General features: G+C 46.4%; 1 protein-coding gene across 6 annotated transcripts; it reads right to left on the minus strand.

Annotated features, from left to right (window-relative positions):
- Positions 1-260: 260 nt before the first annotated feature.
- On the minus strand, positions 261-42,767 carry ACBD4 (acyl-CoA binding domain containing 4). Of its 6 annotated transcripts, none has more exons than XR_010787581.1 (12): positions 42,653-42,767; positions 23,201-23,459; positions 21,593-21,713; positions 20,073-20,157; positions 18,229-18,349; positions 13,413-13,577; positions 11,308-11,405; positions 11,094-11,217; positions 8,493-8,689; positions 7,215-7,265; positions 3,642-4,392; positions 261-3,580 (listed from the first exon to the last, which is right to left on the minus strand). XR_010787581.1 is itself a non-coding variant. In XM_066587704.1 (11 exons), the coding sequence occupies exons 2-11, from the start codon at positions 23,280-23,282 to the stop codon at positions 4,285-4,287; spliced, it is 1,152 nt and encodes a 383-aa protein (XP_066443801.1). In that variant the 5' UTR covers positions 23,283-23,459; positions 42,653-42,767; the 3' UTR covers positions 261-4,284. The 6 variants fall into 6 exon arrangements, 3 of the variants coding, with proteins under 3 accessions (XP_066443801.1, XP_066443804.1, XP_066443802.1); XR_010787580.1 differs by having other exon boundaries at positions 261-3,611; XR_010787579.1 differs by having other exon boundaries at positions 261-3,217; positions 3,398-4,392.
- Positions 42,768-72,089: the final 29,322 nt, after the last annotated feature.

Genomic DNA, 72,089 nt, shown 5'->3' on the forward strand with positions numbered 1-72,089 from the left:
AGCTTCTCCATGCAGAACACAGCATGCGGTCTGTGTTATCTACTCTCCGACTAAACGCTGGATTTTATGCTCGCCTAAAAATCATCGTTCAGCCTAAGAGTGAAAGATGGAAGCATTTACACACAACGATTATCGCTCAAAAGCCATCGTTTAAGCGAATTTTGAGCGATAATCGGTGCGTGTAAATGGGGCTTTACCCACCAGCTATATAATGTATACTGCTGTGTAGACCCGGTGATGATTGCATACCCAAGAAAAGATTTCAGATGCAAAATATCTTTTATTTCTTCAAGCAGGTGGAATATTGATTCACAAAATATAATATAATCGGAAACTAGGTCAGTTTAATGAACGGCTGGAGGGAAGGGATTAAATCTTCTTGAGAATCTGCATATTAAGGTGTATAAAATATTATTAATCTTGAGTGCGGAACTAGACAGTTCTAGGTAGCGCTAGTTGCAGCATGATCCGCTCGCCTCCTCCTATCCTGCCGGGACATGTTTTAAATGTACAATATATTGTATAGATTTGTGAAACAATTGGCCGTGTTGCTGTACTGATAGGTGGGGGTCTCAAACAGGGGTGTAGCTATAGGGGGTGCAAAGGTAGCAGTTTGGAGTCTTCGGCCCTTCTAGGCAGACACCTATAAATGGCTTATGGTAGGCAGAGGGCCGTATAGCAGATTTTGTATGGGGGCCCAAGAGCTTCTAGTTACGCCTCTGGTCTCAAATACGGTAACAATCCCCCCCACTCCTATCAGAAATGTATGATATATACCAGGGGCGTAACTATAGAGGGTGCAGGGGATGCGGTTGCACCCGGGCCCAGGAGCCTTAGGGGGCCCATAAAGTCTCTCTTCTCCATATAAGGAGCCCAGTACTATGAATAAAGCCCTGTTACAGGTTTTGCATTGGGGCCCAGAAACTTCAAGTCATGCCTTTGCGCAGCATAGTTTAGGTATGGGTACGGGTACAGATAGAAGGGGGGCCCCAGATCACCTTTTGCATCAGGGCCCCTGAGCCTTTAGTTACGCCCCTGATATATACTATCGATACACCATAAATGTCTCAGATGGGAACACTCCTATTGCAGCCCTTACAAGTGATACAATCTGACACTGCAGCCCTCTGAGCAGAAAAGGTTTTGCGCTGCAGCCCTATAAACTACGAGATATTCGGGGATGAAAATACACAGCATATAAGATCACCAAAACCATTTTCCGAGGTGTGTATGCCAAGCCTAGCGAGATCACTGCAAACAACTGGTTTGTCTTGAAGCCATTCGACATGTAGAGACTGTGTCCTGCACTTGTGTGATTGTATCATGACAGCGGAAGGCCAAGTTCTCCATCAATGCCATATTACAATGTACTGGTTGTAATCCCCACTTCTGGTTGAAGGACGGATCTACAAAGCCTGGCAGGCACAATGTAACCTTGGCAGGTCCATGAAGAAGGCAACTGATATGTTGTGGTATAATCACTGTATTAGAAAAGCAGCGTGCAATGTGCATTGAGAGGCGGAGTGTATTTATAATGATGAGATAGATTTTGCTAGTGTAACTCTAGATATAGCCCTGAAGGGGTTGTCCAGGATTGGAAAAACAGGAGTTTTTTTTTTTCTTCCAAAAAACAGCGCCACACCTGTCCACAGGTTGTGTGTGGTATTGCAGTTCAGCCTGCATCACTTTATGGAGCTGAGCTGCAAGTCCAGAAACAACCCATGGACAGATGTGGCACTGTTTCTGGAAGAAAGCAGCTATGTTTTTCTAATCCTAGACATCCCTTTAATTCCATGCATCCATCGAAACCATCGTGTGATACAGTCTCCTGGGAAATATGCAATACCCTCAATTCTCTCGCCTTACTTGGTTCGGAGGCCAGCTCTTCCGCTTTTGAGTGGCTGTGCAGCCCACCCTCCTGCCCTTACACGCTGCAGCGTTCTACTGTTCTGCTCTTGCCCTCTACCTCAGCCTTTGCTCCTACCCTTGTGTGCATAAGTGGTGTCCTCTCTCCCCCTTGCTACCTCCATTACTGGCATTGTGCATCTCAGTGGCCTCCCATCGTGCAGTTGCCAACCTCTCTTGCCTTTGCACACCTCAACTTTTGCCCTTGTATACCGAAGCAGCCACCCCTACTGCCCACCTCTGTGGCCTCCTGCCCTTGCGCACCTTCCCTTCTTACCGTCCTGCTCTTGACCACTACCACAGCCATTGCTCCTGCCTTTGTGTGCCTAAGTGGCCATCTTAGGCACTTTCTTACTGTCATCCACCTCCACTTCTGGCCTTGCCAGCTCTTCTGCTTTTGAGTGGCTGTGCAGCCCACCCTCCTGCCCTTACACGCTGCAGCATTCTACTGTTCTGCTCTTGCCCTCTACCTCAGCCTTTGCTCCTACCCTTGTGTGCATAAGTGGTGTCCTCTCTCCCCCTTGCTACCTCCATTACTGGCATTGTGCATCTCAGTGGCCTCCCATCGTGCAGTTGCCAACCTCTCTTGCCTTTGCACACCTCAACTTTTGCCCTTGTATACCGAAGCAGCCACCCCTACTGCTCACCTCTGTGGCCTCCTGCCCTTGCGCACCTTCCCTTCTTACCGTCCTGCTCTTGACCACTACCACAGCCATTGCTCCTGCCTTTGTGTGCCTAAGTGGCCATCTTAGGCCACTTTCTTACTGTCATCCACCTCCACTTCTGGCCTTGCACATCTAAGCAGCCTCCCCGTCTGCGCTTACCCACCTCTCCAGCACTTGCACACCTCCACTCCTACCCTTGTGTGCTAAAGACCCATTTACACATGACGATTATTGCTCAAAATTAATTCAAATTTCCGAAAATGAGCGATAATCGTTACTTTTAAACGCTGCCATCGTGCACTTTTCATCTGAACAACGATTTTAATGTGAACTTAAAATCCATTGTTGAGCACAGAAAGATAAAGTATCTCTCAACAGACCACATACTGTGTTCTCTGCGGGAGATGGGAGATTACAATGTACTCTGCAGGCAGCCCCGAGGAGAACAATACAGCTGTTTGCATGGCAGAACCTGTGATTAGTCATGTGCTGGGCTCTGCAAACAGCGCCTGAAGGCCCATTTACATGTAAATGAAGATGATAAAGTGTTAATGGACATTAGATCGCTAAAACTTTCAATCTTTCGATTGTTTGAAAGATTATCTTTGCATGTAAATGGGCCTTAGGTGGCCTCACCCACTGCTCACCTCCATGGCCTCTCCTCCTGCCCTTGTGCGCCTTTCCTCCTGCTCTTTCGTGCCTTTTCTCCTGCCCTCGTGTGCCTAAGCAGCCTCTCCCTACTGCTCACCTATGTTTTATCTTCCTGCTCTTGTGCACCTTCCCTTGTCTGCCCTTGTGCACCTAGGTGGCCTCCCCTACTGCTCCACCTCCATGGCCTCTCCTCCTGCCCTTGTGTGCCTAAGCAGCATCCCCTACTGCTCATCTCTGTGCCTTCTCATCCTGCCCTTGCAAACCTTACTTCCTGCCCCTGTGCCCCTCTGTAGCCACCTTTTCTGCCCTGGCGCCTCTCTGTGGCCACCTTTTCTGCCCTGGTGCCCCTCTGTGGCCACCTTTTCTGCCCTGGCGCCCCTCTGTGGCCACCTTTTCTGCCCTGGCACCCCTCTGGGCCACCTTTTCTGCCCTGGCACCCCTCTGGGCCACCTTTTCTGCCCTGGCACCCCTCTGGGCCACCTTTTCTGCCCTGGCACCCCTCTGGGCCACCTTTTCTGCCCTGGCGCCCCTCTGGGCCACCTTTCTGCCCTGGCGCCCCTCTGTGGCCACCTTTTCTGCCCTTGCGCCCCTCTGCCACCTCCCTTCCCGCTTTGATTATCGTCCTGCTGTCGAGTTCCAGGTCTCAGCGCCATGACCTGCTCTCCAGTTCTGTGCCTCTCTTCTCCTTGTCTAACATCATGCTGCCTTTCACCGTATGCTAACAATTTGACTGTTTGTTTTGCGCTTTAGTTGCTTGCTTTCTCTAAGTTAAAAAAAACCCCCTATTTATCAACTATTCCGCCCTGCAGTGCCTACAGGGGGTAGAAGTAGCAGACAGTCTAGAGAAGATTGTATAAGGAGGCAAAGAAAACAATGTGATATAATTCCTAAATCAACAAGACAGAATTAGAGTAAAATCATTAACCCATTGGAGAGACAGCGCTCCGGGCTAATTGACCATTTTTGCAGCTGTCTCCTTTAGAAAACAGCTGGCCGGAGAAATTCTGATTCATTGCGTCCATCCAGATCTGGTTGTGTAGAAGAGGCGGCCAAAACGAACATGTCATCTCTTCCTCCATAAAAACCTGCGCAGCAGCCAGTGTGCGACGAACGGCCAGAGAACTATGAACAGAAAGGTCTGAGACCGAGCCAGCAGAGGACGTCGGCGGTGCTGTGAGATGAGACAAAGCAGATACATTGTAATACTATAAAAACAGATCAGCGTAAAATATTGTTTTCCGTGTAACAGACAGCCCGCGCTCCTGCAGCCAGCTTATGCGGATGATTTATTAGTTCTGCTCAAAATTTGATAATCTCCCCCGAAGGAGACCCATTTAATCCTATACACAATCATTATTCACTCGTTCCAGAAGAGGTGGGCAAGAGCAAGACCCTAAGGGCGCCATTACACGGGCGCTGTTAATGCTCGGGTGATAGCGCTCACGTTTTAGTAGCGCTAACAGCAGCTGCTACTGGTTGTATAATAGTACCCTACCTAAGGCTGGCTCCACAGGGGACAGGAAAAAAAATTGCCCGATTTTCACACAATTTTCGTTTAGTTTTTTTCATCTCCCATGTATTCCTATGGAGGCTTCTTTTTAATCGCATTGCAACACTACAATTTTAACATTGAATTATGCGATAAAAAAATTGCGCAAATTTGTTCCCACAATTTTATCACAGACAGCAGCAATGTGAGATTATTCTAAAAAAAAAAAAGCATAGGTGACGCTCACAAATCGCAGGGAGTAAAGATGTGATTTTGCTGCGATTGCCTCTAGTGAGGCATTTAAAGTGATTACAGTAGTTTTTCCGACCGAGGGATTTCGGGGCTGCGGCATCATTTTACTGCAAGCCGTTCCCCCGCTGTGTGCTGTCAAAGCCACCGCTGAATGCACCCAGCGCACTACTTAGCGCACACGTAGAATGAGAGGACTAATGTTCTCTATAGTCACAAGGTGCGTGCATCGGTGGTTTTGACTGCACAAGCAGGAGAACGTTGGGGAAGGTAAGTACAAGGGCTTAAACACATGAACGTGTTATAGCCCCATTATGCTGCCGTATTAATCATTGCCGCATAACGGGACAAAATGAAGCCATTGATTTCGATTGTATCGTTTTTACTATCGGAATTCTGGAACCTATCTTCCTGCTTATATTTTAAACTCCTCGGCTATGGCGCGGAGTTTGAACGGCTGTCGAAAAAGATTTTAAAAAAATGTTCATGTTCAACTGTAGTGGCCAGAAGTCTATGTTGCTGGCCCCTCCGTAAGGCCTCCTTCCCACGAACGGATTTCCGCCGCGTAATTCGCTGCATTGCCTGCAGCTATTAGGTTCTATTGAACCTAATAGCTCAGTGCTCACGGTGCGGAATTCCACACCGTGAAATCTTCCGTCCTCACCCGCGGCATGCTCTATTTGCCGCGGGTGTACGCGCAGACGGCTTCCATTGCAGTCAATGGAAGCCGTCCGTTCACGCTATCTTCCGCTGTAGCAGTGGATGTATTGGTCATCCCTCTCCTAAGGGTGTCCTGAAGAGGTCCAGCACTGCCCTGGCTGAGGCTACGTGTGTCCCTCCGGCAGGGAGCCTGGTAAGTGCCACCATGACAAGTGACCACTCTACCCTCCCAGCTCCTCAACGTATGCCCTGTGTACAGAGTCACCCTACGGGACGCTGCACAACTAAGCTCCGTAGCGGCGAGCGTAGTTGTGCATACGAATGTCTGAAACCACTTTGAGGGCTTAAACAGACGAACGTGAATTCCAATTCACTTCTGTGGGAGTTACAGACGCAGTGCAGAACAGTCACTTTCGTTGTTTCATACTCCCTGCCACCAGTGGCCATGGAGGTAAGCTGGGATGGGATCAGTGCATCCCTGTTTTGGCGATTGCTGCCGATCCCAGATGTGGGCCCACATCTATCAGACAATAATTGCACATCCTGTGGATTTGCCATAAATGTTCAATGCGCATACTTTATTAGTTTCTATCTGTCTGTCAGTTTTCTACATTCTCTAATGTTCAATACCTTTTTTTTATAAGCCCCACATATAGAGGACACCGTCTCTGGAGAGAAATCTACGCTATTATGTATATTTGTGTGTACTGTTACTTAAGGCCCATTTACACGCAAAGGTAATCTTTCAAACGACTGAAAGATTTTTGATCTATCTGCATAAAATGTTAATGGCCATTAACACTTTATCATCTTCATTTGCATGTAAAAGGGCCTCCAGGAGCTGTTTGCAGAGCCCAGCGTGTGATTAATCACATGCCCAGCTGTGCACACAGTTGCATTGTTCTCTTCATGGTTCCCGACAGATTACAATGTTATCTGCTGGCTTCCGTGGAGATGAAGTATCTTTCAATAGACCACATGCTGTTATCTCTTACTTCCTGAATAATGGATTTTAAGTTCACCTTAAAATCAACGAAAAAAGTGCCCGATGCCTGTGTTTACATGTCATGATTATCGCTCATTTTTGGTCGTTTGAACGAATTTTGAGTGATAATTATTACGTGTAAATGGGCCTTTAGGCTCTGTTCTTATCTGTGTTGCAGACACCATTGTAAATTACATGATATTTGAAGAGAAAAAAAGCACTGCATAAACCCAGGAGACCCGAAAATAAGCCAGTGGGTCTGTTGGGTGCAGGTTGTATCTATTGTATGAAGGTCTCAGCTGGGCATTATGGCCTTTTTTTTATCAATGGAAGCCACAACTCAAGCGTGAAACAAACCATAGGGTCCTTATATACAGGTTGATTCGAGCCTGATGGTGAGTATCAATCACGTAGGCGGATGGCGAGTGGCCTTTACACATTTGTCGTCTGATCGTTGCTTCCTTCACAAAGGGCAATGATTGATCAAATGAATGAATTTTCGTTCCCAATCATCAGCCTGTGTGAAAAGCCCTTTAGTTATCTAACTTAATGACTACAGTGTTTAGTTGTTGACATTGGCCCCCGATTCATCTGCTGATTACTGACGTACCGGCACTGTATGGGATCTCTGGATTTGCCCCTCTGTGTTCTGCCGCTGGTCCTGGGAGAGAAGAAAGGATCTTTGTTTAGTATGAATAGGAAATGACAACCAGAAACCTAAAGCTTATCTGAACTGATCTACTCTTTACTCAAATCAGTCACAGAGAGACAAAAAGGCGGCCTTTAGCACAACGGTTGCTGTTAAACTTTTACAAGGGCCGAGAAATCGTTCAGATTCCCGTCTTTATCGAAGATCTGAACAATTTTCATTCAGTCTAAATGAATGCACGACTGAATGAGGAACGATAAATTAGTTCGGCGTTCAGTTTCTACATCCCTAATAGATCGAGCGATGTAAACAGGCAGTGGTTCATCTAAGGACGACTGCCTGTTTACTGTGAATGGGAGGTGGGTGGGCTGGAACGATCGCCGGTATGCTTCGCCTCCATTCACTAGCAGTGATCATTCCCGTATAAAAGCACAGAATCCATCAGCACTGGGACAACCTGTTGGGCATCTGCACCCCAAAGTTTTTTTTCAAAAACGCCTTGCATCACTTCAGGAAGTAGAGATCCTCAGCCAAGCCGGAGGATCGACAAGCATTTCCCATTGTTTTCAGTTGGAAACCTCGCATTGCTTTACATGCACCTCGCACGTCGTGCAATGCTTTTCCAGGCCCCATTAAAAACAATGGGTAAGCCACTCCAAGGGAAAGCCACAAAAATAGGAAATGCCGCAATATTTTCCCGCACCGTGATGCAATGCGGGTAAAAAAAACCCTGCTGCGAGACCAAAACTAACCACAAACCATAGCAGCGAGTGTTTTTTCGTAGACCAGCAGGAGCTGTTCAGTTGAGGAGGACTTGCACATTTTTGGGAACTAGTGAGTGTCAAAGGGAACTGGTCATGACTTCTGAGCCCCATAAATTAAGTTATGGGGCTCAGAGGTTGGGTACGGGGTGTCCAGGAAACCATGTTTTATACTCAACGGGCACACAGTCACTGCACGGTGCCCCCCCGCCTACCCATCAGCATGACCTTTTTCAGTCCGCTCTGCGCTCATGCACTTCCATTCATCTCTATGGAAGCACAGAAGCAATAATCATTGGGATGGCTGTTGGGCGCCTATGTGCCTGACAGTCATCCCATGTAAAGTGGGTCCTTCTTCAAGACACAACTGTAACATTGTTTGCTCATTCGCTAAACGATAATCGCTCCGTGTAAAAACACCCTAACTGTGATTGGTGCTATCTGTATAACATAAGTGATCAGATCGGAGGATCAGAACCTGTAAAGCTCTCTCCAGGCTTTCGAGCCGCTGACATAGACCCTGGATTGAGGCTTGCAGAGCCTCCACCGTGGCTTTGATTTGAGGGCTCAAGTGGTGCGGGGCACTTCGGCATCTGGTCTGTAATCCACTGGATGTGTCTCCACCGTCTTCTTTGCTGGGACTTCTCCGCGAGACGTCATTATTTGACTGAGGACCTAAATGGAAGGAAAAACACTTTCTGAAAAGCCGTGTAATCCCGCATAAATTATACTGAAAATCTGATTTACATTTCTAAACCCCTCAACGGAGGCGAAGCGCTTAGTCTGCAAGGCAGGATCATCATACCCCCTGCAACTATCCATCTCTTCCTACAACCATTATCATAAATGGTAATAAATCTAGGAAGCGCCAACATCACATAATGCTGGAAAGAAGCATTGGAGATATTATAGGCCTGATGACCTTTATCGTGTGCTGCCAAACATTCAGCATGTCTGCAGTTGGTTAAAGCTCTCTGCATTCTTCAAAGACAAGGCAATAAAGGAAAAATATATATATATTTCCGCAGAAGTTCCTGATCCTTCATCTTGACGTCACAAACTCTTAGGGTGGGTTCACACGGGGCGGAACTTCCGTGCAGACTATTTCCACGGAATTCTAAATTCTACAAGCATTCCTAAGCCTGAGACTAAGCAACCAAGTGGACGAGATTTTCAAAGATCTCGTCCGCACGCTGTGGACAGTCCGCTGTGGACAAGCCGCGTGGAAACGGACATGTAGCGCAGAATTCAAATCCGCGACATGTCAGTTGTATCGCCATCTCCGCTGTGGGCACTCTTTTCTCTATGGGTAAGAGATTTCCACAGCAGAATACAGGTGGACAAGCCGCTTTAAACCAGCGCCAAATAGCACAGGGTTTTGAAACAGCCTTTCCGCTGTGAAAATCTTGCAGAATTTCTGTATGGTCCCGCTGCAAGATTTCTATGGGATTTCCATCCCGTTGGAACCTTCAGGGCGGCCATACAGGTTTTATGTGTGTTAGCCGAACCCACCAATGATCTAATGTGTATGGTAATGTTCTGACTCTCTTCCGAAGGCTGTACTTGGGGGTCAGGAAAAGGGTTGCACATTTTGGAATTCAACATACCCGATCCTATTGTTTTCAAGGGAGATAAGTCACCAACAGAGGTGTCTGGTAGCGGCTCAAGGCGACTTATCTTCCTTGAAAACAATAGGATCGGGTATGTTGAATTCCAAAATGTGCAACCCTTTTCCTGACCCCCAAGTACAGCCTTCGGAACTACTAAAGTCTAATTTATAGTCCGAATTTGCTGATAGCGGTGGAGACGGACGACTATTTAATGTATATTAGGTAGCTAAACAACCCCCCCTCGATACCATCAAAAAGAAGAATTGGAGATGTTGAATTTCAATGCCCAATCCTTTTGCCTGGAAGGTAAGCCAAGACCAAAGTTGACTGGCTGCGGTTTACAAGCCGAATATTCATGTGTATGTGAGCCAGTAAAACTGCTGTTGGGCAAACGATTGTTCATTGATAGCTAATTGAGAACACATGCATGCTGAGCAAAGTGACCATGTGTATTTTGGCTCGGAGAGGGGGGGGGGGGGGGGATAGCCGTCACAGCTATCCTATGTGTATGACCAACTATCAATACTATTGATAGTTGGCAACCTAAAGGGTTTATCCCAGCAAAGTCATTTATACTGTGGATAGGTGATAGATGATTGATCACTGGCAATATGACCCCAAGGAACCCCAGCGATCTCAAGAATGCTGCACCCAAGTTCGTGACCACTGCTCCATTCACATCTATGGGGCTGAAAAGATAGCTGAGCACTGGGCTCTGTAGACAGTGAATGGAGCAATGGTCATGCATGTGCCACACATCTCCATTCACCTGGTGGACTCAGGGTGCATCATTCTCGTGATCCATTGGTTGAACCCCCAGCGATCAATTTATCACCTCTCCTATGTGGATGGGTGATGAATAATTTTGGTGGGGTACCCCCTTTAAAAAGGCTGTCACACCAAAATGAGTTAGCCCCTCCCTACAAGATAGTGGATAACTTACTGATCGGTGGGTTTATGAACACTGGGACTCCCATCAATCCTAATAATGGCCAAACACATGAATCAACGGAACGGCGGTCGCACATGCATACTGCTGCTCCATTCATTTCAATGGGACTGCTGTAAAGTAAAGAGCATTTGGATGGCTGTTCTCAGGATCAGTGGGGGTCCCAGCAGGGGCGTAACTATAGAGGATGCGGTTGCACCCGGGCCCAGGAGCCTTAGGGGGCCCATAAGGCCTCTCTTCTCCATATAGGGAGCCCAGTACTATGAATAAAGCATTATAGTTGGGGGCCCTGTTCCAGGTTTTGCATTGGGGCCCAGGAGCTTCAAGTTACACCTCTGGACCGTCCCAGCAGTCAGTTTTGGTGGGACACCCCTTTAACCTTTGTGTGATGCCAAGAAGACAGCATTGAGATAGAGTTATTCCATTCCAAAGCTGAATTTTCTAATTTTTGTCTAAGGTCACACTCTGAAGGTAAACATATACTTAAAGTCTTCTGTAACACAATTACTCTGCTCTATACCCGAGTCGTTGTCCTTTCGTCTGTCTGCACTTTTCCTCCTTGATCTAGTCTTGGTCTTTTTATGCGGAACATCAGATGCTTGAAATAAGTGTGGATAAATTCTAGAATCATTATCTTCACTTTCCTAAAAGGGAAGACATTACAGGGGTAGATTACATAGACTTCTTCATAGGTTTCAAACTATTGAAACAGTTCTATTACACTAGTGTCCCACCTTATCAGACCCCAAGTGTTCCACACTGTCAGCATACGCATTATCAGACCCCCAGCTCTGCAGCGTCTGCTTGGATTGCTCTTGATGTGTTGTCTCACCTAAATTTGAATACGTAATAGTAAAATATATAAATAGATTCACCCAGAAGTTAGACTATATCCTACAAGAGAGCTCAGAAGAGATTACGGGAGCCAAAAACATAGTAATAGGTTAGGATGCATTTACACTGTATTTGCAATGCACTTTTGGCATATGCGTAAGGACAACTCCCAACGCATAAGTGCATGGCCGGCCTTAGCTATATTTGACCCATGCAGTTGCACAGAATATCGGTCACTAGTTTGTAGGGGTGTCACCAGGCACATGTAATTGTCCCCCTTAGGTCCATGGGGCCAGATAATCTTCTTCCTCTGTTGGGCAGCATCTTGTGGATCTACAGGTCTTGCTCCTCGCCCTCTACTGTTATAAGCTTGGTTCTGGTACAATATTTATGTATGGGGATTGGTTCTGGTGCTGTATTTATGTTATGTGCTTGGCTCTGGTACAGCATTTATTCACTGAGCTGTTCTACCGTAGTATGGGTATGCTGCTATCTGCACAAGCAAAATAAGACAGACTGCCCATCAGTGCTATATATATATATATATATATATATATATATATATATATACACACATATATATACACTTTGTTGACAAAAGTATTGGGCCCCCACCAATCCTGTGCTGTGAGGCGAAGGGCATATGCAGATAAGATGTTTCAGCGTTGGTATAAAGGAGAGTATCACACAGGCATATCCTAGTACAGAAACCATCAGAATGCCAGCAGGTGTAGAGTTGACAAACTTCTAACGCTGTCTGGTGGGAAGATGTCACCTCAGCAACCAATCGATACGGGGCACGCAGCGCATTTAGCCCTTCCAAAGTCCACTGTTGGCAATGTGATTCGGAAATGGAAACCATCTGGTGTGTGCGGTGCTGCCACATTTGGGGAGACTTCGTGAACTCACAGAACATGGACAACAAAGCCTTTACGAGCTGTGAAGGCATCATGCACATCGTCTGCCGAAACACTTGCTTGGGAGATCTCACAGGGCATTGGCACCAGACCCATCCCTAGGGAATTGCATGTGAAGGGTGACCATGGACGAGCGGCTATACACAAGCCCAACATCACAGCAGTGATTGCACAGAGGCGCCTGTGATGGCACTTGGAGCATCGATCTTGGACTATAAATGAGTGCTAGCAAGTATTGTGGACAGCTGAATCCTGGTACACCATCTTCCATTTGGATGGCCACACTTGGGTGTAGTGGTTGCCTAAAGAGCGGTTTATACATGACTGCATCATCCCAAAGGTGAAGTTTGGAGGAGGTTCTGTTATGGTGTAGGGGTATTTCTGCTGAGAAGGACTAGGGCCATTGTTTATAGTGAAGTCCACCCTCAATGTCAATGGGTACAGAAAGATTCGGGACAATGTGGCATTACCTACTCTGAGGCAATACTTTGGTACAGCTCCGTGTCTCTACCAACATGTCATATGGCACGCGGTGTTCAGGCTTGGTTTGAGGAGCAGAACGTCTGCAAACTTCATTGGCCAACCCAAAGTCCTGATCTCAATCCCATCGAGCATCTCTGGGATGAACTAGAACACTGTATCCATGCATACCCAACAACGCCGATCTACACCCACATTATTATCAGAAGCTCTCTTCGAGAAACGGAGGCAAATTTTTTCACACATCTATCAAACTTTGGTGGAAAGCATGCTTAGGAGGGATACTGCAGTCATTGAGGCCAAAGGCAGTCCAACACCAGATTAAATAATATGAATAAAATTGAATTTTATCACCCTCTATGAGCGTACCAATACTTTTGTCAACATAGAGTAATTTTATTCTTATGAGGGGGGGGTAAGCCACATACCCTCAGATTAGCCCTGTTTAAGTAAAACATATCTATAAACACCCCTTCACCAGACGGAGGCCAAAAAAATGTCCTTTTGACCTCCGTCAGACTAGTATAACATCTCCAAGCAACTAGTGCAGCTTGGACATTTCCAATATTCCAATTTGGTCAGTACATCGGAGTGGATTACACACTGACCTAGAGGATCTCTTCTTTGTTCTAGTCCTGAGGGTGCACCAGGCTCCATCATCTCTGTTACGGTTGCAGGTAGTCGGGTGTCTCTAGTACGTTGGTCCCCTATTTCTTCACTCTTCCCCAGTATCATCAGTTGATTCATATATTCAGAAATCTCATTTCCTGTAACTTTAGGAGGTTTATAGACAAAGAGGGAGGCAGAGAAAACATCAAACAGGTCCACCAATGACAAGACCTAGGACCAGAGGCATCACTTGGATAAATGTCTCTAACTAATTTCTAATGACTTCATATGCCAGTGTACAGTCATAATGGTGGCACCACCCCTCATGCTAAACGCCCCTGTTTACTCGCCCCTCTTCAAAAGCAGTAAGAGCAGTAAGGCGACATGTTGCACAACAAAAAATTGCATAAACGTCATGCAACAGAAAAAGTTGTGCAAAAGAAAAAGGCGCATGACTTGTCTGCAGTTTTCTGTAGCACATGACTCTTTCAGAGCTCCAATTTGCTTGTTAAAAAACAGCCAAATTGCTGGAAAGTCACAGTTGCATTCCACTGACATTGATATCTATGGAGGAAAAAAAATAAATCCCATGTGACCTGCAACCAAAATCCAACCTCCTTTGATTTTCTGCAACTGTTGTGTTGCAGTCTTGTTAGGTCACGATGTGATCAGCAATCATTAGATGCGACATCGATGGGCAGCTTAAAAGTTGAAAAAAATTGCAAACTTTAGTCTGCGATTTATTTTTTTTTACACCAAAAAAACCTCATGCAACACACTTCCTCTTTGAGTTTCAATTCCTCACCGACATGAACTCGAGAATTACTCATTTCATCTTCGCTGATACATTGAAACAAAGTATCAGAAGAGGAGAGAGATTTGTCATGCTGATGGGTTTGGATCATAGGGGATTGGGATTATTCACCCTGGAAAAAAGGCGGTTAAGGGGCGACCAAATAACTATGTATAAATACATGAGGGGACAATACAAGGATCTGTTTATACCCAGGGCTGCGATGGTAACAAGAGGACATCTGCTACGTATAGAAAAAAGCAGGTTTCATCACCAACACAGAAAAGGGTTCTTTACTGTAAGAGCAGTGAGACTGTGGAACTCTCTGCCTGAGGAAGTGGTGATGGCAAAATCCATAGAGGAGTTTAAAAGGGGACTTGATGTTTTTCTAGAGGGGAAGGATATTACATTATATAAATTTTAGGTGACCAGCGGGCTGTTAATCCCAGTATACAGAAAGGTAGGAACTATTAGGGGTTGATCCAGGGATTAGTCTGATTGCCATTAGGGAGTCGGGAAGGAATTTTTCTTCCTCTTGGTTTTTTTGCCTTCCTCTGGATCAACAACACAGAAGGATAACAGGCTGGACTAGATGGACATTGTCTTCATTCGGCCTTACATACTATGTTACTATGGTTAGACTGGATACAACTGTACCCACTTCTCAGCTGAGCACTAGAACTTGGTCTCTGCAGGTTTTTGACTTTGGGATACAAAAAGCAATTTACTGATTGCAAACAGAGATCTTGAAAACTGCGATCTGCTGAAGCAAAAGTATACAGTATAGGGATATTGAAAAAACTTTATTTGCATAAAACTGGAAAATTTCTTTAAGCAAAATGTGTGAATTTGCTTTATTTATGCCTTGGTTCATATTCAAAAGTCAATCTGCAGGGCTGGATGGCTTACAGCTGGCTCTGCAGCCCTTCTTGTCCTCTGGAAGATAGCAATTCTCTGGTGATAAGATAAACATTCACCATGATACAGTATATTACACAGAGCTTTAAACTTTACCCTTTGTAACTTACTACTTATCCAAGGCCGTTAATAATCTGCTTATGTGCAGACTCATAAATGGTCTGTATATCAGGCCACATAAATGGGGCCTTTGGCATATAAAACCCATGCACTCACCATTATAATGTGTTTATCCACATTATACTGCTATATAGCACCAAGATAATATTGCCATGTACAGCCCACATAATACCACCATATAGTGTGAAGATATTATTACCTTATACAGTCCACATATTACCTCCTAATAGTACCAAGATAATATTACCACATACAGCCCACATAATACCACTGTATAGTGCAAAGATATTATTACCCCATACAGTCCCCACAAATACACCCTAATAGTACCAATATAATATTACCACATACTGCCCAATAATACCACTGTATAGGGCCAAGATAATATTACCACATACAGCCCACATAATACCACTATGTAGTGTAAAGATATTATTACCACATACAGCCCACATAATACCACTATATAGTGTAAAGATATTATTACCACATACAGCCCACATAATACCACTATATAGTGTAAAGATATTATTACCACATACTGCCCAATAATACCACTGTATAGTGCCAAAATATTATTATCACATACAGCCCGCATAATACCACTATATAGTGTAAAGATATTATTACCACATACAGCCCACATAATACCACTGTATAGTGCCAAGATAATATTACCACATACTGCCCAATAATACCACTGTATAGTGTAAAGATATTATTACCACATACAGCCCACATAATACCACTATATAGTGTAAAGATATTATTACCACATACAGCCCACATAATACCACTATGTAGTGTAAAGATATTATTACCACATACAGCCCACATAATACCACTATGTAGTGTAAAGATATTATTACCACATACAGCCCACATAATACCACTATATAGTGTAAAGATATTATTACCACATACAGCCCACATTATACCACTATATAGTGTAAAGATATTATTACCACATACAGCCCACATAATACCACCATATAGTGTAAAGATATTACCACATACAGCCCACAAAATACCACTGTATAGTGCCAAGATAATATTACCACATACTGCCCAATAATACCACTATATAGTGTAAAGATATTATTACCACATACAGCCCACATAATACCACTATATAGTGTAAAGATATTATTACCACATACAGCCCACATAATACCACTGTATAGTGCCAAGATAATATTACCACATACTGCCCAATAATACCACTGTATAGTGCCAAAATATTATTATCACATACAGCCCACATAATACCACCATATAGTACCAAGCTAATCTTATCGCATAGAGCCCATATTATATCACCACATAATGCTAAGATATTATCACACACAGTCCACATAATACCACTGTATAGTGCCAAAGATAACATTGTCATATACAGCCCACATAATACCGCCATATAGTGCGAAGATAATATTTACATATGCAGTCCACATAATACCACCATATAGTGTTAATACAATATTATCACATATAATCCATACAATACCTCCATTATAGTGCCAAGATAATATTACCAAAAATGGTCCATATCATACCACCAGGTGGTGCCAAGGTAATATTGCCAAATACAGCCCACATAATACCACCATATAGTGCCAGTATAATATTACCACATACAGATCACATAACACTACCATATAATGCCAAGATAATATTAGCACATACAGCCCACAGTAAACCTACCAACATATAGAGGCCAAGTAACACAGCAAAAAAGACAAAGGGCTATGAGTTAAGCCCCATTTACACGCAAAGATTCTCGCTCAAAATTCACTCAAAAGCCATTGTTTGACCGATAATCGTTGTGTGTAAATGCTCCCATCTTTCGCTCTCTGCTGAATCATAATTTTTAGGTGAGCATAAAATCCATCTTTTAGCCAGAGAGCTGATAGAAGGGACCACATGCGGTGTTCTCCACAGCGAGCTCTGATTACATTGTATTCAGCTTGCAGCCCCACAGCAGAACAAAGGAACTGTATGCAGAGTGCAGACTGCCTGCTGTTCTCTGCATACCCGTCTGAAGACTAATTTACATGCAAATAAAGGTAATAAGCTGCTAATAGGCAATAGTGCCTATTAGCAGCTTATGCAAAATGATCACTCAAACTGTCATTCTCCCTATCTTTTGAATGAATTTTGAGCGATCATCTTTGTGTGCAATTAAGCCTTAAGGGCGCTGGATGGTGTCAGCAAGCGTCAGACGGTTTAGAGCATTTTTTCTGTGTGCTATGGTCATTTTTGGTCTACGTGACCTTAATTTATCTCTTTTAGAAGCACGTCAAATTAATAAATGTGTTTTTATAGATGTTCCCCATTGGAAGAGCTGGAGCTGCTTTGTCTTTTTTGCATCTTAGCTCTGACTGGTTCAATGCGTCCATGCTTCCGTCCTCTGGCGAAATTAGTTGCTGAACTGGCGTTTTCCTTTTTTTTCTCTTTTGTACTGCCAAATCATACTCCCTTAAAGTGCCCTCATTTATTTGCCATATAATACGACTAGAGATGAGCGAGCATACTCGCTAAGGACAATTACTCGATTGAGCATTGCCCTTAGCGAGTACCTGCCCGCTCGGAAGAAAAGGTTCGGCTGCCAGCAGCGGGGGAGAGCGGGGAGGAACAGAGGGGAGATCTTTCTCTCCCTCTCTCCCCCCCGCTCCTCCCTACTAACTGTCGCAACTCACCTGTCACCCGCGCCGGCAGCCGAACCTTTTCTTCCGAGCGGTCAGGTAATCGCTAAGGACAATGCTCGATCATCTCTAAATACCACCATATACTGTTAAATAGCACTGGTTGATATTTACTTTGCTCCTGGAGTTCCCATTCTTGGGTGAGTCTAGTAAATGTTGTCCCTGGACAATTGCTCAGTTTGCCACACCCAAAACTGGCCCTTCATTAAGGATGCTCTATTTAAAGAGTAGATAGAGAGTAAACGTATGAGGTCTTATTGCAGAGGAGGTTCCACCTACCACCGATGGTCTGGAAGAAGGAGTCTGGGGGACGCGGCATGTCAGGGATGACTTCATACAGGGGACGGAAAGGCTCAAACATGTCTGGTGATTTGTCGTCCAGAGGGATTGTGTCTATGATCTGATACAAAATACAAGGTTTTTGGCTTTCATCACAACAGAATACGTTTTAAAATCAAACATCAAAACTTATTTTAAGGGAAGCCCACTTAGGGCAATTTTAGTTAGCAGGGTCTCTGGAAATTGTGCTGATCGCAGTTTTTTTTTTGCTGGGACCCCCAGTGATCAGCTGTAATCTGTGGAGCAAACTGACTACAAGTATTTGATTTCCCCACAGTGCCCCCACAGGGGAAATAAGGCATTACACAGTTCTCCTTGAAATCAATGAGTCATCCATGTAATGCCTAGGCATATTGTGACAGATTTACGAAACTGTGTTGTTCATAGCAACCAATCACAGTGCAGCTTTCATTTCTCATTGTGTTGGTACAAAATGAAAGCTGTGCTGTGATTGGTTGCTATTGTCAACAAAGACAGTTCTACTTGTACTTTTGTTTCATAAATCTGGTCCATTGTGTTTTTCAGAGCAAAAAACACTCTTTATGGGCATTCTCCACTCTGGCTAATAGATGAGGGTTCTGCATGTGGGATTCTTATGTATTAAAGTGGTTATCCCATCCAAATAATTTATCACCTCTCCATAGGATAGGTAATAAATGCTTGATTGCTGGGAGTCTGACTGCTGGGACCCCCAGGGATCCTGAGAATGGCGTACCACAAATTTGCCAGTTAAATGTAGTGGAGGTACACATGTGTGACCACCAACTCTATTCACAGTCTATGGGAATAGCTGAGCACAGTGAGCGGTGGTCATACATGTGCACCACTACTCTATCCCCCAAGAGGAGTTGGGATGCAACATTTTTGTGACCCCTGGGGGTTACAGATATCAGACCCCAGCAATCACCAGGTTCTCCTTACCCTGCTTATTTGCTGCTGTTTGTTTCATGTCTCTGAGTTGTGATTTTTCAGGTGTTCTTCCTCATTTTTCTACTGTATGCAATTCACTATCAGGGAGAAGGTGTGTAGCAAGCCCAGCATTCTGACAGTAGTTCCCTGTCCTGACTTCCATGCCCTTGCCTCTCATGTTGAATTACACTGTCTCTGTTCCAATCAGCAGGGAGGTAATATCTGAATGCCTACCCCTCTGCTTCCCAGGGCGATCAGGAATTTAGTGACATTCTGGTCAAATGGTAAGTAAACCCACTATAATGTGTGTGTAATGTTCACACACACGCACGCACGCACACACTCTGTAACTCAGAATTCTCTAATAGACTATTAGAAAATTGGTTTTATAAAGCAGACAACCCCTCTAAGATCCTGTATGTCAGGTATACATGTATAGGCAGGTCAAATGCCTAACGCTCTCCAGTAAGTGATGTATTTGGCAAGGCAGCTAATATATAATGGAAATGTGCTGTGGAAATATATTTCCCAACCCAGCTAATAACCAGGCTGCAGAGTTGTAGCTAAGCTTTCCTTCACCCGGAGCAAAGATTCAGCTGACTGCCCGAATTCTGCATCTGCATACCCTGGCAAAGACAGGGTGACACCTGGGCACTGGCATGCTGGGGCGGTTCATGGAGGCAGATACATTACATTTACATGTTTGGCTGTTCCATTTAGTAGACTCTGATGACATCGAGGACTAGGTGCCAACACAGTCTATGGGGAATAGGTTTAACTATCACTTCCCTATGGTGTGAAGCACTCCAATACGATTTCGTCCTGACTATTAGACTTTGCATTTCATGCTGTTGAGGCATCACATTGTTATGTACCTTTTGTGCAGCTCTTTTCATTTCTTTGATATAAGCAGACATGGCATCTTTTTGACTCATAGCATCAAGCTTGCTCCAGGCATCCCTGCAAAAACACACCAAGATAATGGGAATTGCATCATGGTAGCAAAAATAGACAATTACTTGGTGGTCCACGGTGGGACGTGCTGCTTCATCCCCATCCAGAAATGTGATAATGAATCAAAAAAGTCCTGGGACCCTCCTATGATATATTGTAGACAAGGGGGTCATACCATCTCCAAAAGCAAACAGGATACAGAAGCTTGTGCTTGGCTCTGTTCACATCTGTGTCCAAGGTTTCATTCGGGGGCCTGCAGCGCAGATCTGTCCAAAAGTCCTGGACGGAATAGTACTGTATGCTGCACTACTTTGTCCAGAAAAATGTCAGATAGCATAACGAAAGCTAGATGGACCCCATTATAGTTCAGAGAGTCCACTTTGTTCCAGAATAGGATGGATCACGTTGGACAAGGATTCTGTTTTCCTTCTCCCATAATGGAGCAGGAGAATGGAAATTTGCATGAAGCCATTAAAGAGATTGTCCAGAACTTTTACTATTGATGACCTACCTTTAGGATAGTCAATCAGTGGGGGTCTGCCACTTGGGATCCCCAACGATCAGCTGATCACAAGGCCTGCTGTCAGTATGGACAGTGCTGGAAGCAGATGGAGCTGTCAACATTGCATTGAATTCAATGGGAGCTGTGCTTGCACTCTCCTGGGCGTAACTATAGAGGATGCTGTTGCACCTGGGCCCTGGACCCTTAGGAGGCCGGCCCATAAGGCCTATCTTCTCCATATAGGGAGCCTAGTAGTATAAATAAAGCATTATAGTTGGGGGCGCCCTGTTACAGATTTTGCATTGGGGCCTCCGAATCATCAAGTTATGCCTCTGGGTATGGGTATAGAGGGTGGGTGCAGGGTTGAGGGGCCCAGCTGAACTTTTGCACCCAGGCCCCTGAGCCTTTAGATACACCCCTGCTTGCAGTACCAAACCACGCTGCTGCAATATAGGCAGCACTATCTGCTTCCAGCATTGTCTGCACTGACAGTAGGCCTGGGGATCAGCTGATCATTAGGGATCCTGAGCAGTGGACCCCCATGGATCAACTATTGTTGTCCTACCTTATGGTAAAAGTCCTGGACAACCACTTTAATGCTGGTGTGATCTCAGATTTAGTTAATGATGAGTAATATACAATGTTTCACTTCTGCATCATTATGCATACAGTTCCCAAAACTGAGGTCAGTACAAACATGTATTGTTGGTCCTTAAAAAGGTTTTCTTGTCAAGACAACCCTTTTAGAATAGCCGACTAGATGATCAGCTAATGGCATCCATTCAAAAGTAATACATGGACAGGCCGGGAGTTGCTGATATTATTGGCCTCCCCCCCCCCCCCCCCGGCTCATAGAGGGAGGTCCTGAGTGGGAGATCCACTTTCTATGATGTTCATATTATCTAATAGCGCCTATGAAGTAAAGTATAGTCTTCATACCACTTGTATCTGCCAATAGGATCCCAGAAACCAGGGCGGGAAATATTGCAGGGTCCTACGGTGGCCTGTTTGTAGTAGCCATAGAATTTGAGCTTTTCGTTGTTGGATGGTTGATAAGCACCTATAGACACCAAAATGAAAGGTCTAGTCATTCAGTTACTGACGATCACAGAGATTTAATGCATTTTCTTTATGGAGACCTGTAGAATGGGATAATTTTGTCATGTTCATGATACTTTACATTTTCCTCTGTTGAGTTTATGTAATGTGTAGGTGACACAGGCTGAGCGTGTGTGATGTATAGGACTGAAGAAAGCATGCGCGGTCTCAGGTGGGGCAACATTAAGTCAGAGAAAGGGTAACATAGATTGTAGAGGGGAGAAAAAGTAGGCCCCTGTTGCTATATACTATGAGCTACAGATGTTGGTGGAGCCAAGTCAGGCTTCCCGGGTTACGAGTGCACCTAAAAGGGACTATCTGCCATCTGAAACCTACACACAAAACTGTTATTCCGTGGGATAGACCACCGATTGTTGCATTCGATTGTTCTTTTGAAAGATATCAATTCTAAAATTCTTGAGCATCATCAAGTCATATCCTACATCTACTTCTTGGTGCGATAAGAAAGCTTTTAAGGCAAACCTGACTACCCCACTGGTCCAACCAGAGGTGGACAAATGGCTACCCATTGCCTAGTTACCTACCAATTCAGCAAAGCAACCTGTGTCTCACATCTATGTTTCACACCCAAGACTTCCTTAAAAGTTCTCCAGTTTGGAGAATTCCTACTTTTTAGAAGGGTCCCTTAACATTAAGCTGATCAGAAAGCTTTCCCGTCTAGGACCCCCCAGCGATCAGCTGTAACCTTTGGGAACACCTAGCAGTAAATGTTGAATTTTCCTGCAGCACGACCGCAGGAGAGATGAAGCATTACACCTTTACCATTCATATCAATGGATTGTCTGTGTAATACAGGACAGGTCCTCCACAGCGAGAGACCGCTCCCCACTCCGGCCAAGAGTTGAGGATCCAAAGCAGAAGACCCTGGCACTCCGAATTCACTAATAGAGTATACAAAAATTGTTTTTCTAAACCAAACAACCGCTTTAAGAACACCGACCTGAAGTTGTAATGGCCCTGTCTGTACAGATATTACTTGCTGGGCTTCTATCAACATGACCTGTCTATGAGCTATAATTGTCAAAGCAGCTTGGATAAGCGGAAACCAGAACACTGTGTCAAGCCCTGTCAGAATGATGGACAGCGCCCAAGGACAGAGCTGGCAGAAGTGCCAATTACCAAGATATCTCGAAGCTCCAGAGGCAAAAGCTACACCTGATACCAACACCCCATGTGTGGATAGATATCATGCATCCTATCCATATATACTGCCTTTAATGATATAGCACAGTCTAGTATAATTACATCGTTGCTATGATCTATCATTGCACTCCATATCTTGTGGGGTCTGCAGGTATAGAGCCCAGTAGCACTTCTAATTGCTGTGCCCACCACTGCAATATTAGCTAAAGAACGGAGGAACTTATGGCATAGAAGAACATTGCAGGAACTCATTAGATCACTCAGTGTTATATAGGGATTACATACCATGTTTGGGTAAGTTCTGAATAACGGACACAGCTGCTTTAAATTGTCTCTCATAACCAGCTTCATCTTGATCCGTCCCCATGGGTCTAGAATGCAGCTCTGCACAGTCCCCGGCTGCAGCGTGGAAAGCCTTTAGGCTTTGCCTTGTTTTCCAGGACTAAAGCACTGCCAGTTACTGTCGTGGCACTGATCTACTGTACGATGCCCTGATAACACATGAACTCTGATCTGCTTCTGCTGACATCGAGAAGACCGGAATCTGCAAGATACAAAATCATAAGGAATAGTCATTACTGCAGGGAAAATGTGATGGTCACAAATATAACTACTAAAGAGAACTTCTCAGCAGTCATTTCTAAGCTATATGAGTTGGGTGACAACCAATACAGCTGCCGCCGGAGCTACCACAAGAGTTGTCACCAAAGCTTTCCATAAGCCTTGAATGGAAAAGTTGCAGACAAGTGGAGAATTGATCTCTGCATGCTTAGTTAAGTTGCCGGAGTTATCAGGTTGGGGGGGGGGGGGGGGTGCAATTGTGGCTGGCATAGTCATTGCAGGGCAATACAATGACCTGACTCGTCAGAATAGGTCATCAATAAGTGATCGTCAGGGGTTCTCTGTTTCAGATTGCCACTGATCAGCTGTTCGCCCGGCCCACTATCTGTGCAGACAGAGCCGGAAGCAAACAGCTCTGTCAATATTGCAGCAGTCTGGGTTGGTATTGCATTGAATTCAATGGGAGCTGCACCTGCAATACCAATCCAAGCCATTGCAATGTGGACAGAGCTGTCTGCATCCGGCTCTGACAGCACTTCGGCCGATCTACTATTGATGACCTATCCTAACAATAGGTCATCAATACTAACGTCCTGGACAATCCCTTTAGAGTGCAGAATTCTTGCGCTTCAATCAGATCTCTTCCTGTATTTCCTTAAGTGTACTATAAGAATGAAAGATGGATTAGGATTTGTCATGGGTCCAAATGCCCTCCCCACAAACATACGGTTTATGTGGGCCCTTGGGTGACAGCATGATAATGGCAACAACAATGCCACCTAATAAGGCAGCCATAGTACCCCTCTGACAATGCTAGCCACAGTGATTCCCTACAGTGCAACCAAGGAGGTGCAGCCAATGCAAAATGTACCTACCTGGTGATATCCATGGGTGTCGAGTCCTGCCACCCCTTAGGCTGGCACTGATGACATCACCATGCTGGTGCTATGTAATATGATCAACACTGTTTGCTGAGCAGCTTGACAAAGGAGTCTGTCAGCTTCATATGTTATTTGTTAGTGGAGTGAACAGATCACTGCTCTACAGTCCCCTGTGGATGGGGGCTTTTAAGATCAATTTGCGGTGCATTTTGCAGAATGCTTATGTCAGTTCTGCATCTGCATGGTTATCCCTATGACAACCCTGAGCTAGTAAAAGTGTTGTCATGGGGTACAGACACAGACGCTTTTCTTACAGGAGGCCTTCTATATGGTCACCTGTGCTAAAGTTACTCCTTACTCTCACCATTCACGTGGAGGAGCAGCAATATGCACTCAATGGCAAAAAATAATGCACCTACCCTGTTTCCCGGAAAATAAGACCTACTCTGAAAATAAGCCCTAGCTGCATTACATTAATAAAAAAGACTTACCTAGCAGGCTCAGTCCAGGTCCTCGAGCTGCTGTCCGGAGCTCTGCAATGGATCCTGCAGTCCTTGTTCACCCACAGAAGATCACTTTCTGGTTACGGGATTCATAAATCCCACCTCCAGGAAGCAACAGCTCTGATTGGTTCTCGAGCGCTGCTCAGACAATCAATGTAGCACTCACTGAACCAATGCGATGGCTGTGATTTGTTCATCAAGTGCTGCATTGATTGGCTAAGCAGTGGTCGAAGAATCAATCACAGTCATTGCGTTGTGAAGGCAGGATTTATGAATTGTCCAATCAATGACGCAGCTCAGTGTGTCGGAGCTCCGGAGAGAAGGGGGAGGGACTGAACTGAGCCTGCTAGTTAAGTATAAGACATCCCCAAAAAATAAGACCTAGTGCCTCTTTTGGAGCAAAAATTAATATGACAGGGTCTTATTTTCGAGGAAACACGGTATGTAGAAATGTCATATAGCTGCAAAACTATAGGTACGACTAGACGCTGGGTCTTTCCACCAGAGGCAAAAAAAAGTGCTTCCTCTGTTGCCCTCTAAAAAATCTCCCAGAGGCTACTTTTGTGTAGTGGAGCTCTTGTTCAGAAATTGCTGACCACTAGACCTCCTCTACGATGCTCTTGAAAACATTTTGCCCAGTTAGCAGTGATAGGACCAGATGGGATGCCAACTTCGTCAGGATCTAGAGGCCCAGTTGCAATATTTGTGGGTACATGTGTCGCAGGATACCATACGGACCCTGTATGCCTTCATGCCTGCCCGTTTTTCATCATGTATCCAGGCTAGAGGCGGCCCAACAGGTTACTAGAGCCTCTTCTGCATTGTACAGTTTTCCCCAACAAGCTTCTGCTCTCCTTTCGCTCTAATATTGTAATCCCTTACATATAGCATCATTACATTCACACATAGAAAGCTTCATCCAATTCCAACAACATCTTGGAGCCATGAGTGTGGATGAAAAACATGGGCTAAATTGGCTTCTGCCTCATTGAGGTTTTTTGCCTTCTTCTGGGTCAACAAGGGGGGTGGAAACAGGCTGAAGTGGATGGATTTTTTTTCAGCTTAGCATACTATGTTACTAATCAGAAATCAGAGTCAAAAATCGGTGGTAGAAATGTCAACAACCTCCGATATACAGATGACACCACCCTGCTGGCGGAAAGTGAAAGGAATCTGGAATACCTTATCCAACAGGTGCAAAAGGAACGCGAACGCATGGAACTGGACCTCAACAGCAAGAAAACGAGTCATGACCGCCGTAGGCAACGGTACAGTGAACATCAAAACCAACAACGAAGAAGTCGAGTCGGTCCGAGATTTGATCTTCTTTGGATCCAAAATCGATTGCAACGGGCAACCTGGACCCGAGATCAAGAGACGGATTATACCTGGTAGGAATGCAATGCAAGGAATGGAGAAGAACTGGAAAAGCAAGGACATTAGTATTGCAACAAAATCCAGACTGGTCGATGCAATCGTCTTCCCCATAACGGCGTATGGCTGCGAAAGTTGGACGCACAGGAAAAGCACAGAAGGAAGATGGATGCGTCTGAGCTCTGGTGCTGGAGGAGAACGCTAAGGATACCTTGGACCGCCATGACAATGAACAAGGTAGTGTTAGATCGCGTCAAACCGAAAATATCACTAGAGGGGAAAATCATCAAACAGCGGCTCTTTTTTTGGCCACGTGATGCGCGCAAACTAACTGGAAACAGGACTGATGCTCGGCAAGGTCAGTGGGAAGAGAGGATCAGGATGACAAAGAACAAAACGGCTAGATATAATCAGGGCCACCAACAACATGTCAATCACCGAACTGAAAAGAGCCGTGGAGAACATCGATCCATGGAGTGACCGAAGGTCGGATGCGACTGAAGGATAATCATCAGCATGTTACTATGTATAAAGCCGGCACATTTACCCCAGATTAATTCTAATATTCTGATAAAAGAGCGTTTGGTCAGAGAGGATCTACATACGCAGGTACGTTATATCTCTTGTTATTTGCTACAATAGCGAGGTGAAATATCCACCATCCTGTAAATAGACGGTTTACTTGACACAGAATAAAGAGCCGATGCAATCAATGGGTATTTAAAGACCTCCACCCTGGTGATTTTTACTCTCAGGAGCATGATGGAACTGTTCGCTGCAGAGGTGAATACCTGGGGACGCACACTGGAAAACAACCTGTAAGGATAGGGGAATGGCCGTTCCACAGCAGTAAGTGAAGAGAGGTGGTGAATGCAATACGGCGATAGTCAGTTCAACTATGACATTAGATGCTATTAAGTGATGTGTAATAATGCCAGGAATGTACGCCATTTACTTCATTGGGCACCATGCAACTTTACATTTTCAGCAACTGGGCCTAAAGGTCCCTTTACATGGGACGACTGTTGGGTACATAGGTGCTTTATGTGTGCTTTACACAGGAGCGATCGTCGCTGGTGAATGGAGTCTGAGTGAGCGTGCAGCACCCCATTTTTTATGCCTCTCTCGGCAACACGCCGTGCGCCATGACGCGTCTTCCCATTTGCTCACACACGCACAAGTCCCTCCCTGCATGGTGATTGGATACAGAACATCCTGTACGTGACACCATTTCTGGGTTCGAGAACGCACACAGATATACAGGAATGTGTAAAAGTTTTAGGCGCCTGCAGACGGGCGGGATTTCCGCCCCTGGAAGCTGCCATAGGATTGCGTTAGCAAACGCAATCCTATGCAGACGGCCGCGATTTGGCAAACAAACTTCACTCACTGGCCGCCGGCCCCGCTCTGCGCATGCGCCGGCTTCCCGGCATCCGGCACATGAAAGAGCCGGGGCCGCGGGAGAGGTAAGTGCCCGCGCTGCTCTCTGCAGACGCTCAGGTCGGGTCCTGCTGCGAGAATTCTCGCAGCCGGATCCGACCCGGCTGCCTGCAGGCGGCCTTAGGCAGGTGTGGAAAAAATGATACAAAGTAAACATGTTTTTCAAAAATAGAAGGCGTCCAATTGGTGGCAAATTTACTCTGCAGCTGGACGACGCCCCCTGACATTTAGCCGATGCCATTAGTAACTATCTTCAGGTTAAAGAAGAACAGTGAGTCCTTGAAGTGATGGTATGCCCCCCGCCTCTTACCCCCCCCCCCCCCCCACACACACACACAGAGCCCTGATTCTATTATCATCCAGTCGGTCTTAGATGACATCAAGAGACAGAAGGATTTGAGCGAGCCAACATCCACAGAAGGTCTGTGCTTAGTTCTCCAAGATATCCGGAACAACCTACCTGCCAAGCTCTTTTACAAACTGCATGCAAGTGTACCTAGAAGAACTGATGCTGTTCCGAAGGCAAAGGTTACAAATATTGATGTAATTTAGATTTTTCCTTTGTTCAGTCACTTTGTATTTTGTTATTTGACAAAAAAAGAACTATTAACACTTCTACTTTTGAAAGCATTCTTACTGTGCAGCATTTTTTCACACCTGCCTGAAACTTTCACACAGTTCTGTATATCCGCACGGGCCATGACAGAAACTGTTACAACACCCAACAACACAATTAAGCATAAACAGTCATACTTCAAGCATTAGTTCCACAATACACAGTTACATTATACCGTTCCCTCCACAGCTGCGGCTCACTAATTTACTCTGCGGTATTAATCCTACACTTTCTACGACACCGGTTGTTGAATCAGCAGTATTATCAAAGGCAGTTATGTAACAACTCCCTGCAGCTAGGCATTCTGGTCTATCCCTGCAGTGCTTATCCTATCAGGCATAATGTCTACAAAATAGATTCTATGTCTGAAGGCATGTCTCCTAGAACACTCACTAGTAACTATAAGGCCTCCTTCCCACGGACGGATTTCCGCTGCTTAATTTGCGGCGGAAATCCGCTGTGTTGCCCGCAGCTATTAGGTTCTATTGAACCTAATAGCTCAGGGCTCATGGTGCGGAATTCCACCACGGAATTCCGCACCATGAAATCACCCGTCCTCACCCGCGGCATGCTCTATTTGCCGCGGATGTACGTGCGGACGCTTCCATTGCAGTCAGCGGAAGATAGCGTGAAATTGCCTCTCCACCTACCGCCGTCGCGTCATATGACACGGCCAGCCGCGTCATGTGACGCGGTGGGCGTGTCATGTGACGTGGCCGGCGTGTCACGCTGAAGCGTCATGCGGGAGCGAGGACACCGGATCCGCAGGTAAGTTTGGGGTCTCTGGGGGGCGCCTAAGGCTGGGTTCACACAAGGCAGATTTGCCGCGTTTTTTCCGTTGCGGTTTTGCCGCAGAAGAAATGCTTCTGCGGCAAAACCGCTTCAAAGGTTAATTTTGGCTTGCAGATTTTCCTGCGGATTTTCTTGCGGAAAAATCTGCAAGCATTTTTTCCGCAACGTTTTTTACTTTTTGCCGCGTATTTTAGTGCGGATTTTGCTGCGTCCATAGAGGTCTATGGACAAAAAAGCGCTGTGGAAAAGACAGAAGATTGGACATGCTGCATCTTTTAAAACCGCGCCGCAGTTGCATTTCCGCACTGCGGCTGTGCGGAAAAAATCCGCCCTGTGAGAACAGCTTTTTTGCAAAACTCATTTGTGCTGCATTGCACTGCAAACGCAACGGTTTTGCTGCAGTGTGGATACGCAACGGCAATCCGCGGCAAAACCGCAACAAATCCGCCCTGTGTGAACCCAGCCTAAGGCTGCTATAACACGAGCATTAGCGGCTGCCAGGCTTCCTGAAAATTGCCGGGCTGTATCTGCAAGCGGAGTTTTAGTCAGGTTGGTGACTACTGGCATATGAATCCTCAGATGAATCCTGCTGACAATGAAGTGCCTATGGGGCAAATCTTGAATAGACACACTGCCAGCCGCGGTAAATTTTCGCCCCAAAATTCTGCAGACCACCTGTGAATTTAGATGCGGAATTGAAAATAACTTAAAACATTTCCGCAATTCTACATCAAAATTCGCAGTTAGGCCGGCTTCCCATGGTCATGCACAAAATGCAGTGAACTCATTAGATTAATTAACTATTTCAATGGCTGGGAGCATTGGTGCCTATCTTATTGCATGTGCAAAACCCAGCAAAAAAGCAATGTTTGTTCCCCAAATACGTACATGCGTGCACTAATACGCATACGCTCGTGTGAAGCCAGCCTTAGATCTGCGCTTTTTGGTGTGGAATTTCGCAGCTGTGGATTTTGCTGTGTCGGGTGCCATTTGGGTATCCTGCCAGTCCCATGGAAAGTGAATGGACTGCTGGTGCGCACGAAGGAAGGAAGAACAAACCCATTGACCCCAACAGGTTCTCTTCTCTGCGCATTGCATGTGCAAATCTTGTGCACGCAAATACGGAGTGTGTGACAGCTGATGTAGCGTGACATTGTGGGCGGAGCTTGCCTGCCTCACTTTCTCATCCCATTTACCGTAGTGCTAATGGCCAGCTGCTAATTAATCCATAATGTGGCTATTGCAGACTTGCTGGCTGTGAGTGTCGCGGCGCCCCTAGCAGGTTCCCGCGGCGCCCTGGTTGGGAATCACTGAGATATAGGGGCCCATTAAAACTTTTTAATGAGTGCAATTCATTCCCCATATTTCTGCTGGACTGGAGGAGAGTCATAAGAAGCGGTCATCAGCAAAGTAGTTATCTCCGTGCCTGGGCGACCGGACTTGAGAAAAGCAGTAGAATGCAGACTGTAATCGCTCTCCACCATAGCAGCCATGGTTTACATAAAGGACAGCATGAGGGTAAGGCCGCTTTCACACGGCCGAGATGCACAAATATGAACCCCATTAATGTGAATGCAGTCCTACACATCACGATGCAGGAAAAAAAATGGCGGCATGTCCTATCACGGGCGTTCGCTTGGAACACATCACCCAATGTTTTCCATGGGGCCAAGAAAAGCATCACACAGTGTGTGAGGAGCCCGCAAATCCGATGCCATGCAAGCTTTCCCATTGAAAACAATCGGACACACTTACCGATCCTCCGACGCAGCTTTCAGCCAGGCAGCAGGATCGCTACTTCCCTGAAGTGATGGTAGAAGTTTTTGACACTTCCATGGGGAAGTCGTGAATTTCACGGCCCAATATCGCACTCACCCCTTGTGAAATTAGCCTAATGCAAAGGAAATTCCATGGCAAAATTAGCATAATTTCCATAAAGAATAGTCAAAGTCTGCACCACCGGTCAGGAAGTTGACTCGAAATCAGCTGGATTTCCGCAGCCCATTTCAGCAGCCTCAGCGCTCCTGCTCACCACCAAATTTGTTGCGCCGTCACCACTTCCTTCATCTGGTGACATCTACTAAGCACAGCACCGCCATTGGGTGATGTCACTTCTGCACCACCTGACCAGCGGTGAGGCACCCGCTAGAGGCTGCCAGGTAGCGGGTGAAGGGTTGCACTAACAGTGCAAAGACTTCGGAGGTGAGGGGAGCACTGTGGCTGCTGATTTTGAGTCAAAATCTGCACCAATAACTCATATTTTGCCTAGAGGGCAAAATCCGTTTAAGACAGAGCCATCATATAGCCGTGTGCATGAGGCCTTAACGCTTCCCAATCCACTATCTGACATCTGAAGACATTCTGGTTGAAGGCTGTACAGCTCTGATGTTGAAAGACGTCCCGCAGGGTATTCTTACTGTATATTACTGGCTACTCTGTTGTCAGGGACCTCTCCTGCATGTCCCATACTGCAGTACTGGCTCTAGCCAGCACATGGCGCCATTGTAAAATGGCAGAAACAGAAAGCCCCCTAGGAAACCCTGAATCCAAAATTGAATTGCAAAGGGTTAATATGATCAAAGTAGGGTTCTGCTTCTAGGACCCTCACGTTCAACCCTTATAACTGCAGAATGGTAATATGACAGTTCTGCGCTGAAAGAAAATATACTATATGGATCCTATAACAAGAAAGTCCTTTAAGAGGTTTTTGGACCTGGCTACTAGAGTGGGTCCAGATTATTACCTAAAAATGCCCCGAGTTGGCGTTTTACAAATGGATGAATAACGGCTCCACTCTTAAACCGGACCTAGAAGGTACAGGAGTGCAGGCCTAATACAGAAGAAAGGTGAAGTGTAATCTGAGAAATCAGCATCAGCCGCAGTAAAATTCTTCACATTGGAGGAATTCACTCCACATGTTACGAGCGCAAGCTCTGCAGATGTAGTGCGGGGAGACTGCTGATCCAGCACCAGCGTGCAGTCATGGAGGTAGCGAGAAGACCCAGGAACGCTGACAGCTTACTTTAGTGTCAGAAGAAGACATTTTCATATATTAACGCCAAAAATAACATTATAGTGTTCCTAGCCCCGGGCCTGGTACCGCATTACTACTGGTTATAGAGGGGGGGTGAGACGCTAAAAATGGGATTTATTGTTTAATACTAGTAGAAATCTGTTCAGACTGGTGGAATGTTCTCAGGAAAAAAACTATTTCCTGGCAGGACAAGGTGTGGCGGTAGCCAAGGCAGATACACTATCCTACCAAAAGCAATTGGACACCTGAGAAAGAATCAAAAGTAGTATTTATTTCTATATGCTAATACTTAGTGGGGCTCCGTTGGCCCAATTGCCATCAGATACTCTCTGTGGTGTACTTTCTACTCACATCTGATACACTTCAGCTGCTACCTGGTTTCCGTGAAAATAAGACCTACCCTGATTTTTGGGGGATTTTTAGGGAGGCTTGAACTATAAGCCCTACCCTGAAACTAAGTTCTAGCTGCATTATATTAAAAAAAAAAAAAAAAACTCGGTCCAGGTCCTCCTGCTGCTGTCCGGAGCTCCGCCATGCATCCTACAGTCCTCGTTCACCCACAGATGATCACTTCCTGGTTGTGGGATTCATAAATACCACCTCCAGGAAGCGATGGCTGCAATTGGCTAAGCAGCGCTTGAGAACCAATCAATGCAGCGCTTGATAAACCAATGCAATGCCTGGCATTGGTTCATCGAGTGCTGCATTGATTGGTTCTTCGACCGATGCTCAGCCAATCACAGCCATCGTGTTGTGGAGGCAGGATTTATGAATTAGCCAATTAATTGTGCGGCTCAGCACGTAGGAGCTTTGGTTAAGCAGCAGGAGGGTCCTGTACCGAACCTGCTAGGTAAGTATAATAAGACCTCCTCTGAAAGTAAGACCTAGCGCCTCTTTTGGGGCAAAAATTAATATAAGACAGGGTCTTCTGTTGGGGGAAACATGGCATTTCCTTCCATCCTGCAAATGTTTGGCGAGTTCTCCCAAAAAAGATGCATTGTCCTTCTACAATGGTATAAGGCGTATGGTCATTGAACAGTTGAGTAATGGAAGAATGTTTAATGGAGTGACGAATCACGCTACTCTAACTACTAGTCAGATGGATATATACTCAAGTGTGGAGAATCCTGGGGAACACCTTTTACCTGAGTGTGTTGTGCCAACAGATAAGTACGGCGAAGGTTCCGTTATGGTCTGGGGATGGTTTACATGGCATGGTCTCGGTCTGTTGGTTGTAGTGATAAGAACCATGAACACGGAGGTGTACCCCGACATTCTAGACAATAATGTGCTGATGACAATGTGACAATACTCTGGGAATGGTCGGCCATACTTCCAACAAGACAACGTGCCTTGTCACAAATCCAACACTGTTTTACGCTGCGTTGAGGATAGAGATGAGTGAGCACCAAATTGCTTGGGTGCTCGTTACTCGAGCCAAGCTTTTTGTAATGCTCGAGAGCTCGGTTCGAGTAACAAACACCATTGAAGTAAATGGGAGACTCAAGCATTTTTCAAGGTGCCCCATGCTCGGCATAGGGGATGGTTCTTTCTCTGTCTCTCCTGAAATTTACGAGTGACAAGTACTTTCGAGTGTGCTAATGCTCGATCGAGCATCAAGCTCGGACGAGCATGCTCGCTCATCTCTAGTTGAGGATATGGATGTTCCACGATTGGCCTGCACGGAGTCCAACCTGAACCCACTGAACATCTTTAGGCTGATCTGAAAACGTCTGGCGAGTTCTCTCAAAAAAAAGATGGTCGCTGTTCATATTTCCTGATCCGACGTTCCAATTCTCCCAAAGATGTTCAATAGGGATCAGGTCAGGACTCTGCTTTTGTAATGGACTACACACACACACACTAAAAGAACGCTAGTGGGTTGCAGGCTTTAAATGCATGGATTTCTGTTGTGGTTTTCCATTGAAATCCTCGTCAGTTCTTCTGCATGGATTTCAATCTGAGTGTATTCTTACAATGGTATAAAATAACCAAAGGAGTAGTACTCACCCTACTGCCCATGGATCAATGCTTTTCCGGTCCCCTGCTGATCTCTGCACTTTCTACTATATCTATGACGCGTCAACACCACAGAGCTCACTGCTGCGAGCCTGCGGCCAGTGATAGCCAGCCGTGGTCACATGCTGTGTGTTTTAATATTTTCATCATTTTAGGGGTTGGACATGTCCAGGATTAGGAAAACATAGGGGCCTTCTACCAAAAACCAAATAAGGGAGATGGAATAAATCTTCCACAGTGCCACCTATTGAAAGGCAGCTATCCAAAGATAGTACAGCTGCATGAAAAAAAGCTGCAATACCAGTCACAACCCATGGACAGGTGTGGCACTGCCTCTAGAAGAGAGCAGCCACGTCTTTCTAATCTTGTGCAATCCCTTTAAAATGCATTGTTGCTGCATGCTGCATTCACTATGAACATACAACTGTACCCAGAATCCAACATAACTGTGCAAGAAGCATCAGGGGAGAACTAGATAGTTAAATGTTGTCAAGGAGGAAGTGGCTGATCCCATGGAACCGCTCTAAGAAGCAAGAAGGATATTGATCTGAAACTAAACAAAAGGGGTTTGGTACCGTGTTAGCCAGGAGAGCAAAATGTGATTGTTCCCAGCAAGACAAACCAAGTGATCTTGTAGATATGATAGCTTTTAATGGCTAACAAAAATACATGATGTTATAGCGAGCTTTCAGACCTGTGCAGGGTCCTTCCTCAGGCCTCCTTAGACCCTGCACAGGTCTGAAAGCTCGCTATAACATCATGTATTTTTGTTAGCCATTAAAAGCTATCATATCTACAAGATTACTTGGTTTCTCTTACTGAGAACAATCGGATATTGATCTGAACACTGTATAAATAAGCTAATTACTTCATATTTCCAATTAAACCTGCATTCAGCTATTGAGCAGCTGACGTTGTGGATGACCTAGACGCCCACTATGGCCGATCCACCACCAGATTAGCCATATGTCTCCTATTTGGATCAGTCAGTGGGGTCATTACATCACAGCTCTGAAGGAGGAAACTACCGCTTCCATTCTCTATCTGTGGTTTCCTGCTTGCATGTGTCTCTTTACTGGTTTATTGAAAATCTGCAACTTTCTATCATATTAGCAAATAACTTTGTGTTACTGAGCAGCAGGTCTATAGTGGTTTTGTCATCTACACTATCCCACCAAAAGTAATTGGACCCCTGAGCAAGAATAAACAGTATTTATTTCCATATGTTAATACTTAGTGGGGCCTCCTTTGGACCTAATGATATTGGATACACTTTACCTTCCATTTCCCTCCATTCATCCTGCAAATATTTGACGAGTTCTCACAAAGAAGATGGACGCTGTTCATATTTTCTGGCGCAACATTCCAGTTCATTCCAAAGAGGTTCAGTAGGTTCAGGTTGAGACTCTGTGCAGCCGGTCCACTCATGGTACATCCACATTCTCAACCCAACATAAAGCAGTGTTGGATCTGTGACAAGGCGCGTTGTCTTATTGGAAGTATGGCCGACCATTCCCAGAGTATTACCACATTGTCAGCAGTACATTACTATCTAGAATGTGAAGGTACACTCCATGTTCATGGTCCTTGTCAATACAATTAACAGGCCGAGACCATGCAACATGACACATCCCCAGACCATAACGGAACCTCCGCCGTACTTATCAGTTGGCACAACACACTCAGGTAAAAGACGTTCCCCAGGATCCTCCACACCCAGGTGCAGCTATCCGATTTGAGGATGGAGTAGCGTGATTCCTCACTCCATGGAACTTTCTTTCACTGCTCAACTGTCCAATGACAACGCCCCTTGCCTAATAGTAGATGGGCCAATGCATCTTCTTTGCAAGAACTCACCAGACAGTTGCAGGATGAATGAAGGGAAATACCAGCTGAAGTTAATTAATGAAGATCAGACATTAGTGGAAAGTATGCCATGGAGAGTATCCAATGTCATTAGGGCCAAAAGAGCCCCACTAAGTAACATATGGAAATAAATACTACTTTTGATTCTTGTTCAGGTGTACTTTTGGAAGGATAGTGTATGGCGCTATAAGGGTAGTCAGGCTACCATCAGGGCACTACAGGTGTTACGGTTGTGAGGGGTCTGGTCTTCATTTTTATATTGGCTGAAATGGTACAGAAACATCACATTATCCACTTTCCAACCCCATATGGGGGCCCGTGTATAAAAGGTGCTCATACACGTTCGGCTGGCAGATATTTCTCCCAACTCCCCCAAACACTTGACCACTTGGTTAGGCAAGTGCAGTAAGCCACAGTTCTGATGGCGACTTATCTCCAGGGGGAACAAAAGGACCAAGCGTTGAAGTTCAACTTGCCCAAACCTTTCCCCATCTGTCAGGGGTCTACATAAACATGCAGCAGTCGTCTGAATCCACCCAAATTAATGGCTTTGGATAAGGGCGTTCGTACCATGGAAGCAGATCATGTGACTGCTATGGAGCCCATGGAGAGAGCGGCCAAGCAATGTTTGGCTCTACCAACTTTCCTTTTCCAGAGGAACTGAATTGCTCAGAAACAAGGGGAAAATATCTTGAGTGTCATCAAAGGGTAGCGGAAGTGAAAACACGCATCAGACCCTTCTGTCCTGGGTGCCAAAATAAGGCGGCCATTTTGATCTATGCTATGGCACCCCCTTTCTTCTATGTACATCACTGACTTTGGACAACGATTCACGAATGTGCATGGGGGCCTTTACAAAAATCCTTTCGCCAGATGTCTACAATGAGAGGAGGTGTAAAAGAGACCAAAGGCCTACACCTCTACGGGAACCAAATATTGCAAGAAATTCAGTTGCTTTTTTTTTTCATTTCCATGCAAAATGCCCGTTAACATTTACAAGAACTTAAATGAACTTTCTCCATTAGAAGCCGGTCTGGAAACCAGCCAAGTACTTGTACAGATGAGTGCTTTCTGCATCTGTAGGCCTGTGTGACGGGCTCTACACCATATAGTTAGAATGACAACCGAAGAGAAGGCTTGAGCACGACTGCAGCTGATGCCAAGGCACACCAAGGCTTTGGAGGCGCATGAGGAGGTCACGTTCCCAATTGTGACTTTGGCGCCAGCCCCGGGCAAGATGGCAGCTTCAGATATAAGTTGGGACTCAAGATTTGCCTGTCCCCAGCACTGAAGTCGTATCGGCGTGAACATGTGTTGCAACCGTGCGTTTTGCATTAATACATAGTGGGTGTGTAAGAGTGGGTTCCACTATGGTGAAACTGGCGCGCCTATGGACAGCCATTCACATGAAGTCCTACATTTTTCCTTCTGATGTGTCTGTCATACAGTATCTAAGAACGCTTGATCTCCCCGGTCACAGTGATCTACCGACAAAACAAAATGGCGCTATGTGTAGCAACAAAATGACGAACACTTTGGCATAACCCATCAGGCCCTATTGGAGTACAGTGTGCGCCATTGCTGCTCTTCATGCAAGCAATCCAGCATTCTGTTGTAGTTACCATTGGCAACAGAAATAATGGCGCATATGTGGACATAGCCGAAAGGTGTCTTTACACAGTGGGGCCTTGTGTGGTTTTAATGAGACTCACTTGTGCAGTACTGTGGAAAATAGCAAAAAACGCAATACCACCATCTGTGTGAATCAGAGGCATAATGTGAAGCTGCTGGGCCCCAATGCAAAATCTGGAACTGGACCCCCAACTATAAAGCTCCATTGATAGTATTGGTTTACAATATGGGGAAGAGAGACTTTATGTGCTCCCTAGGGCTCCTAGGCCCATGTGCGACCGCACCCTCTGCACCCCCTATACTTACACCCCTGGTGTGAGTGCAACCTTAGGGCTCATGTCCACAGCCGTATGCGTAAAATGCAGCAGGTCTCCTGCAGTGTTTTACATATTATACGAGTATGCACTGCACATTCCCGGAAATCTGGCGTCACGAACATGCACAGTGCAAATTTTTTTTTAATTAATTGCCCTATCTGGTCAAAGCAGGGATACATTTGGAAACGCTGCCCGTCTGCAATGTATTGCATATGGACGGCGTATCATACGCAGCTAGTACAAGGGCTGCATGTGATACACTAAGAAAGAGAGCGTACTGTGATTTATTTCTCCTATCGATATGCAGTGTGTGCATGGAAGAATGGATGTCCATTGACTTTCCTTGCCTTCATGCACCGTGAAAACACGGTCGTGGACATGAGCCCTTAGGGCAGTTTTAGACGAGCGTATGCACAAATACATTCGCCCTTACAGAACGTATTTTCGCATAAACGAATTAGGAGATGGCAAGAGGCAGGCTGATACATTCGTGCCAGCAGATCTTTTGTGATTGCAGCTCACACGCTCGCCTCTTACACCCTTTCCGTGGAATAAAATGGCAATTAAATGCCAAATTAGGATGCGCTGTCTCCTTTTTCCTCCGTTGCACGCAGGATAACTCCCTCCCCCTCCCTTTTTTTAAAGCTGCCATAGAAGTCTATGGTAGCTATCTGACTAACACGGAGAAAGATAGAGCACTTCCTATCTTTTGTCGGGTACGCACCGAGTTATAGCATAAATCCAACTTTGGGAAAGTGTTTGCATTCTATCTGAATAATGACTTATACAGACTTGCATATACCGGCCGGGTTTTTCACGCCCGTCCGATATACGGGCGTCTGAATAAGCCCTAAAACTGTTGTTTGTTACCGCCATATTATTCTTTATCACACTTTCAGTAAAGCATTGTTGGTTCAACTGGATAAAGCCTCTCCATTACTGGTATTAGGACTGTCCACTAGAGATGAGCGAGCGTACTCGGTTCGGGTGTTTTTGCACTCGAGCACTGCTTTTTCCGAGTAACTGACTACTCGGACGAAAAGATTCGGGGGGCGCCGGGGGCGGCGTGGAGGAGCCGGGGGTAGCAGTGGGGAACAGAGGGGAGCTCTCTTCCCCCCCCCCCCACTCCCCTCTACAACCCCCTGCTCACCCCCGGCGCCCCCCAAATCTTTTCGTCCGAGTAGTCAGTTACTCGGAAAAAGCGGTGCTTGAGTGCAAAAACACCCGAACAGAGTACGCTCGCTCATCTCTACTGTCCACAGATGGAAACCATTCCCAGGTGGAAGGGAGGGCTTCTGCAGAATTTCCAACATACAAGTCAAAAGGACACAGAAAATGTCAATCAGATGAATTGTTGGCCAAGCTTTATTAAATATACGTAACTTTATCTTTAGTCTGAAATGTATCACTGCTTGTTATAGGAAATATTTATCAAATAAGTGCGAACAGCAGGAGGCGGGGCCTGGATTACCAAACCATGACCGCAAGTAGGTGCTGCCCACCAAACAAGACAAAAGCCCCGCCAAGAAGGAGGTCAAGCAGAAGACTGTGAGACCCTCTGACCCCCGGCCAACAAACGAGATGTGCATGAGTCCATTTATTACAATGAGTCCTATTCTCTGTAGATCACGAGCGCAAAAACGCTTTCAAATATGGCCGTGTGAGGGAGCCCACAGGTTCCTTTACTTTATTTGCGGAATGAAAGCAGAGTATTTGTTCGCGTAACTGCATTTTTTTCAGTAACTTTTGCGCGCGAGAGTCATGTGCAATTGCACGCGCAACACTATTGCGCACACAAAATACGTGCTTGTGAACGAACCCATGGGTTCTATTTTCTGAGAACTTCGCACACAAAAATTTCACGCACAAACACGTGCGCAAAATTTGTTGGTTCGCACGCTTTGGTTGCGCAAAAAAAAAAATGCAGCATGCTCTATTTTCTTGAGCATTTATGCACCAAAAGTCCCCATAGAAGTCAATGGGGATGCGCAAATGTGTGCGTGCTTGTGCAGGGAAAAGAAGACATCTGCAACTCATTAGACTAATTAGCCATTTCAATGGCTGGGAGCATCAGTGTTTTTTTTTTCCTGACGCGCGCACATGGAAGAAAAACCGAACCATAAAATACATGCTGACGCGTACGCAAAAAAAGCATTGTTCATTCCGCAAATAGTCGGACACTCATGAGCGCACAAAACACGGACCGATCGTCGGACAAGAATAGCCCTTTACGTGTTGAGAAATCCATGGAATCTGGACCGCGCACAGACTGCTGTTTTTTGGCATTTTGTTTTCTTCTGAACCCAACACGAAGATACTGTGCGAATAAGCCCTAAAGCTCCAGCTGTATGCACGGAATGTCATACAACATACATGGCCCACGTGCAAAAAAAACGGATACATGTTGTTGTGGCAGCCAACTGTATAGGAGAGCACAGCAGCATATGCCGTCCTATGCAGAAAGGAAAGGAGGATGTGTAGCAAGTTTGGGGTGATGTAAGAAAGAAAAGTGTGCTGGTTGCGCCAAACTTATCACGCCGCGTACACCATTTTGATATATATTGCACAAAACGCTGACTTGTTTACTGTAATTACTATAACACTATTGCAGAATGTTGACCCCCACGCCCGCACGGATCGCCCGACAGCAGGAAAGTTGTGCAAGCACATAGCGAAATAATTTATCACCAATTTTTGTCCAAATTTGCACATTTTTTTTTGTGACATCTGTTCGTTTACTTGATGATGCGGAGATAAAATGGCGTCACATTTTTACGATTCTGTGCCTTCAGATGGAGGGGACATTTATGGGACCTGTTCAGTCCGTTGTAACGGAATAAATACGACGGGCTGGACTGATGATATTCGCGGCCCCTCCAGCGCAATGTCTTAAAACCGTGTCACAAACTAAACAAAAGTGTGACATGACTTCATCTTGGACTAATGAAGACCTTCCTATAAGGACTCGCGTGTGCTACCGCGGTACCAGTCTTTACATGGACTTTAAATCACGCCTCTCAAATAGAACGCACGCAAAAAAAAATCCCAGCATGCATAGAAGCCAAGATAGAGTACGGGAATTCTTGGCATGCAGCAAGTACGCATATAATTGCATACTGCATGGTCCCGTGCAGGAGATGCGCTGCAAAAACGCTTGCATGACGGCGCCCCGAGGGCTCCTTCACACTGCCAATCGCAATTTTGCTGCAAGAAAATCACGACAAAAATCGCAATTGTGTTCAGACCCTTTTTTGAGCAGCAGTGATGCTTTTTCTTGAGAATAACCTCGCATCGCTGCTGCCTGCGATAAAATCTCGCCATTTTCTCGTGCGAAAGTCAGTAGGAGTTTCTAATGTTAAAAATGCATCGAACAAAAATCGCAAGTTTATGCGTTGCGATGAGAGAAAAAGGAGGCTCCATAGGGAAACACAGGAAATAAAAAAAAAATTCGCAAAAAACGCGGAAAGATAGGAAGTGCTGTGATTTAATTAAAAAATGTTCACTCCACATCGCATGAGTGAAAACAAGTGGGAGCGAAACCATTGCAAATCGTTTGCTGCATAACTCTGCGTCTTCACTCCCTCTCGCATCGCGGGAAACTCTGCAGCTTTCAGACGCGACCGGAGAGAAGGGATTCCCCACGGGGATGAAGGAATCCCCGCCGCTGCTGTCACAGAGGATTGCGGAGTTCTTCTATTGCTTTCAATGAGGCCAGTGCTGCTGCTACCCCATTGTAAGCAATGGGATGAAGCAGAGGCGTAACTTGAAGCTCCTGGGCCCCAATGCAAAACCTGGAACGGGGCCCCCAACTATAATGCTTTATTCATAGTACTGGGCTCCCTATATGGAGAATAGAGGCCTTATGGGCCCCCTAAGGCTCCAGGGCCCGGGTGCAACCGCAACCCCTGCATCCTCTATAGTTACGCCCCTGGGATGAAGGGGTTCCCCGCTGTGATGTGAGGCTGTGGTCACGGCCGCCCGTGTAAAACTAGCCAGACTGTTTTAAAAAGTGTAAGCAAAATTAACCCTTTGGTCAACCACTCAGGCCCATGTTAGTCTGTGCTAACGAAGCACACGTGTCATCACCACAGATTTCATTCAACCAGACCTCCCATTACCTACAGGGCCGCGGCCAAACTTCTTCCCAAATTTTGAGAACCAGATTCTGTCGCTGATGAAACGAAATCTGGATGACCAAAAAACGTTACTGATGAAGCATCAACAACCCCTCAGATTTTGGCTGATCAGCGACAAAGGCTGTTTATCTGAATTTGGAAAGAAATACGACCACCACATTAAAATGAAGCACACCGTTGTTTTCCTCATGAAATTCTCTACCCGTTTCATATATCACACATCTACCTTCCCGTTGGAAAACGTGAAGTGGAATCCAAGATGGCAGCATTCAAAATGGCCGTCATGTTGGTGATATGGCCTAACCGCTTTTCCTATTTCCCCGCAGCTTGTATAAAAAGTTGTCTCACCATCTGCCAAACCGTCTTTATTCTATATGTGTGTTTTGAGACCCCCCGTCCACATAGTAACACGAGGATGAGTAGCATTCGGTACGCCGACACGTGCCGCGCACGCTACGCAATTTCCATTGCGGATTGTTATATCGAACATACATAGCGTATTCCGATCCAAGTGGATGAGATTCCTAGAGGTTTCGTCCCGCACTTTATACATATAATGCCATTACCTAGAGCGTCTGGAGCTACCAGCCTCATCCTCCTCCTCCGCCCGACACTGGGGACTCTCGGCCCACCTGTGCGCCCAGAAATCCGGATACAGCAATCACTCCAGGCCGGGGATTATGAGGAGAAGGAAGGCCAGAGGACTGAGGCGGGGAAAGCCTGCATTGTGGGAGGACTGCGCTGACGTGAGGCTATGGGGCTACTTCCTGGGTTGCCTGGATTGTTTAACCCTTAGTCCCCCTCCGGCGAGCGCACAGAAGAGGGATACTAATCCCCTGACTGCGGAATTAACCCTTTGGTAGACTACTCTGGCCCATGTTAGTCAGTGCTATTTATATGTAAGGGAATGGAATAGTTAACCCTTTGGGATAATTGCTATATTTGATACGGTCTCTTTGTAGCGGATGTATAGAAATGCCATATTTCGGCTGCCGGGAAAGCTGCGTATGTCGCTGATTACTAGGGGTTATGTTAGAAATCTTCGAATGGTCATCTAGGAAACTGACAATCGGGCATTATCGCCAATTTTAGTGCACGAGAAACGGATCGATTTTAATGCGTATGCTATCCATATGTGCTATAAGCTTGCGGAGGTGCGGCGGTCTCACACAGAAGGCGCTCAATAAGCTGCTCCTGGAACTGCAGGAAGGCGAGCGTTCCCGGGGCTTCTTATAAATTACGTATTACAGGTAGCGGTCTGAATAATTCCGGGCTCACACCGCCATATGTGGAATCCGCTTGCGGAGGCCCGCAGCGGATCCCAGCTGTGAGCCCGGCAGTGGCCCTGCGTACGGCCGCGTAATGTACTGCGCATAACTGCCTACTCACACAGGCGGCAAGAGCTGTAGAGCTTTTTTCGCTTATATTTCCCCCACCTTCACTTAGCGATGACACGTATACAATGTAGTTGCCTATGGGCTGCGGGTATATCTGTGACCATGGAGTATAATAGGCTCTATGTCGCAGATATCCGCAGTAAAATAGAATCTGTTCTGTTTTCTGCGAGTGGATTACGGAATTGCGATCCGCTTATGTGAGCGGAATTCTGTAATTCAATGCATTTGATTGATCCGCGGATCAAACGCATTTGAATCTGCAATTTCTATGTGCTCGTGTGAGACCGGCCTAATGTAGATAGCTACCTTTTTATCACGTGGCTGGGGACCGTTCAGCGAGGCCATTGGTCACAGCTCAAGGCTCTTTGGTAGCTGGGAGTAAATTTCCCAGGCCCTCCCCGGCTCCTGCGCATGTGTCCAGCACATCGCCAGCGGGGAGGTGAAACTTTTTTTTTTTGCACTTTTACGTGATCGCTGTTATCCATTGAATAGCGGCGATCACGGGCTGGGGACTGGTCACCGCGGTCCCCGGTGATATCTCCTGCCTCCCGGCTACCTTCAGCAGCTGGAAACCAGGAGATCTCAAATTTCCCAGGCCTCCCGGCCTTCTGTGCATGTGCCGAGCACATCCGCCGGGCTGAAGAAAGAAGATCCGTCCGAGAAGGAGGGCAGATCCGCAGCGTCCGGACTTATTTTTAATTCTTATTTTTAGGCCTTATGTCCGCGAAAAAGGAGGGACCCGCTGTGGGATTCCGCATGAAGAATCCGCGGCAGGCCTGATTTTCCCCATGGATATGAGGCCTTAATGATGTTTTGTGCGCATGTGCAGAAGACTGGTGTCGGGTCCTGGAGGACTAGATCGCTGTGGGGCATTGCGGAGGACGAGGTTGAATATCCATTAGGGCAGGGGTCCCCAACTCCAGTCCTCAGGGACCACCAACAGGTCATGTTTTCAGGATATCCTATGTAAGAACACCTGTGGCAATGTCTGAGGCACTGACAATAATTACATCACCTGTGCAACACTGAGGAAATCCTGAAAACATGACCTGTTGGCGGTCCCTGAGGACTGGGGTTGGAGAACACTGCATTAGGGGAGCTGAATATTTAACTTTTTAAAGATTATTCATTCACTGTAATGCAATCGCTGGTACCTGTGACCCCTCATAACAGCTTCAGGTTGTTGGCTACCTCTGGCAGCTAACAGCATGGAGCTGTCACATCCACAGACCACGCGGTTTTAATTCCCAGCGAGAGCGTGTCTTTACAGCCCAGGGGAATAAAGCCCACTAAAGCAGGGCGTAAAAAGTCTATGGGGTGGTCACTAAGGGGTTAAAGGGGTTGTCCCGCGCCGAACCGGGTTTTTTTTTTTTTCAACCCCCCCCCCGTTCGGCGCGAGACAACCCCGATGCAGGGACTTTAAAAAAAAACAGCACAGCGCTTACCTGAATCCCCGCGCTCCGGTGACTTCTATACTTACCGGTGAAGATGGCCGCCGGGATCTTCTTCCTCCGTGGACCGCAGCTCTTCTGTGCGGTCCATTGCCGATTCCAGCCTCCTGATTGGCTGGAATCGGCACGTGACGGGGCGGAGCTACACGGAGCCGGCATCCTGCACGAGAGGCTCCATTGAAGAAAGCAGAAGACCCGGACTGCGCAAGCGCGGCTAATTTGGCCATCGGAGGCCGAAAATTAGTCGGCACCATGGAGACGAGGACGCCAGCAACGGAGCAGGTAAGTATAAAACTTTTGATAACTTCTGTATGGCTCATAATTAATGCACAATGTATATTACAAAGTGCATTAATATGGCCATACAGAAGTGTATAGACCCACTTGCTGCCGCGGGAAAACCCCTTTAATACTACGTATGGTAAAGATAGGGCCAACAGAATCTTACAGGCGGTACAACAGAGTACTAGAGCCTCCATGCCTGCCGATATCACATCTTGTATCTAAACTTGAGTCGGTACAGCAGGCTACTAGAGCCTCCATGCCCGCTCATATCACATCTTGTATCCAAGCCAGAGGTGGTACAGCAGGGTACTAGAGCCTCCAAGCCCAGCCGTATCACATCTTGTATCCAAGCTAGAGGCGGTACAACAGGATACTAGAGCCTTCATGCCCTCCTGTATCACATCTTACATCCAAGTTAGAGGCGATACAACAGGGTACTAGAGCCTCCATGCCCACCCGTATCACATTTTGTATCCAAGCTAGAGACGGTACAGCAGGGTACTAGAGCCTCCATGCCTGCATGTATCACATCTTGTATCCAAGCTAGAGGTGGTACAACAGGGTGCTAGAGCCTCCATGCCCCCCATATCACATCTTGTATCCAAGCTAGAGGCGGTACAACAGGGTACTAGAGCCTCCATGCCTGCCCGTATCACATCTTGTATCCAAGCTAGAGGAGGTACAACAGGGTACTAGAGCCTCGCTTCAAGGGGTCAGTTCACATACTCTTATTTTCAAATAAAAATAGAGCGGAAATCTCCCCCATAGAGAGAAGTGAGTCCGTAGCGGGGATGGCGATACAATTGACATGTCGCTGATTTGAATTCCGCTCCGCATATCAGTTTCCGCGCGGCTTGTCGGCAGCAGACTATCGGCAGCATGTGAACGAGATTTTTGCAAATCTCCTCCACTTTGCTGCTTAGTCTCAGGTTTAAAAATGCAAGTGGAATTTCCATGCGGAATGTCGGCACGGAAATTTTGAACCCAGTCTAAGAGTCAATGATGGTGGGGCTGCAACTTCACACGCAATACTCTGGGAGATGCGTGAAACGCTGCGTAATTGCGCTTGAAAAAGAACACATCTGGAAATATTTACCCATTTCAATCAGTGTGTTTCTTTACCACGCACAAATGAACATGCCCCGCGGGCAGAAGAAGTACAGTAAGACATGCTGATACGTGCGCAAAAAGGCCTTGTTCAGTTCCCAAAACCGCAGAGCTGAGGCGCACACAATTACGTTTACGATCGTCTAAGGACTCGCTCACACGGGAGTATGTGGGCTGCAGAATCTCACACGTATTTTTCATGCACATAATATGCAGTTCTAAAGCCCATTGACTTAGATGAGACCATTCAGACGCGCGTGAAAAAAAACGTCATGTCGAATTTTGCTGCATATTACCCCCATACGCCTGTGTGAGTGAGCCCTAATACAGCACAGTACAGCATATAACAGGACACAATTCTCTCAGTGCCAACCATAATAGCCCATAACAATGACATCACAATAACTCCCGTCGCGGCCACCAGGGATCCCCAGGAGTCATTCAGTTCCACAATGCACCTTTGTGCCGGCAGTCGCTTCCTTGCATAGTCTTTACAAACTGTATGTCGGGCATTAACCCCCAGTCCTTGCAGCGCTGTTGGCTCCGGGCTCTGCTGGCACTGCCATCCAACAGGATTATACAGCGCTGCAGCATGGCTGTGGATGGATGGATCATCTTATTGTATGTCAGGTCCCGCCAAGAAGTTTACTGCTGAGCCGTCTGTGTAAAAAGGTTTATAATCTGCCGTGCAAAGCACTTATAAAATGAGTTGTTTACCACAATGCGGTAAAGCAAAAAAAACCATCTGCAAGGTTCCCCACATGATTCCAATAACCCGATAGAATCATGCAGTGCACTGCGGCCTGGAGATAAGACTCTGCCAAGGAGCCTATATGGCAAGGTAAAGACGAAGCAAGACATAAAAGAGCCATATAAGGACTTCCAGGTCCAGCTAATCAGATGTGGGCGTTCAGCAACTGAAATGGCCTTTTACCAGAAGGCTCTGTCCTTATAATGGGTTAATGATAGTTGCAGAGATAGCAGTTGAAACCAAGCCTCGGCGGACCATAAGGGGCGATCATGTGCCATACGGAAGATGTGATCTCTTCATAGTATATTCAGGGGGTGGACAAAAATATGGAAACACCGTACGAAGTGCATGCCTTAAAATAGGTCTTGACTAGAGATGAGCGAGCATACTCGCTAAGGGCAATTACTCGAGCAAGCATTGTCCTTAGCAAGTACCTGTCCTCTCGGAAGAAAAGATTTGGGTGGCGGCGCAGGTGAGAGGTGAGTTGCGGGACTGAGCAGGGGGGAGCGGGGGGAGAGAGGGAGAGATCTCCCCTCCATTCCCCCATGCTGCTCCCCGCCGCCACCCGAATCTTTTCTTCCGAGCGAGTATGCTCGCTCATCTCTAGTCTTGAAATGTCTTATTGAAACGTGATTTATAATCCCATGTAATTTAAGCGGAGGTAATAGGACATGGATAAGCAACAAAGTTCCATTGGTCAGGGATTTAAGCCACTCAGCTGCTGTTACCAGTTGGCTCCCAATACACTCGGAGCAGGGCAAGAGGTGAAGTAAACACAAATTTGGTGGGAAAGCTCTCCGCCTAGAAGGGGTCAAAAGGGCAGCTCAGTACTAATGGTTAAAATCCCATGCATTTCGCATGGTGTTTCCATATTTTTGCCCACCCTCTGTGGGGCCTGCACACAGCCATGTAATCACATATGACAGAATTCTCAGTTGGTGCTGATTAGGTGCTGGGAGCACAATTGGCTTTTGCATCGGACCCTGTAGCTAAGGGCCGTAAATTTCCAGGAAATGTACTTTTATAGTATAGGAGAACTGTAGTACTAGGTTACCTGAGATTCTTCCTATACAGTTAGGGCTGCATAGTGACATTAGCTTTTTTGAAACTACATGAAGAAGTGAGATACCAGCCAGCTTGATACCCACATGTAGGGTATATTCACACGCCACGTATATAATAGGGATGAAAGCGTTAACTTTGCGTAGTTGGATAAATGCTATAATTACTGGTAGTTATAGCAAAACTGCTAATATGTAGCATACAAATATGCAGTCTGGTTGATGTAACAGACACTGTTGTGGCCCTTGTGGACAATATGTAAGTGTTCTTGATTTTAAATATGCAGCGGCCGGGGTTAGTCCTTTGGCCGGGGAAGACTGCAGGGATGCAAGAAGGTGCGTCGCCACAATGGCGCTATCATCTCTTTCAGGTACCTCCAATAACACACAGTCCAGCTCGGCTACATGCAGGGCAATCAAATTAGCAACCGTGCTATAGAACTCTTGGTACTTATCTGTTCACGTGACGCCAGTGCCTCTTCTGAGTGATAAATAACCTGAGACGGGTAAATAAGTCCACAGTCAAAGATGTAGTTTTAAACCAGTTTTTGACAATTTTCCAACTTTGATTTTTCAAGTACATCGTACGACAGACAGTCTTAGGTACAACTTTTTAGTCATTAAGATTCACTCCTCTCCCATAGTGCAGTCATCATCAATCTCAATTATCTGATGGTAGAACTCTTGAGAGAACACTCCAGACACGAAGGGAAACACTTATTCCTCAATCACCACTCACTACGTCCCTGAACTTGCTTCTCTAGTGGCATTCTTGCAGTGCAGTTGATTACGTGAAACTTGTCTTCCGACCTGCAATAGCAGAGTTAGTCCCTTCTCTTCTTCGTGTAGTTAAGCAGGGGAGTGTGTGATACCATCTGCCAACTCCTTAGTATAGGATACAGTCTCTGAGCTCCATTCCCCAAAGGGGATACTTCCCATGGCAATTTGGTGAAGGCCCGGGGCACGGCCCAGGCAGAAGCAGCAGAGCCACCTGCTCACACGTCCTCTTCCACCAACTACATCTCTACTCTCCCTTGACACTACTAGCTCGACCCCAACCTCTCTAACAACCAATCACACCACTCAGAGCAGGTTAGGGAAACAAACACACCAACACCATCAAAAATGGTAAAACTAACATGAACACAGTACATAGACCACCATACATACAAAGACAATCCAACTGTGGTAGACAATCACTACCTGGAGGTACCCTAACTCTGGGCCACTACAGTTCCCCCCTACTTAAAGAAAGCCAACCTCGGCACCCTCTGGAACTAGAGGCAAAAGTCAGAGACAAAGATTCCTCAGTGTTCTAACCCATTAACAAGACTCCTAACCTCCCAATAAAGAGGGCCTTTTACCAACTACGATAAAGAGTTGGCTGGAGACTGCAAATCTCACTAACTCAGACTGGCGAGGGCATGACAAAACCTCAACACTCTCCCCATTTTGGTTACAGCAAAGCATATAATCTAACTGTTACGGCACTCTGCCCCCCGAGCGCCAGTTGGGGTGCCCTGATCTCCTGCACCCCACTGTCCCTGCCTACTTGCCTCGGCCCTGGCTAACCCCAGGCGGACAACTGGGCGGCAGTCCCTGCACTGGCTAGGGACCTGTCGACTACCTGGATGGAACAACTAACAGGGGACAGAGTGCCGACAGAAGAGGCAGGTGAAACAGACCAACAAAACTACGAGGTGAAACAAGGCTGGAGGTGGAGCTCACAGGCAACGAAAGGAAACTGACAAGCAACTAGGACAGACTAGAATAGACCTGACTAGAGGCTAGCAGAACCAATAACTGGCAGTGAGTTCAGGTCACTGCCAGCCTTTTAACTAAAAGCCTCCGCCCCGGGGCGGAGAGTGGGAGGAGCCGACTCTCCCCCTGTTGCATAAGGGAGGTGGATGAGAGCGGGCGGCACCCTACGGGCGGACACGCCCACGCCGCAGCACGCTGGCTGCTCCACGCTGCTGCACGCTGGCTGCTCCACGCCGCCGGGAGATCCCTGACAGCACAGCTCCGGGACGCCGAAGCCGAGCTCGAAGCGGCGCGCGCCGGCCGCGGGACCCAGCGCCGCCCTGCATGGTAACATTACCCCCCCTCTGACGGGGGACCTCCGGGCCCCCGGAAACTCGACCAGGCTTATCTGGAAAACGACGGTGGAACCGCCGTACCAACACGGGAGCATGAACATCACATGCGGCCACCCAGGAATGATCTTCTGGTGGAAAACCCTTCCAGGCCACCAAGTATTGTAGGATTCCTCGACACCGACGAGAGTCCAGTATCTCCTGGACCTCGTATTCGACTTCATCCCGGACCAGGGTGGGCGGAGGGGGACCGGAGGTGGGTATCACCGAAGGGACAAAAGGTTTCAGCAGCGACTTATGGAATACCCTGTGAACCCTCCATGTGGTTGGCAACCCCAGCTCGTAGGCGAGTGGGTTCACCACACGTGTGATGGCAAACGGCCCCACGTAACGTGGCGCCAGCTTCAAGGACGGGACCCGCAATTTGAGATTTTTAGAAGACAGGTATACCTTCTGTCCCACCCTGTAAGGTTCAGACACAGACAGACTCTTCCCACTGCGCAACTGCATACGGGCCCCCGCTGCCTCCAAGTTTCTCTGCACCTCTTTCCATACTCCCCGAAGCGTATCTGTGGCGTCATCCGCTGCCGGACAGAGCGACGGAGTAGGGATTGCTGTAAGGAAGCGAGGATGCTGACCGTATACACTAAAAAATGGAGACACCCCAGTAGAAGAACAAAGGCGGTTGTTTAGTGCAAACTCTGCCAACGGCAGGAACTCTGCCCACTGGTAAGCCTTTTCGCTGGCAAACAACCGTAAGTATTGCACTAAGTCTTGGTTCTTCCGCTCAGTCTGACCATTAGTCTGCGGGTGGAACGCTGACGAGAAGGAAAGCGACGTTCCCAGGTTTCTGCAGAAGGCACGCCAAAACTGCGACACAAACTGAACCCCGCGATCAGATACAATATTTTGGGGAACCCCATGTAGGCGAATTATTTCCTTTACAAAAATCGTGGCAAATTCTTTTGCCGAGGGTAGCTTTTTTAACGCCACAAAATGTGCCATCTTTGAGAACCGGTCGACCACCACTAAGATAGTGGTGCATTTCTGGGATTCTGGTAGGTCAGTGATGAAATCTACTGATAAGTGAGACCAGGGACTGGAAGGAACCGGTAGTGGTCTCAGAGGACCCTCCGGAGGACGCCGCCGACTCTTATTGCGAGCACAGACCGAGCAACCCCTCACAAAGTTGCGGATCTCCTGAGACATGCCTGGCCACCAGAAGTATCGGGAGCAAAGCTCCAGGGTCCCCTGGAACCCTGGATGCCCGGCGAGAGCCGACGAGTGGGACTCATCCATGACTCTAGGGCGTAGGGTCTCTGGCACAAACCATCTGCCCTCCGGCACCCCTGACGGAGCGTCCTGCTGGGCATCCTGTAGTTGAGGGACGAAGTTAGACTCTAACACTGCCACCACCACGCCGGGGGCTAAGATATTCTCGGGAGTCATGGTCCCACTGTCTGGTACCCCGAAACTCCGTGACAGAGCATCCGCCTTCACGTTCTTCTCTCCGGGGATATATGTCACGACAAAGTTAAACCTGGCGAAGAACAACGCCCACCTGGCTTGACGAGCAGTGAGTCTTTTCGCATTGGCGAGATATACCAGATTCTTGTGATCAGTATATACGGTAATTGGGTGTCTAGCACCCTCAAGATGGTGTCGCCACTCTTCCAGAGCCCATTTGATAGCCAACAATTCCCGGTTACCCACGTCGTAGTTGCGCTCAGCTGAATTGAACTTACGCGAAAAGAACGCACATGGGCTATAGCCAGACCTCCCACTGACTTCCTGCGACAATACTGCTCCTGTCCCCACTTCCGACGCGTCTACCTCAATAAAAAAGGGTAGTAGTGCGTCCGGCTGTATTAGCACCGGGGCAGTCGTGAATGCCTTTTTTAGACGGCTAAAGGCCTCAAGGGCTGCAGGCGACCACTTACCCAAGTCAGCCCCCTTCTTAGTCAGGTCGGTCAGAGGTTGAGCAATAACTGAGTAATTTCTAATGAATTTGCGGTAGAAATTTGCAAAACCTAAGAACCGCTGGAGAGCCTTGAGGTTGTCGGGTCTGACCCATTGGGAGATTGCTGCTACTTTATCAGACTCCATCTGAATCTCTGTGGGGGAAATTACATAACCAAGGAAGGATACTTGTTTAGAGCCAAAAGTACATTTCTCTAATTTGACAAAAAGTTGATACTCGCGCAAACGGGTCAGGACCAACCTCAGGTGCCGCACATGTGAATCCCAGTCAGGTGAGTACACCAGGATGTCGTCCAGATAAATGACCAGAAATACCCCCAGGAAGTCGTGGAAGACTGCGTTCATAAAACCCTGAAACACAGCGGGGGCATTACAGAGTCCAAAAGGCATGACCAGACATTCAAAATGTCCTAACGGGGTGTTGAACGCTGTCTTCCATTCATCTCCCTCTCTGATGCGAATTAAATTGTAAGCCCCCCTTAAGTCCAGTTTGGAGAACCAGTGAGCCCCTACCACCTGATTCAACAAGTCAGGAATTAGGGGCAAGGAGCACTGGTTCTTCACAGTGATTTTATTCAAGGCCCGATAATCCACACAAGGCCTTAGTGTCCCGTCCTTCTTCTCTACAAAGAAGAGACCTGCCCCGGCCGGGGACCTGGACGGCCGGATATGTCGGTTGGCCAGAGCTTCCGAGACATAGGACTTGAGGGCTTCATGCTCACGACCTGACAGATTGAATATGGCTCCCTTAGGGATGGGACCGTCGGGAATCAGGTCGATACCACAGTCCCACTCCCTATGGGGGGGCAGAGCCTTAGACAGTCGTTTGGAGAATACATCCTGAAAGTCTGACAAATACTCCGGAATGAGCACCGTATCTGCGGAGCACACAGCTATAGTAGACAGGTGATTGTGACACGATGACCCCCAATGAGTCAATTCCCGGGTGGACCAATCAAATTGGGGGTTGTGCAGTGCCAACCAGGGCATACCAAGCACCACATCAACCGACATTTTTTCCATAACCAAGAAAGACAGTTCTTCCGAGTGGAGGACCCCCACCGTGAACTGTAATCTTGGGGTCCTCCATCGTACCAAGCCTGTAGAGAGAGGGGTAGCATCAATGCTGGTAAAATGAATTGGCGTCTTCAACGCCACAAATTCCGCCATCAGAGAACGGACAAAACCCAGACTTATCAAGTTAGCGGCTGCTCCGGAATCAATAAACGCCCGCCCTGATCGGGAAAAATCCCCGAATCTAACATGACACGGTACCAAAAGTTTAGGAAGTACCTGAAGTCCTAGGCGATCCTCCCTGCAATCGCCTAGGACTCGGAGTTTTCCGCCGGTTCCGGCTGCGGGCGTTTGAGACCTCAGTGGGCAGGTTATCACCCGATGTCCAGCTTTCCCGCAGTAGAGGCAGAGACGATGCAACAAACGGATCCGGCGTCGCTCTTTGGGGTCCAGCGGGTCCACCTCCATCGGCTCGGGCGCAGAGACTGGTAAGGAGGAGGAGGGACCAGGGCCACTGACCTCCCTGACGCTACGGGTCTGCCTGTCCTGCTTCCTAGACCTGAGCCTCCTATCTGCTCTCACCGCTAGCTCCATAGCCTCCCTTAAGGACCCGGGAACGGGATGGGAAATTAACAGGTCTTTAACTGCGTCCGAGAGGCTCTGCAGAAAAATGTCCTTCAGCGCGCTATCGTTCCATGTCGTATCCCCCGCATAGCGTCTGAAGTTGGAGCAATAATCCTCCACACACGACAACCCCTGCCGCAGCGCCAACAACTGTGAAACCGCCAACCCCGCTCGGTCCGGTTCGTCGAAGATACCCCCGAGTTCCTGAAAAAAGGAGTCCACGGACTGCAGGCAGGAGGAACCCTCGGGGATGGAGAAAGCCCATGTCTGTGCCGAGCCCCGCAGCAGGGACATTATCAGCCCGACCCTCTGAGCCTCCGACCCGGAAGAACGGGGACGCATGCGAAAAAACAGGCGACACGCCTGTCGGAAAACAAAAAACTTGTTCCTCTCCCCAGAAAACACCTCGGGAAGAGGGCACTTGGGTTCGGGGCTGGTTGAGGCGTCCGACCCCTGCGACACCCCCCGCTGCTCCTGGGCCACCATGCGGGCGGATAAATCCTGGATCACAGGCACCAGGGCCTGCAGCTGGTTCGTGAGGGAACTGATCGCCTCCATGACAAAAACGGTTTTAAAGGGCCAGTTATTATGTTACGGCACTCTGCCCCCCGAGCGCCAGTTGGGGTGCCCTGATCTCCTGCACCCCACTGTCCCTGCCTACTTGCCTCGGCCCTGGCTAACCCCAGGCGGACAACTGGGCGGCAGTCCCTGCACTGGCTAGGGACCTGTCGACTACCTGGATGGAACAACTAACAGGGGACAGAGTGCCGACAGAAGAGGCAGGTGAAACAGACCAACAAAACTACGAGGTGAAACAAGGCTGGAGGTGGAGCTCACAGGCAACGAAAGGAAACTGACAAGCAACTAGGACAGACTAGAATAGACCTGACTAGAGGCTAGCAGAACCAATAACTGGCAGTGAGTTCAGGTCACTGCCAGCCTTTTAACTAAAAGCCTCCGCCCCGGGGCGGAGAGTGGGAGGAGCCGACTCTCCCCCTGTTGCATAAGGGAGGTGGATGAGAGCGGGCGGCACCCTACGGGCGGACACGCCCACGCCGCAGCACGCTGGCTGCTCCACGCTGCTGCACGCTGGCTGCTCCACGCCGCCGGGAGATCCCTGACAGCACAGCTCCGGGACGCCGAAGCCGAGCTCGAAGCGGCGCGCGCCGGCCGCGGGACCCAGCGCCGCCCTGCATGGTAACACTAACCTGGCATGACTTTCCAAGAGCTTCCTTCTCAAGTCAGTCTGGAACCAACAACAGCGTGAATTAACATAAGGACACACCAACACCACCAAAAATGGTGACACTAACATGAACACAGTACATAGACCACCATACACACAAACACTACCTAGAGGTACCCTAACTCTGGGCCACTACAAATACGATCGCCATTCTAAAGGTTTATGTTGCAGGGTCCTGGCATGCAGGAGACACCAAGTCAGAGTAGTGCCCTGCCCTCTCTTACTAGCGGCTCTGACCACCATTGTCAGAAGTAGCCCACTGGCTGTGATGTTTAGCCCTGCCCCTTCCAATCTGGAATCTTTTTGTGCAGCCTCATAGAGGATATGTGTGTGAAAGGGGTTGTCACCCTTACAGTGATATGGGTGGTGACATGGCTGGCACATCATTGGCCATAAGAATGCCCCTTGGCTAGGGATTGTGTATTGGGCTAAAAGCCAGCTCCAGGTCACATGTTGGCAGCTATATTGGCCAGATATAAAGTAATTAAGAGCTGCGTCACAGCCTTTCAAACAGAAAAGATAGAGATGCTACAGTGTGACAGCAGCAGGGACAGTGTGCGAGAGAGTCGCCAGGACTGAGAGAGGAAATAAAGGACAGGCCACAGAGTGACGTGGCAGCCGCCATTGCAAACTGTGTGGCACCTACAGTGCATTGAGGCTGCAATGTTAGTTTGTGCCAGGGACCTCCGGAAATAAAGTATGCAGTAGTACGGATGGAGACGGATAGTCATAAGAGGGATTGAAAAGTCTTGTTGGACCAAGATTGATGCATATTGTTATCGTGAAATTGGGCTTAAAGTTATGCAACGGTCAAGTATCACGCCCTTCTAGAAAGCGGAGATAGTAATTTGGTATGCTGCGCCATCCTGAACCTTCACCGCACCACCAGCGGAGGAGCCCATTTCTGTTTGTTTTTGTCCCAACTGCATGCTATAGCACAGATTCATTTCAGAGGGAAGTAATTGTCATTTTAATGCCATATTATACCAGAAATCCAACTGTAATCTGAACACGGTACGCGCAACTCACCACGGGTCTTGGCTTATGCAGGTGGAAAATCCGAACGGCACAACTTATTGCCTTTCACTCCCCCTTCTTCAATTCCAGTTAGAACTCCAGTCTTAGGTTGGTCTCACTCGACCGGATTTGAATTGCGGATTCCACAATCGTATGATCCGCGGTAATAGGCTGTTCAATCAAAGGCATTGGACTACACAATTCCACTCACACTAGTGGGTCGGAATTGCGTAATCCGTTCGCGGAAAATAGAACACAGCATGTTCCATTTTACATCACACTTTGCAATAGAGAGCCCATTGTGTTCCATGGTCACGGATATACCCGCAGCCCATATACAGTGGGCTGCGGGTACCTGCGTCATCGCTAAGTGATGGCGCGGGAAATACAAACAAAGAAAAAAAGGCGTACTGGGCATGAGTGATTTTTCACGGTCATTTGCAGTACATTACGTGGCCGTACACGGCCGGGCTCACAGCTGGAGTCCGCTGCAGACCTCGGCAAGTGGATTCTGCATACGACCATGTGAGTCCGGCCTTACTTGTAGCCCATGGAAGTGGCAACTGGGGTTTCCCACTGCTTCTGACATTGGGGTCTTCGGTTGGTTCGGGCAATTACTTATGCTATGCTGACCTCTCTCCAACTGTGCTGCCCTAAGATGGCGCCCACATTTTAATTCATCCACTTCCACCTAACCACCTGCAGTCACATGACCTCTTAGGATAATTTTACACGGCCAAGAGCGATATCGGGCTGTGAAACGTGGCCCAATATTGCGCTTGGAAACATGTGATTTCCCTGCGGATGTGTTTTTTACAATGGGAAAGCTCACATCGCATCGCACTCGCGAAACACTCCACAGCGGGGGCGGGGGCGCTACTTCCCTGAAGGGATGCAAGGCGGGTTTTAACACAAAAAAACCCGCCTCGTATCTGCGGGGACATCGTAGGTTGGCGAGCGTGATATCGGGCTGAGTTTAACGGTCCGATATCGCACTTGTGCATGTGAAATTAATCCTAATGTGCAAAATAAGCATAATGGCGTGGGCACAGGAGCTGGGCATGAGGTGTGACAGACTTTTAATTTATTCAATATTTAAATCCTTGTGTAAGGGGGAAAAGATTTAACTTTTTTGTTCTGTAAAAACATTTAGATGCCGCGATCAGCAATGACTGCAGCATCTGTGGGGTTAAACGGTATACAGGAGTAATAAGATGAGCAAGCCCTCATCATTTCACTCCTTTTCTGGGAAAAACCCCATATGTGACAATCAGAGAGCAAATATGCTTTCTGTTTGATGGGGAGTTGATAACATGAACGAAAAATGTCAAGAAGATATGCAGGATGAACACAGATCTTCTCTGTTCCTGCTGGTCTCCCCTCCCTCTCTCTCTCCTCTGCGCACACACTGACAAATGACAGCTGTAAGGTTAAACGGCCTACAAATAAAGAAAAATTGAATACTCGGCTGTCCACGCCGCACTGCAACCAGCGCTGCAGCCCTGGTGCGTGCCACATGGAAGGAAGAAGCAGAGGGCAATCATGTGCTTCAGCGGTGATTCTCCTATGGCCACTGAAGCCTGTGAGTGGTTGAGAGGTTACATCCACAATGAAGGGCGCTAGATCGCCCTCTGCTTCTTCTAGGTTCCACGCGGCGGCCAAGGAGGCTGCTGCGTTGGACGGGGAGCAACTGGGGTATGTGAGTGTACAATTTTTCTTCATTTTAAGGCCATTTAAACTATTTTCAAATCCCGAAAAATTCCTTTAAGGCGCAGCCGCCATCTTGCATCCTCTATAGACGTGAAATTTTAATATAAAACGTCACTCAATTGCTGCTAAGTGACAGGGTGTAAACATTTTGCACTGGGGAGTCTGAAGTGCTTTCCAGTTAAGTGGGAAACTTTGTTTTTTAATGGACTTTCCCATAGAGAGAGGAGCGAGTGAGCGGCTCTGGCCCCGCTCATCTTGGACGAAGCAATCGCATTACAACATCCAAGATGGCCAATAGTGAATGGAAAGAAATCTCGTCAGACCGCGTAAAAGATCATGGGGAATAATTAATGCATATACGGTATGTATCTACAGACCCCTATTGGTAGAAGAGGGTATTACATGCTCTGTTTCACAATACGGGCTCATGCACATAGCAATGTTGTGTGTTCATCACCCTGTGCAGCAACACGTGGAGTCCCTACTGATCCATATTCCAGTCCCATAGGTACGGTACGGTGTATTCTCTCCTAGCGGCACTGCTTCCATGTAACGCATCAAGGAGAACGTCCGAACATCCTTTTGAATGCCTCCTTGTATATTCAGGGATATTAGAGGGGCCAGTATAATTCTGTAGGGACGTTTTTACAGATTTGCACTATAGCCCTATGGATGAGGCCTACGGGTAAGTTATACAAATCTAGTACAAAGTCGGAAAAGTCGCCGGTGCCACTTTTTTATGAAGGCTGTTTAACGGGGAAAAAAATCAGTCTTTTTTGCGGATAGCAACCAATCACAGCGCAGCTTTCATTTCTTTTACTGCTGGCAAAATGAAAGCTGTGCTGTGATTGGTTGTTATGGGCAACACAGATTTTTCTATCACCAATATAATAAAGAGTGAGATCTAGCCGTGTAGCCTTGATGGTTACCAGCATTTTGGTATCGCTCCATTCTTTATTATTTTGGTATCGCTTTGCACCTTTTTGCTTTCTCTAGGGTATTTCAGAGCCGCCGCTATTTTAGGAGATAGAGCTTAAACTCTGCATAATCTTGGGAGCTCCTTTATCTCTTTTATCTTATGCATAGCAGTTTTTCTGCATGTAAAGGACTCTATGGGTCAGCAATACCATCGTTTCCCATTAATCCATAACTAGACGACAGCTCTGATATTTTTTTCTCCCTTGTATTTTGGAGGAAGTTATCTTTATAAAAATCCTCGGGTCACAAGTTGACTTTTATATCTTTTCGTCTAATGGTTCCTGATGAGCTGTCATACCGACGGCGAAACGCGTTGAACCATTAATGAACCATTAAACAACCGCTATCTGTATCGTGACTATTACGAACACCCTAGAGAGTTATAATCTTCCTCTTCTAGGTTGATGATTAGAGATGAGCGAACCTACTCGGCCATGCCCCGAGCGCCGCGATTTTCGAGTACTTCCGTACTCGGGCGAAAAGATTCGGGGGGCGCCGTGGGTGAGAAGGGGGTTGCAGCGGGGAGTGGGGGGGGGAGAGGGAGAGAGAGAGGGCTCCCCCCTGTTCCCCGCTGCTACCCCCCGCTCCGCCACGCCTCCCCCCACCCCCCGGCGCCCCCCGAATCTTTTCCCCCGAGTACGGAAGTACTCGAAAATCGCGGTGCTCGATCGAGTAATTACTCGAAACGAGTACGTTCGCTCATCTCTATTGATGATCTAAGAAATCTTCTTTCTAAAGTCTTCTTCTAGTATACATTGGATATGTTACCCTGTTTATTATAGGTATATCCTAGTCTTGGAAAAATTTGTTTTTTTTCCCTTTTTTCAAAACTCTATCTCTATACCTCTATGTGACGACTTTATTACCGCCACATTCTCTTTGTGTGATAGTTTTGTTTAGTGTTTGTCTCGAGCCCCTTCTAATTTGTAAAAATGTAACAAAATATAAATTTTAGCCATGTCTAATATGTACTAAAAAAACATTTAATTTTTTTTTAAGTGTGGTGAAATGAAGAAAAAAATGCAATTGTGCCATTTTCTTTAGTATATATGGTGTTCACAGTGCAGTGAAAATAACATATAACCAATGTTCTTTGGCACTGGCGTAACTACAGGGGATGCGGTTGCACCCGGATCCAGGAGCCTTAAAGGGCCCATAAGGCTCAAGGCTGCCACGTTAGGCCATTGTCACTCTCCATCCTGGGTCGCGGAGGGAACCTCCCCCCCTCAGACCTGTTTCAACTTTGACATGGCATCTAAACAGTTAACTGTCGCGATCAAAGCTAATGCCAGAAGTTGCCAGTGGCTGTCAAAAATCGCTGATGGTCGCCAAGTATGGAGCAGACTCCCAAGCCCTATTGATGGAGCCTTGTTGATGCATGCAAGGAAGACTTTTCCATTCATAGATCTGGAAAAGCTGGGTGACAAGTTCTATTGGTGCTGCAGTAGCGGTTATATTGGTTGTCACCATCTTTCCAGACTCTTATCCTTGTTCCTACATCTGTAAGGATACAACGATGAATATTTGTTGCTCATTTCACCAATTACTCACCATTTCCATTAAACATGTACAGGCATGTGCCCAGCTCTTGGCGGAATATTTTGACAGGCGTTATGGCGGGATTTGTCCACTAGATGGCGCCGTTACTCCAACAATTCCCGCCTGCTTTTACCTTTACTCCACAAACTCAGAGATATGTGAGAATAGCTGCAGGCGTGTGTACAATACTGTCTGCTATCTGACTGGCACACGAGGGGTGGTTATATATACACTCTATGATATAAGCAGTCATGCATGCGGATGTTTATATTTGCGCACTGGGACCAGGATCACTGCGAAGGCGCAGACCCCTAGTGGAGAGAATAGGAGAACAAAAAGGCCTGGACTGACATTGGTGTGGACTTATTAGTCTTGTTTTTCTGCTCAGAGGTCAAACTTTACAACAGTTTTATTAACCCTTTAACAACAGCAATTTCTCAAATTTTCCTTTTCGTTTTTTCTTCCGAGAACGATAACTTTTTTATTTCTCTCTTGACACAATCATACGAGGGCTTGTTTTTTTTAGGACAAGCTGCATTTTTTAATAGTACTATTTAATATGCCATATAATGTATTGAAAAACGTAAGTGAAATAGTAAAAAACACAATTGTGCCATTGTTTATTAACCCCTCCCTACCCTAGGATATAAATTTACATCCTGGCTGGGAAGGGGGTCCCGTGAATCAACGTAAACTTTTGTGCCATCTGCAGTGGGAGGTGACTGCGACTGACTGCCAGCCTTCCACTGCAACACTTTCCATGGTGCGATCAATGTTGATTGTGGCATGTAAAGGGTTTACAGAGTAGGGCGCTCCCTCTATAATTTCATCAGCCGGCCACCATGTATTCACGGCAACCAGATGCAAGACAGGGGTGTCCAGGTCTTCCATGGGCTGTGATTGCTATGCATACTGATGATAATGCATTGCAGTATAAAAGTATTGCAGTTTATTATCAGAACATTCATAGGATTGCAGGTTCAAGTTCCCTACCGAGGCATAAAAAAATGTAAAAAAAAAATAAAATAAAAATGGCAAGTAACAAAAATCGTTTTTGTGCACCCACACGTTTGGTATCTTTACATCTGTAAAGACACATACAATAAATTCGATACACTTTTTATACTGCACGGAAAATGGTATAAAAAAATACAGAGTCAAAATGCTCTTTTTGTTCACTTCAAGTAAAGAAATGACATAAAAGGTGATCAAAAAAGCCATAGATACCTCAAAATGGTAAAAACAATCTCTTACAGAGCATTGATAGAAAAATAAAAAGATATCAGACTTTGAATGCAGCAATGCAAAACGCCTATTTGCATGAGGTCCGTGAGTCTTGCAACACACCAATCTCACGAGAGTTTCTCAGCCGCGTGAAACCGGCTTAAGGCCCCCTGTCCACGGCAGTGATTTTGCCGGCGGTAAACCACATGCTGCAAATTGCCCTGATAGGGCTGACCGGCGGAGCAGCTCCCGTGGCGGAGATAAGCCGTGGGACTTGGCATCGCCTGTGGACAGCCGGTCTTATGCTGCATGAGGAACACTGCAAAAAAAAAAAAGACAGAATTCATATTTTTTTTCTCCCTGCCTTACAAAAAAAATGTAATAAAAGTTATATAATACATTATATGTACCCCAAAAATGGTACTGATAAAAACTACAACTCGTCAAGCAAAAAACAAGCCCAATGGCATAAGGCCATGTCGATGAAAAAATAAGGGGTTAAGTTTGGTTTTTACGGTGTTCACGGTACAGAGGAAATCACATGTTCACTTTATTCTGTGGGTCAGTACAAATGTGGCAGATAGCACATTTATACAGTTTTTATGTCCACTCATTGTCAGCGCCGATCCCTCCTCTAGGAGTTGTTGGATGGAATGAGACTTTCCATGTGTGATTATAACGTGGATATAAGTGATTACAATATCAGAGCAAAAGGAGAATTTATTGTGGAGAACTGACTGTAGGGAGGCTCTAGTACCCTGTTGTACGGCCCCCAGCTTGGATACAAGATGTGATATGGAGGGGCATGGAGGCTCTAGTACCCTGTTGTACCACCTCTAGCTTGGATACAAGATGTGATACATAGAGGTACGGAGGCTCTAGTACCCTGTTGTACGGCCTCTAGCTGGGATATAAGATGTGATACGGACAGTCATGGAGGCTCTAGTACCCTGTTATACGGCCTCTAGCTTGGATACAAGATGTGATACAGGTATCATGGAGGCTCTAGTACCCTGTTGTACTGCCTCTAGCTTGGATACAAGATGTGATACGGGTAGCATGGAGGCTCTAGTACCCTGTTGGGCCGCCTCTAGCTTGGATACAAGATGTGATACAGGCGGGCATGGAGGCTCTAGTACCCTGTTGTACCACCTCTAGCTTGGATACAAAATGTGATACATGAGGCCATGCAGACTCTAGTACCGTGTTGTACAGCCTCTAACTTGGATACAAGACGTGATACGGCGGGCACAGAGGCTCTAGTACCCTGTTGTACCGCCTCTAGCTTGGATACAAGATGTGATACATGCAGGCATGGAGGCTCTAGTACCCTGTTGTACCGCCTCTAGCTTGGAGATGTGATACGGGCAGGCATGGAGGCATACAGGTTCTGCTTGGTATCCTGCGGCAAATTGCTCTACTTTTGCTGTAACTGAGATTCTAGATCGTGCAAACTGGTAAGCTGTCAAACCTAGTGTCCCAGATGGTCCCATACATGTTCTATTGGTGATAAATCTGGTGACCAGGCAGGATACAGAAGTGTGATAATGTTGTGGGGACATTCCTGTGACCCCCTTGTGTGTGCGGCCGAGCATTATCCTGCTGGAAAATGCCTGTTGGAAGCCGCCATGAGAGGAACACATGTGGCTGCAGGATGTCCTGATATCGCTGAGCGGTCATCATCAGTCGTACCACTACTAGTGGGGACCGACTGTCGTATGCGATGACCCCCCCCAGACCATCACACCAGCAGGGGGCAGTCTGCCGCTCCACAGCACAAGAAAAATTAAGGCGCTCAACCCGAGGACTCCAGACAGCAACACAACCGTCGTCAGCGCCCAAACTAAAGCTGGATTCATTGCTGAAGACAAACCGGTTCCACTCCGTAGGAGTCCAGTTTTTTCCTCCACGATACCACTGGAAACGGAGGCAAAGGTGGGTGTCAAAGCCAGTACACGTAATGAGCGCAGTAAGACCAAATGTCCTTCAGCCAAGTGCCTGGAAATGGGGTGTAACCACCTGTCTCTGGATGGCAGACAATGAAACAGTTGGAGCTGCTCGTGCTTGCAGAATGATCAGATGCTCCTCTCCACTGGTGGTCTGTCGAGGGTGACCTTGAACCTGATCGCCTTGTGTGCCCTCATGTATGCATTGGTACCAACATTTCCTAACAGTCTGGTCAGAACGGCCCGGTGGGGAACAATTCATCGCTACGACCATCCAGCTTCTTACATCCCAATAATGCGCCCCCCTCTGGTAACGGGGTGAAATCTCTCTTCTCTGCACCATAATGGCGTCTAGTGGTCAACAAGCTCCACACAAGCAGAAGAAGAGGTCACTACACACAAGGAGCCTCCGAGAGCCTTATATAGGCCTAGGAGGGAACCACTTTTAGGGCTTCAGGTGGCAAGACCTTCCATCTAATCACCACAACCCATCATTTACAGATCTGCCTGAGATGGAACTGCATGCCTAATTTTGCAGCAAAAGGACAACTCCATCTAGAGGCGTCCTAGGGATTTTTTTTTTTACAAAGCGTGTATTGTACTGTCGATGTGGTTGTCTGAGGGCTTTGTTTGTAGTTTTTTATTGGTACCATTTTTGGGTACATATGACTTTTTGATCGCTGTCTATTTATCCTTTTTTTTTTAGGACACAGGGTGCACAAAAAACATAATTCTGGAATTATGTATTTTTTTTCTGACGACATTCGCTATGTGGGATAAATAATAATATACTTTAATAGTTCTGACATTTAAGGACGTCGCGATACGAAGTTTTCTGTTTTTGCTTTTTATTCATATGACAAGTTGGAAAAGGGTTTTCTTGAACTTTTAATAAGTTTTTAATTGTTTAATATTTTAACTTTTTTTACAATTTTTTTTAAGTCCCCATAGTTTGATTGCTTCTATAGTATACTGCAATACTTCAGCGGCTGCGAGGCTAATTTCACCCAAATGTATTTGCAGAGGCATTTCCACACGTTAAAAAGCCGCAAGAATAACGCGACCGAGCGATGCCTTTGATTTCAAGGTCTTCGTCCAGACTAACCTGTTTATACTGCTTGTGTGAGAAAAGATAGGACCTGCTCTCTCTTTCACGGACGTATATTTTATACGGGTCGCGAACCTATCTTTGTCCGTGTTACGCAGAAAGCTGCCATAGACATCTATGGCAGCTTAAGGGAGGAGGGGGGAGTTACCCTGCATACAACTCAGGGAAAAGAAGACAACTGCCCTAATTGGGCATTTATTGCCATTCTGATCATTTCTTCTACTCGTTACTTGCGATTGGTTCAGCGCAGCGAACGTTTTGCAGCACATCCGTTCCGCGTGAGTATGGCCTTAAGGGCTTCTTCACACAACCGTATTTGCATATGTTTTTGCGTGCGTAAGTTTTAAAACACATGGCTTTGTTCGTTCATACACAAATACGTTCCGTTAAGGTGAGCGTTTTTGCGCATATGTTTTTGTGAAGCCCCCCTGAGGCTACATTTAGACTTTTTATCTATTACTTTAACCCTTTCCAATCCACTATCTGATGTCTGAAGACATTATGATTTAAGGCTGTACACCTTGGATGTTGGAAGACGTCCGTCGGGGTTCTGTTACTGTATATTGCCAGCCTCTCTGCTGTCGGAGCCTATCCAACGTGTCACCTTATGCAGTACTGGCTTTAGCCAGCAGATAGCGCCGTTATCTAACAGCAGAAAAAGAGTAAGCCCCCTAGTAAAACCAGGAGACAAATTGGATTGGAAAGGGTTAAAAATAATTACCGCGATATTGGCATCTATTGGAATGCATGGAGTAGACTGAAAATGTCATCAAAATTGCTGAAGTCAAACGAGATAATAGTAATTTTTTACAAATTGGCTACATAGTGGGACCTCTGGGCAAGAAAATAGTAGCTGCCGTTTTCTTCCAAAGAGTTCTATGAAAATCATTTGGAAATCTCTTGCAAACCGCTAGTTTCGGTTTGTACAGTATTGACCTATAGAAAGCGTCACGGTGCAGCCCTCGCCTGAAGCGGTACATGTTACTGCTGATCTTTATTGCCAATCAGATCTAAAAATGAAAACCACTGACAGCTGGAGTGAAAAACATTGATTATTTGTGACAGTGGCATCTATCTAACGATCAGATATACTAGGCAGAGAGAGAACAGTCAGTAACACAGTATGGAAGGCCGAAAATAGACGCATGTCCATCCAGTTCACCCTATTTTTTCCCCAATGTTGATCTGTTGATCCAGAGGAAGGATCAGCATTAGAGATGAGCGAACGTACTCGGTAAGGCCAATTTCGCAATCGAGCACCGCGATTTTCGAGTACTTCACTATTCGGGTGAAAAGATTCGGGGGGCGCCGTGGGTGAGCGGGGGGTTGCAGAGGGGAGTGGGGGGGAGAGAGAGAGAGAGCTCCCCCCTGTTCCGCGCTGCTACCCCCCGCTCCACCACGCCACGCCCCGCCCCCCGGCAACCCCCGAATCTTTTCACCCGAGTAGTGAAGTACTCGAAAATCGCGGTGCTCGATTGCGAAATCGGCCTTACCGAGTACGTTCGCTCATCTCTAATCAGCATTTATTCACATTAGTGATATTTTCCTGCATGGCATCACGATACAATGCTATGCGGGAAACATATTGCAGCATGTCCTATCTAGCTGCAAGATCGCCCATTGTTTCCAATGGGCCCAGTGGAAGAACTCCACGATCCTCTGCCGCGGCTGTGACAGCCACGCTGGGGGATTCCTTCATCCCAAAGTGATGCAAGGCTGTTTTCACTCGGTGGCAAATGCGATATTGGGCCTGTGATTCACAGCCCAATATAGCCCTCACCTGTGAGAAGGACACTTAAGCGAAAAAATAATTTCCCGACTCCAATCTGGCAATTGGAATAATCCCCAGATCACCGACCCTTCTGAAGTTATTAATGATTATAACATGTGATATTATAACACTCAACAAAGGCGTCCAGGTCCCTCTTAAACTCTTTTATCGAGTTCTCCATCACCATGTCCTTAGGCAGTGAGCTCCATAGTCTCACTGCTCTTACAGTAAAGAACCCCCTTCTATGTCGGTGTAGAAACAGTCTTTCCTCTAGACGTAGTGGGCGCCCCCTTGTTACAGTCCTGGGTATAAATAGATGATGGGAGAGATCTCTGTATTGTCCCCTGATATCTTTATACATAGTTATTAGGTCGCCCTCAGACGTTTTTTTTCTAAACTAAATAACCACAATTTTGATAGCCTCTCTGGGTATTGTAGTCCGCCCATTCCATTTATTACTTTAGTTGCCCGTCTTTGTACCCACTCAAGCTCTGATATGTCCTTCTTGAGTACCGGTGCCCAAAACTGTCCACAATATTCCATGTGTGGTCTGACCAGTGACTTGTAAAGAGGAAGAACAATGTTCTCATCATGAGCCCCTAGACCTCTTTTGATGCAGTTGAAGTAGATGTGTTCTAAGCAGAAAAATTGGCAAGTGCTGAGCCCTGCCTGCCACTGACAGCACCTACTATAGGAACATGAGCATAAGAACTGTATCATGGAGGAAAAGAAGGTGTCCTGTCCCACTACACAACGTAATGCAGTTGTTTTATTGAAATATTTGTGTACTGCTTTAAGAATAAATGTTTGCTTTCACTCATACTCTGCTTGGTAATTCACTCTGTACCTTATGGGTTAGTCAGGTAGCAAAGAGATAGCTATCCTGCGAATTGGAGGATGAGCCCTGCGCATGGGTTGGTAGAGAGTGGTCACTCAGAAAAAAGAGGAATTGTCAGAGAGAGAGAGAGAGAGAGATAGAGAGAGAGTTGAAGTTGAGTCACTGAAGAAAGAGAAAGCAAGAAGCAAGAGAAAAGCCAGCGTGGCGAGAAGGAAGATGTGTGAGTACTAAAGAAATGGGTTATATCAGAGATAGACAAAGATAGACAAAGAAAAGAATAATCAGTTTATGTAATAATAGAAGAAGAAAAAAAGTAAAAGAAACAGTTTGGGTAACAGTAATAGAAGAAGAAAGGAGATTTATATTCAAAGTACAAGTGGAAGAGAGAAGAAGAAGGGTAAAACAGTGTACAGAAGCAGTCCCTACACTTTCAAGCTTCATAGAGCCCTAGTCTACAGATGTAGTTCCTGTACTTACCTCTCTAGGTGTACGGATGTGGTTCCTGTACTTATGAGCAGCTATCTACCTCCGATTGAATCCATTCCCAATGTATGAAGCATAATTTATTGGAGATCCAGTGATGTAAATAAATCGTTTTAGGCCGGCTGTCCAAGGGCGATGCAGTATCCTGCAGTGAAGCTCCGCCGCGGGAGCAAGAGCCGCTGCCAAATCTCCATCGGTCAGCCCTATCTAATAGATAGGCTGGCAGCGGAGAATCGCAATGATTCTCCGCTCGTGGACAGGTGCTGGGGCTTTCCATAGCAATGCTTTCCGGCGAATATACTGCCGTGGACAGGGGGCCTTACTGTTTAACGGTAATCCTGACTCCTGGAGTTCCCTTCTCATCACTATAAGTATACCATAGTACACACTCTAGGGGAAAAGGCTTATTTGCCGTTTAATTTTAATGTATGCATTTTTACTTATTCTTTTGCCGGGAAGAGGTTTCAGCCTGTATGTGGGCTGGCGTTATGAACTGGACATTTTTCATTTCTCACCATACCCTGTCCGACTGTTGGGTATCCCAAGACGCCATACTTAGACTTTGTTTTACATTTGTCAGTTGCTGCCACCATTCATGAAGGGAGCAGTGGAGTCACTGCCATGACAGCCACCAACCCCTCCGCGGTCGTGCACAACACAGCTTGGTCTGAAGAATCACATTTTCTTTAATTTGAGAGAATGACAGAGATGACATCAGGATGCACTATACAAGTGCAGGCACAGTGTGATGCTATGGCCAATGTCCACTGGAAGCACTGGATCCTGGCATCATGTGGATGTGACATGTACCACCTATCTAACCAATGTGTTTACAAGCTGACCCTTCATGGCAGCGGTATTCCCTAATGGCAGTGTCCTCTTTCAGCAGGGTAATGTCCCTATCACACCGCACAATTTGGTCAAGAATGGTCTGAAGAACATAATCAATGCGATGGCTTGGCTTCCAGATTCCACCAATCTCATCCATTTCGAACATCTGTGGGATCGGCTGAAAAAACAAGTCCGATCTGCTGCTAACGTCTTGTAACATCTTGGTGCAGATACCACAGGACACCTTCAGAGGTGTTGTGGAGTCCATGCCTGGATGGGTCAGAGCACAAGGGGAACCTACACATTATTAGGCAGAGGCTGAGTGAAATTACTAGATGCTGCAGGGCTGCTGCACTGCCGGAGGTTCAGGATATAGAGGGCACAGAGGGGGTCCTATTACTATTGAGGCTATTAATGCAGTCATTATTAATATTGGGGTCACAACTGGGGGGCATTATTACTATTGGGGCCACTACTGGGGGCTGAGTTACTAGTTGCGACCACTTGAATAACTCAGGTAAAATCATACCTTGTGATAAGCCACACCCCTAACCACACCCCCTTTGTCTTGATCAGTATTTTTTGTGACAAAGGCGGCAACACCTAATTTCACCCCTTCAATGCACCAAAATTCCCAGTGCATTTGCTGAAGGAGGAAATTACATCCCATGTGGAGTTACTATAAGTCCGGCAATTGATGCCAGTCTAAAAACCATATTACTGTACTGTTAGTACAACCAGCACTGTGAAACTGAGCTTGGCACTACTGGCACACCAACAATGCCACTTAGACTTTGACACATTGTTTTGTTGCTTATTCGTTGTGAAGCTGTAAATTGTTAATTTCAGTCATATTTTTGACATTTAGGGTGCATTGTAGAATATGTCATAAGTAAAGATGGGATCCCATAACTTCTATATGCTGTACAGAGAGCAGAATACATGGTAGACCTAGTTTTGTTCTTCTCCCTTTTTTGGCCTCCATCGTCCGATTTGATTGGGACATTTGGGGATACAGGACCCCATTCTCAAGATACATTTCTTCTTCCACTGCCCTCTATCTCTTTCTCAAGTTCTGTTCATTGCATCTCTGTCAGTTCCTTCTTAATTCCCCTCTCCATGACTTTGGGTCACACCTGCTGCCATCTGACCTGTATCTGTATCATACCACAGAGACTTTTGGTGGCGCCAAGCCCAGAGTAGATATTTTGGGTTTTTTCCAAGCCTTCAGTTCAGGGAGCTCCCATGGATAATACAGAAGGTGTGCTTGAGAAAATAAATGCACTGCTGTTATTGAGAACCCAGGGGGTAGAAGTTCACAATGCACAAATATGTTTTTCTTTCTTACAATGGGACAGATATAGCAATGTGATGTAAATACATAAAAAAATATGGTGCAGGGGTAATCGCATTATTTATGGACACAGTGCGTGCGCCCTGTTGATGACGCTGCTGCAAGCTGGATCATTTGTATGGTGCATCAGTATTGTACTGGAAGTCATGGCACCCCTCCCGTTGCAACCTGTAAAGCCCATTTTGGTAGTCCACCATGACCCTGTGGATGGCAGCTTTCATATGATTTCTCAGTATCTGTGTCTTCTTTCTGTTTACTCTTTGCCCCAGTCTCCTCCTGAGTCATATGAACTGATGTGGTTGGCTGGGCAGGGGCGATAGTGCGGGCAACAACCCAAAAAGCAAGGATACAGTTCAACGTGTTCTCAAAGGAACATCCTATCCCAGGTTGCTCTAACAAAGGGGACGTGTAGTGGGGTGTTGATGGGTCACGATCACATGATGCTGACTTGGATGCTTAAAAATTATCAAGAGTTTAAGAAACAGTCCAATTTTTCTTTTGTAGGTACGTGGTACGTTGGCAAAAGTGGAGAGGAGCGCACCAGGTGAACACTTGAAGCTAGCAGTTCTGAGGCCTCCTGTTCCTTAGCATAGCTAAAGTGACCAGGCATCAACTCAGTGTTTTTTGCGCAAAAAGCCACAGCAGCAAGACCTTCATTGAAGAGGAAACCAGTGCAAGACAATTGCAGGGAGTGTTCTTTCGAAGACCAGCAAGGACTGTTCAGTCGCGGATCACTCACAATTATTTAAGTTTTTGGGAACTAATTAGCATTGAGTGGGAAGGCATGTTAAAAAAAAGGCACGGACATTCGGTAGAAGACGCACGCTAGACAAGTGCACACCTACCTGCAAAGTTATTGACTAGCTGCTAGGAGACAAAGATTACTTATTTACACAAGTGACTATTTTTAGGTGAGCTGAAAAAGAGTGACTACTGACTGAATCCTTGTTCTTCACCTGGTTGGCCACCGTGTTTACATAGAACAACTGTCTCATTTGAACTATTCGCAACTATTGGTAGGAGAATTGTGCCATGCAAAGACAGCCCTACAGGAGATCTCTACTTTCGTTGCCTTCTTCTTTCGCCAGTTTCCAGTATCACCAATTTTTCAAGGCAGAATCTTGCCTCTACTTTTGCCGGCTGCTACTAGTTTCTCTGGCGGCCGCTGGCCCACGTGACCTCGCTATCCAATCACAGCCATTCTCGGATTGCAATCGTAGCCATTCATGGATGAATGGCTGTGATTGGAGCATCCAGCACTGGCTCTGATTGGCTGAGCGGGCTGTCACTCAGCCAATCAGAGCAATCTCTTGCTGGAGGCCCGTCACTAGCAAGATGCTCTGCAAGGTGAGTATTGATTTTTTTCCTTCCAGGTAGAGTAGCTAGGGCGTTTAGTGCTGCCAAAAACGAGCTACCAAGTCGTGCGGCGTTTTCGGCAGCGCTGAAACCGCTGCCCATTCATTTCAATGGGCGACGCAGGGCTGAAAACGCTTGTGTAAATAGCTCCATTGAAATGGGAGTGTTGTACAGCGTTTAGCACTAAATGCTGTACAAAAATGTGGCTTGGTGTGTTTTTTGGAATGTCTAGAATGAATTAATTGGATTTACATTGATTCCTATAGAAATAATTGCCTCAAGTTTCATGGGTTTCAAGTTTAGCCGACTGCTTTCGGACGGATTACCAACGAAACTAAAGGGTTGACTGTATTTTATTTCACTTTTTTTTTTAATAATAAAAGTATTTTCTGAGAAGAGAGACATAAATTTCTTAAGTTTCTATGGATTTAGCAAAATTTGGGTGTGTTTTGGAGAGACAAGTTATAGTTGTTCTTAGCACCTGGAGTATATGTGAACAATAATTGACTTTCATTACATTATATTTGAGGGAGGGGGTAGATAAATTAGTAATTCCACAACATTTTATTTTTAAATTTATTTAGGCCATGTGTCAACCTTAAAGGGTTATTTCTATCTCTGACAATTATGGTTAAGAAGGTCATAGTTATCAGTAAGTGGCAGCCAGAGGTATAGAAACAGCTAAGTTGGCCGTCGCATTCATGTGGGTATTCTCATCTTAGCCATAATTGTCTGAGAAGGGAATAAGCCTTTAATGTACAAGGACTAGGCTAATTACATATCTACGGCGCCAGGACCATCCTCATTACATATCTATGGAACCAGAACAAAGCTTGGAG

The sequence above is a fragment of the Eleutherodactylus coqui genome, chromosome 13, assembly GCF_035609145.1.
Source record: "Eleutherodactylus coqui strain aEleCoq1 chromosome 13, aEleCoq1.hap1, whole genome shotgun sequence".
NCBI lineage: Eukaryota > Metazoa > Chordata > Amphibia > Anura > Eleutherodactylidae > Eleutherodactylus > Eleutherodactylus coqui.

Excerpts from the sequence above, each read along its gene's own strand:
- ACBD4 (XM_066587704.1), bottom strand. The coding sequence starts at position 23,282 with ATGGGGACGGATCAAGATGAAGCTGGTTATGAGAGACAATTTAAAGCA. Across the intron at positions 21,714-23,200 it reads TCAGAACTTACCCAAACATG|GTGCTTATCAACCATCCAAC; the intron begins GTATGTAATCCC and ends TGGTGTCTATAG. Across the intron at positions 18,350-20,072 it reads TGAAAAGAGCTGCACAAAAG|ATCATAGACACAATCCCTCT; the intron begins GTACATAACAAT and ends ATTTTGTATCAG.